Source organism: Myxine glutinosa, unplaced genomic scaffold (genome assembly GCF_964187855.1).
Source record: "Myxine glutinosa unplaced genomic scaffold, kmMyxGlut1.1 SCAFFOLD_2381, whole genome shotgun sequence".
NCBI lineage: Eukaryota > Metazoa > Chordata > Myxini > Myxiniformes > Myxinidae > Myxine > Myxine glutinosa.
Window position 1 is genome coordinate 1 of NW_027618475.1, and position 71,568 is coordinate 71,568.

Sequence of the window (71,568 nt, forward strand, 5' to 3'; positions counted from 1 at the left end):
CTCATTAGAAATAATGGAAAGTGAATTAATCCGTTCCTGGACCCCAAAAATCCATTATCAAGACACTGTTAACTGCAAATACACATGATTCAAGGTAAAATAAGATGAGTAAATGCCCTAAATATCAAATAATAATAATAATAATAACAAGAAATAAATGTACTAACATGAAAATAACTGCATTTACCTTAGTGGAGAGTTCTGATGGTGCATGTGGAAGCTGGAGAGGAGGAAGGAGGGAGAGGGTTTTATTGCTTGGAAGGTGAGGCACCTTCCAAGCTAACATCAGATGACTGTGCTTCTGGTGTTTGCTCTCTTTGTCTCTTAACACCACTTGTAGAGGGTTGGGGCTCACTAGGCTTGCTTTCTTTAGAGAACCACCTCTCCAAAGTTGCCTGGTGTTGGCGACTTTTCTTAATTTTTCTGAAGTGGTCTGTCGACTCCTCTCCGGCCTTGCACCCCCAGCTCTCTCTGTGCTCTGTCCCCCAAATATTCCTACAGGTCGCACAAGATCTGCCAGCAACCCTCTGATGGTTAAACTGCCGAAATCTCGGCTCTCGGCTCACCTTCACTCTTTCATTCCTCTTTTCTCCCGCCTCTGGAACAAACTCCCTCACTCCCTTCAATCCCACTCCTCCCTCCAGGTCTTTAAAACAGCTGTTCACCACCATCTCTTATCTTCCCCCATCCAAAACCTTGATCTTTTCTACCCCCGCTAATTCACCCCAGATCCACCTTGTTTGAAATTCCAACTTCTTTCCTGGAAGTCCTGGCAGTGTCCATATGTTTTATACCTCTCCCACTGCCCCCTTCCCACGCCCCCCCCCCAAAGCCCTCGCCCTCTCTCAGATCTCTCGATGTCTCCATGTCTCTCGGTCCCTGCTCTCAAATGTTGTGTTTGTGTCCTTCCCCCTCTCTCCCCATCTTGTCTACCGCTCCCTATGTTATATGTTTTATGTGTCGGTTTGTCTTTCTGTGTGTTCATGTGATTAATGTTCGCTCTTTCACGAGCCTCGATATTGTATACAAAAAAAAAAAAAAAAAAAAAAAAAAAAAAGTGGTCAATCACATTGTCACCGAACAAGTTAATGCTCCTGTTAACCACTGCTTTATTAGGGTGCCACCTTTCAACAATGGCCTGTGTTTTAGACCAATGGAAGCACAGTTCTTTAATTTCAGCACTGGAAATGTTACCACTAGCTCCCTCTTCCTCCTCTGAATAAATTTCCACTGCCACTTCTTCTTGCTGCATCTTGTGGAGGTGCTGAAGTTCTTCTGTGGTGAGTTCCTTGTTGTGATCCTCCACTAACTCCTCCACATCCTCTTCACTCACCTCCAAGCCCATGGACTGACCCAATGCTACAATAGCAGGCACAATAGGTTCTTCAAAGCCTTCAAAATCTCGACGCTCGCGGCGGGAAATATGAACGACGCTAACGCTATGTTGGCGGTTCGGTTATAGAAATACATTCGGAATTAGGGACAAAATTTTCTCGAATTTACGGTTCGGAATTAGAGTAGTTCGAGATGAGGGGCGTTCGGAATTAGGGGTCACTACTGTATATATATATATATACACACACACAGACTTGGCATTTAATATGGAATTTTTTTTTTTCTTGACTTGGGTTTACTTTCTTAACTCAGTATATCAATCTGGTGAGTTTCTTTTACACTTTGGTGATTTATTTGTTAAAAGAACCATGTCACTGATTGTCTGTCGCAGCAAGAAGTCAACAACAGGATTATATCACAGGTGGCGTGGCAAAATGTACGACAGGTGCATTTGACGATTGGCTTCACAGTCGGGTATACAAGGATTGTTGCGTTCTGTATTGGTGGAAAACAACTGCTGCACGTCTCCAAAAGTTATTGCCGCTTCCTCTGGAGATGGTCCGCCAACTCGACAATGCTGTTTGTCATGGAGTGGTGGCTTTACGAAATTACTGCATGAAAGAGCGTGCTCTTGCTCGGCAGTATGGCATCACTCAAGGTCAGGTGTCATAGATCCTGAAACGAAATGCTCAGAGGGGTGTCCCTACTCCAATACCGAGCCCAGTACGTCCCCGCAGAACCACAAGGAGGGATGATCGCCAGCTGCACCGGTTAGTCCGCAATGGCCGTACCAAGTCAGCTAATCGGCTTAGGGCTGAGTGGCAGCAACTGACGAATGTGCCTGTATCCAGAAGGCTAGTCAACCAACGACTGGTTCAAGCAGGCTATCGTGCCAGTCGTCCCCTGAGAAAGCCACGTCTGACCAGACAACACCGCCAGCGCCGATTGCAGTGGGCCAGAGAGCACCGTCAATGGCAGCCAGGACACTGGAATCACGTGATCTTCAGTGACAAGTCTAGATTTTTGGTCTATCGTCAATATGGCCGCGTCCGAGTGCGCAGACAAGTGCATGAAGCCTATAACGAAGATTGTATAGTGCCAAGAGTCCAAGCTGAAGGTGGTGGGGTGACCGTTTGGGCTGCTTTTCATGCAGGGGGCTAAACTGACCTGGTTGTTCTGAATGGAAACCTGAACCATTTCAAGCACAGGGCCATTCTGGAAGAAACATTGCTTCCATTTGTTCGTGCAGCCTTTCGAGGAAACTTTGTCTTCCAAGATGACAATGCACGGCCTCATCGTGCTCGCATGATCCAACACTTTCTTGCTGACCGTGGTGTAGAGCATATGGAGTGGCCTGCCATGTCCCCGGATATGAATCCGAAAGAGAACTTGTGGGCAGAATTAACGCGTCAAATCGACCACTTGGACCAGCAGCCGACCTCTGTGCGTGAATTGCAGCAGGCTATTGTCACTGCATGGCAAGCGATTCCTGTCCAAACCTTGGCAAATCTCGTGAACAGCATGCCACAACGTGTACGTGCTCTCCTGAATGCTCGTGGGGGTTTCACGAAGTACTGAACTGTAATTTTACTGTCCGTAATCCCAGTCGTAATTCAACTTTTGTTTTTGTTAAAAAAAAAATTTGGCTAATGTGCAAAATAAAGAGATACTTCTGGAAAATGTACAGAAGTTTAACACAGTACTGTCCATGAATTGAGTTCGCTCACGTACAGCTGGCCATGGGAAGTACCCGGCATTGCCGGGCGGGGGAAGGGAGGGGAGGAGGAAAGGGAGGGGAGGGGAACGAGGAGGAAGGGGAGGAGGAAGGGGAGGAGGAAGGGGAGGAGGAAGGGGAGGGGAGGGGAACGGCGGGGGAGGGGAGGAGAGGGTGGGGAGGGGAGAAGAGGGGGGGATGGGAGGGGAGAAGAGGGGGGGATGGGAGAAGAGGGGGGGAGGGGAGAAGAGGGGGGGAGGGGAGAAGAGGGGGGGAGGGGAGGGGAGAAGAGGGGGGGAGGGGAGAAGAGGAGGGAGGGGGAGGAGGAGAGAAGAGAAGGGAGGGGGAGGAGGAGGGGGGTAGGGGGAGTGGAGGGGAGAGGAGGGAGGGGGAGTGGAAGGGGGGAAGAGGGGGGAGTGAGGGGGGAGTGGAGTGGGGGAGGGGAGGGAGAGGGGGAGGGGGGAGGGAGAGGGGGGAGGGGGAGGGGGGAGGGGGGAGGGGAGGGGGAGTGGAGGGGGAGGGGGGGAACGGCTAGCTTGGCAAGCGACAGCAGGCTTTTTACTTTTATTTTTACCTCAATGAGGGCTATATATATAGTCCTTGCTTGGAGCCTTCAAGTTCAACATAAAGTTTTTTAATGAAAAATAATGCAGATGTATAACAATCCACCAATGCAAGTTCAGAAATGAATGCAGATCCTTTACTTTGCGATACAAACGCAATTCCCGCCATTTCCACTCACGATCGAGGCCTCCACAGTGACCGCGCCTCTTCTTCCTCCTACTACTACTTCGTCTCACTTCTTTCACTCAAAATGCACGAAATTCTGCCGCATGAAATTATGTAGAGGCCTCGTCGGGGGGATATAAGGTAGATAAGGAAGGCGTTGTAACAGAAGAATCAAAATAAAAGTGGAAGAACATAAGGAAATGGGAGCTATTCTGGACCCACAGCCAAACCCGACAAACCATTGCAATACACCCCGAACGTCTAGCGCCGCCACAAACTACATCATGGAATTGCAGCTGGCGCGGTTTTTTTAAACCATTGATATTAAAATAAAACGTAGCCGAAAACCACCGGGATTTTATGCTGATTCCGAATCTGTCTAAAACTTTTCTCCGATGTGTAGTTCTTGAGTTATAAGCGGACATCCAGACACACACACACACACACACACACACACACACACACACACACACACACACACACACACACACACACACACACACACACACACACACACAGTCCTCCTTTATATATATATACATATATATATATATATATATATATATATATATATATATATATAAATATTTAGTGCTTTCTAGTTGTTACGACCTCACCCCCTTAGGGGGTAGTTGGGGAATCGGGGTACTGTACATATTGACTGCGGAGGTCAGAATCAGAATCAGGAGACAAGGACAGAGTTCAGAACCCATAATGTCTTGTCACGGTGGTTACTGCAGCACTTTGTCCAACCACCTCTTGAATGCGTCCACTGAAGGTGCCGTGATAACCTTCTCAGGTGAGGCATTTCATCCATTGACAATGACCTGGGTGAGGAATACTGTTCTCGTTCTGCACCAAAGTCAGAGAGGATGAGGTCTGTCATCCTGGGACAACTGGAGTGAATCTCCAAGTTGTGGCCGCAAGCTACCATGCGTTGACTTATTCATGCAAGGAGAGGTCAGAGTTGAATTAGTCTGAAGATCAGTATGCTACCTTTGTGAAGGTTGCGTGTAGGCGGTCCGATGTGACCATGTGGAATTATCATATCAGAATGCTGGCACGGATTTAAAACACCCATGTCACCTAAAATGCATGTGTAGGCTATTCCAACTGGGTCTCTTACCACACCAGGGAATCTACTGGTGTTATCAAGCCGAGCAAAGATGAAAAAAACAACTCATAAGAAACAGTGTACACAGAGCAAAGTATGCAACGGTAAATCCCGAAGGCACTCAATCGTAATGAAGGAATTCGTAAACTAACATGAAACAAGTTTCACTGGAGGGGCAACGATTGCACAGCATAAATACATCTCTAGGTAACTCCAAAGTGGAGGATGAGGATTGAGGGCAAAATAAGAGGAATATTTGCATGTATATAAAGAAGATGGGGGTGGGAGGGTGGGTAAGGGATGGAAGGAATTAAGGCCAGTCTGAAGTGATGTTCTGGAGGCTTCATCCAAGTTGTGAGCCACAAAAATGGCCTCAGGCCTATCGACCACTCCACTCAATCCAGCACGCCCTGAATACCTCCATTACCAATCTCCCTCTCGTCCTTTTTTCCAATAATAATGCGGCTTCAAATGAGGTAGTCCTCACTTCGATAACGCAGTTCCTCCATGAGACTTCGCATGTATCAAGTTAAATTGTGCCAAGCGGCCATCACTCTCTTGGCTCACATCTTTGTGATAAATGTGGTTTTCTTCTCCACCATGTCTCATTCCCCACAACTCTGGTCTTAACATGGTTATATTCTCATTATGTCTCTCAGACTCACTCTGATCTCACTCTGGTCTCTCCGAAAAGACCGACTGGAAAACCCTCCCATCCACTTTCTGAATAATCCTCTCCAAGAAGTTCTGTCACTCAAGCTTTTGGGTCTCACTATTTGCCATGATCTTTCCTGGGAAAACCACATTTCAAATCTGGCCTCCAAAGCCAGTCGCCGACTGGGCATCCTCCGTCGTGCAAAGTCCTTCCTTGGCACACCTGAGCTCCTCACCACATACAAGGCTTTCATCCGCAGCTCTATGGAATACTGCTCTCCCCTCTGGTCTGGTGCTCCTGCCTCACACCTAGCCCGTCTTCACGCTGTTGAAACCAAAGCGTTCAGAATCATTGGAATCTCCCGCGATGAAGCTAACTCCAAGGGCCGTTCACTCACTCACCGCAGGCAGGTTGGTGGTCTTTCCGTCTTCTACCGACTCCTCTCTGGCCTTGCCCCCCAAGCCCTCTCTGGGCTCTGTCCCCCAAATATTCCTACAGGTCGCACAAGATCTGCCTGCAACCCTCTTATGGTTAAACTGCCAAAATCAAGACTTTCTGCTCACCTTCACTCCTTCATTCCTCTTTTCTCCTGCCTCTGGAACAAACTCCCTCACTCTCTTCAATCCCACTCCACCCTCCAGGTCTTTAAAACAGCTGTTCACCAACCATCTCTTATCGTCCCCCATCCAAAACCTTGATCTTTTCTACCCCCGCTAATTTCGGTCCCCTTGTGTTTTATACCTCTTCCCCCCCCCCCCCCCCCTCCCCTTCCCACGCCTCCTGCCCCCAAGCCCTCTCCCTCCCACACTTCTCCCTGCTCTCAAATGTTGTGGTTGTGTGCTTCCCCTTCTCTCCCCATCTTGTCTTCCGCTCCCTCTTTTTGTATATTTTGTTTGTCTGGTTGATTTGTTTGTGAAATAAATGTTAGCTCTTTCACGAGCCTCGATTCAGTATACAAAAAAAAAAAAAAAAAAGAAGTCTCTGTCCTTTTTAGGACAAGAAAAGTATCGGTGAAAGTGAAGCTCCAGGAGTGAGGGGAAAGACTTGCGACACTACCACCACCTGGTGGTTTTCTATACATATCCCAGAATCTACTCATGTCAATGGAGCTTGTGTGGCTGTAGCTATGTCAACAATATTCACTCGTCGATTGGTCGTGGCACTGACCAATTAGGTACCCGCTAGTAAGACTAAACTTGAAATCAGTGAGTGCTTGGAATTCAAAGTCAAATCAAACAAACAAACAATATATATATATATATATATATATATATATATATATATATATATATATATACATATATATATATATATATATATATATATATATATATATATATATATATATATTCAGACTTGCGACAAATTACCCATAAAACAACAAGGTTTTGTTATTTCCTTTGACTCCACAATTAGTGCAGTTGACACTTGTGCCAGAAGGCACTGTGATGATTTTCGGAGAATATTTTAAGATAATTCAACTGATCTGACTTATAATTATAATATTCATATTGAAGTATTTTAAGTGATAGCTTTCTGGAGCAGGTAAGATGGTGGCACAACTTCAGCTGGCTTCAAACTATTATGTCAATTCAAAGTCCATATTTTCAGGTCAGTGCACCAAGCCCATGTTGTGAATCTGTTGAAGCATTATTTATTTTCATTATTGTTCACTATTTTTAGTGTCAGTTTGTTCTGTAACTAGTTAGTCAACCATGTAATCCTGATGTCAGTGTGTGTTGCTGTCCCTTGTCGTGAATATCCTTTCGCTCAATCTGGCATCACATAGACATTATGAGTGTCTGATTCTGGTGATCCTCTTATCCTTTCATTCTGTTTGTTAGTAACAATGGGTAACTGATAAAAATGCAATCAGTATTTTGATTTTGATGCTGTGCGGGACAAGTTGAACGAAATCTCAGGTGTGCAGTTGGGATAAGAGCATTGGTAGCAGGGCCTTGTCTCATGAAGATTCCCCTCACCTCGATTGTCTTACCATTGACGCCGATCCATTATGTGGTAAAAAGCACCTGTCTCAGTGTTCTTTAAATAATGTAACCATTTTTTTCAGAGGGCATGATCACTGGTGTGTCTGTCTGTGGTCTTGTAGTGAACGTCACAGTGGGTGGCAAGCAGTATCTGCTGGGATTGTTCGACACGGCTGGAAAGGTACTCGTATGGTGGAAAGTGAAAGTATGAGGTTCAGAAGGAGAAATATCTATTTCATGGTTACGATCATTGTAATCATTGTCTGATCAGAACTTTTGACTATCGTGATGAGCATCCTTGTTCGGTGACATTCTGTCGAGCGTAACCCCTTCAAAATGTATAAATTGACCAGAATATTAAAATAAGATTGATCTACACCAAAATATTAAGGAGGGACAACTATTTACTATAAAATCAATTTATGAAATATTACTTGATAAATTTAATAAATATTATCAAACTAAAATACACTATTGAGTGTTTGTCTGCCTTTTTCACCGCGATACATTCGGTCGTTATTTATCTGACCTCAATCAAACTTGTTAGCTCGTCCCCCGTGCAGCAGGAGACAGAGTTTTTGCAATCACTTATTTGTGCCAGTCCGGGTTGTAGGGTCAGGAGGACTGAGGGTCACACAATGTAGGTTGTAGCATCTTCATTTCCCCCTTTCCCTAAGAGGGTATTCCGCCTTGGGCGAAATCCACGTCAAGGTGCATATCCGTGTTAAAATAGATAATAATGGGGTTTTTCCAAGGCCGTTTCTAATAACAAAAGTAATAGCCGGCGAAGCCGATGTTGTGAATGAACGCGTACGTATTATGTTGAAAAGCCAGATTTTGCTGGATCCTTTGAGAATTTCGAAGCTTTGACGCACCAAATCGCTCAATGGAGTCCGCCATCTTGCGGATGCGGAAGTATACATAACTAATTGAAAAAAGTTCAATAGGAGTTTGTTTCACCCGTCTTTTTTTGATTCACAATCTTATGCACCTCTAATTTGTAATTAAAATACTTTAAGACCAACCTCGGCCCGCACGGGCCTGGTTATCTTCAACGAAAATCGTCACCAAACACCGGAACCAATGAGATTCGAGCATTTGAAAAAATATTTCAAAAACCAAATCACTCAATGGAGGCCGCCATCTTCCGGATGCGGAAGGATGCATTTAAAAAATTGCAAAAAAGTTCAATAGGAGTTTGTTTCACCCGTCTTTGTTTGATTCACAATCTTATGCACCTCTAATTTGTAATTAAAATACTTTAAGACCAACCTCGTTCCCCGGGCCCACACGGGCTCTGGTTATCTTCAACGAAAATCGTCACCAATTACCGGAACCAATGAGATTCGAGCATTTGAAAAAATATTTCAAAAAAGCTTTTTACCGCGTTTCGGAGGCTGAAAACAGCGTCAAATATTCTAAAATTGACGAAGAATTATTTTTTTGAAATCTCGCGGCCGTCGGGGATAGTTGTTTCACGGCCGGAAATATCCGAAGTTGAGACGGAATTCACCGAATTAATCAAGAAGGAAATTTTATAAATTTTAATCTCATCCAGAATGCAAATGGTGTCATTTTGAACTAGGTACGGTACCTACTACACCTACCTCCTACCAACTACCTAACCTACTGATGCCATAGTGATGGGTAAAATAGTGGCAAGAGGCTTTGGCTTCGCCGGCTCATTGCGGCTTTGCAGTTGGGTACTAGTAAGTAGAAAGAATCTGAAAATGCAAAGCCCATCCGTATCTGCTCTGTATTCGGACTTCTTTTTCTTCTTCGTCCATATGCGAAACATGATGAAAACAGCTAAAAGATACAAAAAGTTTGACGATTTTAGGCGACCTTGACCGTTTGACATCAAACACAATAGGTTTCAGTACCCCAATATGCAAACCCTGTTCAAATACTGAATCAAGTCATGCAGATGGAATTTTATGACCTTGACCTTTGACCTTTTGACCTTCTTGACAAAACACAGGTTATACTTGATGAATTGCATCATATTGGGGCACTGGCATATTGATATGAGTGAAAGAATTAATATTTTATGCAACCGTGACCGTTGAACTTTTGAACTATAAAAAAACAATCAGCTTCTAGCTTTTGATTGGTGAACCAATCAAGTGACACAATGTGAAAATTTTTAAAATTTCAGGTCAATTGGATGAAAATTGACAAAAAAAAAGAAAAGAAAAAAGAATATTAATGTTAGTACAAAGCAATATTAATACTAACAATATCCATGCTGCCCAAGGGTTTTTTCCTCCTTGGACAAACGATGTATTAACGTGTATAAATAGCTTATCATGGCATTTTGTGGGGCACTCCTACCGAAAATATTACAAACCACAAACACGTATGATTACCTTTATTAACTGATATTACTGCTGTTTAACATGAAACTTAAAGGAAGGAAACGTGATGTTCTTGAGGCAATATATACTTATCGGACCAGAGCCTAGATCTACTGTAATCTATATACCCTTGAGAGGAGAATAAACATGACCATTCCTGCTGCTCCCATAGGGAGTGGGTTTACTAATTTACTAAATGTATGAAATATTAAAATATTTACTAAATATTAGATAGTATTTACTACGAGTATGAGGCATACTTACAATATTTCATTTGATTTCTGCATCTTGTAGGAAGATTATGGTGGACTGCGACCCCTCTCGTACCCACTGACAGACGTATTCTTGCTCTGCTTCTCCGTGGTTGAGCCCTCATCGTTTCACTCCCTTCGTACCTCTTGGCTGCTCGACCTGCGAACATGGCATCCCCCTACACCTTTTCTTCTCGTGGGCACACAGGTGAGGAATAATGGAAATGGGTACACCTTTATGGTTTAGATCTTATAATACAGATCTACCTGTCCGTGAAACCTGACGATGTTCTACAAAACTGAAACTGCATGTCTTGCCAAAACTCAAAAATAGAAGTTCATGAACTTTCTTCAATATAATATTGCCAAGACGAATTTGCTGAATCTTGGCTCTTCATAAACCCTTGCATAGCTTCAACGGTAGATGGTGAAATTTCCACCACTTTGGTCTTTAACTTAGATATCACAATGAACCCAATTTTTTTTTAATGAACACACCACTAAAATATGGCTATTTTATTCCATTTGTACAATGTTGCCGAAATCTGATCATGTGCCTGAATTGGAAGATCTACTGGAACTTTGGTTCACATTCTCATAACATCACATTTTGACTGTTGCGATTCCTCACTGGCAGGTTTGCCGGTTTCTTTTCTCAGAGCTTTGCTAAATTGTATAGAACACAGAAGCCAAGGTTTGTGCAGGTTTGCACAAACCGAGCAGACCTAGCAGAGGGACCTGTGAGGGGAGGGGGGAAGGAGGGTGGAGTGGGACACACACACCCCTTTTTTTTTTTTTTACAGAAGCCAAGGTTTGTGGTCCATGCTTGTGATCCAGGCTAGTTGTTCAGGCACTGAGACTCTGTCACATCATTCCATTTTTCAAGACGCATTCGCTTCCAGTACAGGAGCGTATAGATCTTGGGGAAAATGCCAGGGCATAGAAAAGGCCCCTTTATATGGTATGTGCAATGCGGCAAACTATATAAAATAAGGGACATTCAAACAACTCGTGTGCATGCTGAACTACTCTTGTGTTCTTATACACCTGAAAAAGAAAAATCACTATAAAATATACTTGTACATTGTCTACCATACTATTTACCTATCAGCCAAGCCACAAACATCAAGGTTCAAACAACAAAAATGTGGGGGAAAATTGTACATTGAAAAAATGAGCACCCCCCCCCCCCTCCACACACACACACACACACACACACACACACACACACACACACACACACACACACACACACACACACACACACACACCCTTTCATCTATCTATAATTCCAGTAATCTCTGTGTGTCTGTGTGTTTGTCTGTGACCGCTGTTTCTCGACAACCACGGGTCCGATCTAATTGAAACTTGCCAGATATCTATCTATAATTCCAGTAATCTCTGTGTGTCTGTGTGTTTGTCTGTGACCGCTGTTTCTCGACAACCACGGGTCCGATCTAATTGAAACTTGCCAGATATATTGCTGGGGACCTGAGGATGTGCCTTTTCAAGGTTTGAAATTAATCGGACAAGTGGTTCCCAAGGTATGGTCACCGTACTCGCAAGCCGTTCGCTTTGGCTTTGCGAATGGACCAAACCATTTCATGTAAATAGAGGGGGGGGGGGGGGTTCTACCGTACTCGCAAGCCGTTCGCTTTGGCTTTGCGAATGGACCAAACCATTTCATGTAAATAGAGGGGGGGGTTCTGTGGTCGTTACTGCCACGTGGTTTCAAAGTTTTTTTTTGTTGTTGTTGTTTGCACGCATGTTTTTTTGCACGCACGTACGGGCAAGCACGTACGGGCAAGCACGGCCGTGCGGGCACGCCCTAGTAACTAATAATTGCACGTATTCATCAGTCTCAGATCAAATTCAGTGTTTTGTACTGAAATTCTGTTTTTTCCAAGTCTGGATTTGGTTTGGAATTTTGAACCACCCGGGAATGAAAACTATAAATACAGATCTGGGATCCCAGTGCAGGTATATCGACAGATTTTAGTTTAGAACAGAACTGGAGTCTAACATTTCCCACCATTCTTTATGAATAAAATAAGGAAGCGCACACCCCATTTATCAGAAGCAAAACCTTGCGGTCCACGTAAATGGCGAGTGAGGGGAAAACCCGCACACACTAAATATACAACAACAACAACAACAACAACAACAACAACGTACATTAAAACGGTTATATTTCTCACCATCAAGCGTTCCCGACACGAGCTCATAATACAGTTCGTCTAGTGATATTTTCTGGCACTTTGACACCAACCCAGGCCTTTAGAAGTTAGAACACTGGACGTTCGCCGAATTTGGCAAACAACGAACGGCATTTTCTGTCAAACTGTCGCGCACATGTAACTTGGCTCAGACATGTAACTTGGCGCGAGCACATACAAAATTAGAACCTGTTCCACTGAGCGGGACCTGATTTTACTGACCGCGAGAAAAAAAAAATTTTTTTTTTAGGGGCGGACGACTTTTATGAGGCGGGTGGCGATGATAAACAGGAATTTTTTTTAAACCAGCCTAATGCATTCGATTGTGTGTGTGTGTGTGTGTGTGTGTGTGTGTGTGTGTGTGTGTGTGTGTGTGTGTGTGTGTGTGTGTGTGTGTGTGTGTGTGTGTGTGTTTGTGAACAAGATATCTGGAAAAGTTCTGAACGGATTTGGATGAAAGTTGGTGGGATGATTGCCCTTGGGATAAGGAAGAATTGATTAGTTTTTGGTGAAGCTCAGGATATTATTCCGGATCCAGGAATTTTTTGAAGGATTTTTTTACCATTGGAAGATAGGGCTCTTTTTTTAAACATTATCTTCTATATATTCTATATTTAACATTGTGATATGAAAATAGTTTTCATATTTGTTGTAAATGTAGTTTAAACTCGTGGTTATGCGTTAGAGCGGTGTATTTTGTTAGCAGCGTCGTCTTCAAGGTTCTTTTTTTTAATTTTAATAAAGACATATTCTGTCATTTAAAAACCATCAAAGTGTGTATTCGGTTTCCCCGTTTACTAAAATGCATCGTTTGATATGTATAATGCTTTAAAACTTTTTTTTTTTTAACCTCAGAAGAGATATCAACATTTACCTCAGCGAATGTCAATCGCGGTGTCAGTATTTGATGATCTTACAAAGACTTAGGTGAGTTATAAGTGTGACAAGCATGTGCACGGGATTCTTCCTAGAAGAATAAGTGGTCGCATTAGCTTGTACGACTTAAATGAGCGAGTTTAGGAGTCGCGGAAGGCGAGAGAACGAGGCCATTCGTAGGGTTCGAAGATGCTTTATTGTAACACTCTAACAGCAAGATCCAGCACACTAAACTCGAACGGAAGTCAGCATGCTTATATAAAGCCAAAAGCCCTCTCGGAGGGCGTGGCGCCGGCAACCGTGCGTGCGTCACGTCCGCACAACCACAAGTCCAACAGGCCCGTGCACGTGTATTATGCCCAAATAAGGTAATGAAGGAACTGCGCTCCAACGCGAGTCGAAAGAATTGACGCGACCAAAGACGGAATTCGTCCGAGTTGCTTTATTGAAACAAAACAGCTCAGGTATTCTGACAAGCCTGTTTATCGGGCAGCAATATATATACACATTTATGTCGGGAAGTTTGCCCGGCAAAAGCTATACCGGGCATGCCCGGGTGTCAAGGGCGAGCCTTGGAAAGGCGAGTCTGGACCTGCCCGGGCGTGTTTGGCTGCGGCCTGGCAAGTCGAGGCTGGGCGTGCCCGGGCGCTCTGGGCGAGCCCTGGAAAGGCGATAGCGGGCATGCCCGGACGCTCTGGGCGAGCCCTGGAAAGGCGATAGCGGGCATGCCCGGACGCTCTGGGCGAGCCCTGAAAAGGCGATAGCGGGCATGCCCAGATGCTCTGGGCGAGCCCTGGAAAGGCGAGAGCGAGCATGCCCGGGAAAGACGAGACAGGGCGTGCCCGGGAGGTTCGGGCGTGCCCGGGAACAGTGAGTCCGGGCATGCCCGGGAGAGGCGCGTCTGGCCGTGTTCTGGCCGGTGCAAGGCGATTGTGTGCATCCAGCGGTAACCGCTACAGTAATCACATAAGGTAACCGCCACATGCGGTTACCTGCACATAAGGTAACCGCCACATACGTCCCCCCAGAATGCACGCCACGGGCCTATGCGTAGGCCGAGGCGACCGAGGGGCTGGGCAAGTCCTCGGGGGAGGCTGCCGAGGTTCCTCGCGGGCTTCCCGAGGTTGCAGGTCGCGGGTGCAGTGCCGAGAAGGCTCGAGCGGTGCACGCGAAAAGCGGGTGAGCCAACCGAGGGGCTGGTCAAGGCCTCGGGGGAGGCTGCCGAGGTCCCTCGCGGGCCTCCCGAGGATGCAGGGTCGGAGAAGTAGTTGCGGTTGTAGTTGTAGTTGCGCAAGGGTGACGAAGCGGCCGTGCCGCTAACGTCAGCGCGCGCGGTGACGAAGCAGCCGTTCCGCCAACGTCAGTGTGCGCGAAGTTGACGAAGCAGCTGTGCCTTCGGAGGGTCTTGGAGTAGGCTCACCCCTCTGGTCGTAGAGGAGGAGCCGAGCGCGGTGCGCGAACCTCATAGTCATGGCCGTCGTCGTTTCCAAAACTCCGGCATTTCGAAACAGCGTTCGAAACTGCGCCCGAAGCCGTGCGGGAGAAGCCGGCGTCACCAGCTTAGGTGGCTTCCCTGGCTAGGGCGCGCTTGCCGTGTTCGTTCGCAGCCACCGAATCCGTTCGGGGGCAGTCGGAGGTCACCAGCTTAGGTGGCTTCCCTGGCTAGGGCGCGCTTACCGTGTTCGTTCGCAGCCCCCGAATCCGTTCGGGGGCAGTCGGAGGTCACCAGTTTAGGAGTCGCGGAAGGCGAGAGAACGAGGCCATTCGTAGGGTTCGAAGATGCTTTATTGTAACAGCAAGATCCAGCACACTAAACTCGAACGGAAGTCAGCATGCTTATATAAAGCCAAAAGCCCTCTTCAGAGGGCGTGGCTCCGGCAACCGCGCGTGCGTCACGTCCGCACAACCACAAGTCCAACAGGCCCGTGCACGTGTATTATGCCCAAATAAGGTAATCACATAAGGTAACCGCCACATGCGGTTACCTGCACATAAGGTAACCGCCACACGAGTTTTGTTTTCACGTTTGGGCCAGTTTTACCTGTTGTATCCCTATGGAATGAAACGAACGTTTTTACTAGCTTACAATTTTATTTGAAGTCACACATGCCTCAAAATACACTCACCAATGTGGAATTGAACGCTGAATCCGAAAATGTAAGTGAAATTGCCTTGTTTTTTTTTTAAACATTATCTTCTATATATTCTAAATATATATCTGTGCAATGTCTGTCTTGTGTTGTCACTGAACTACTCCCTCAAACTTTTGTGAAATCGTGCTATTCCAACTTGACCCACGGCGGGAGTATACGCGCTACTGAGTGGCGTTCTAGTTATTCGAATGCGTTTTTGAAAAATGATTGCTCTTCTTTGTAAAGCGATATTTTAAAAAAAAAATTTTTATTGGAGGCAAGACCTGGAGGGAAGAATGAGATCAAAGAGAGTGTGGAAGGTGTTTTTTGACAATTTATTTGAAATGAAAAGCACTTTGTAAGAAATCAATGAAATCTAATTTATCTGTGAGACGCAAACCCACACCAGCTGAGTCGAAGAGAAGGTGGTGGGGTTGAGGGACTTCCGACAATCGTGAACTTCCTCTGATCAGGTGATCTTGCCGAGACCATTACCAGGAGGACCAAACAAATGAAACATTTTAAACACCCACTGAACTTACCTTTTGGTACCGACTTCACAGATAGACCTTCGAGACGACTCCAAGACGATTGCACGGCTGGGTGAGGCACAGGAGAAGCCAATCTCATGTGAGCGAGGGCAGAAGATGGCTAATGAGGTGAGGCTTTTGTGACGGTTCCATCTTGTACTACTTGTACCATCCTTTCCATGCACAAGCGCATTTGGTAGTTGGTATACAGCTTGGAATGGGAGGTTGGTGGTTGTAGTGGTGGTGTAAAGATCGAGTAAAGTAGTGAAATACTAATCCACACCACAGAAAAAGGGCAGTCTTGAAGTAAATCAGAGGAGATGATTGATTGTTGAGATGAATTGATATGGCATAAAGCATTTTGTTTTAATGCAGATTGATCTTGATGACTATTTGACAATACCAGAAGTATTTCACAACATCATACAGGAACAGCAAGGGAGGGAAACTTTAAGTTGGAAGTGGCCATCCCAGCTTAGCAGAATGTTCCAATATACACCCCAAGCACAACCACCAAGTTTCAACGTATTTCTTCAAACAAACAAGCAAACAGACATGTATGTTTTAACACATTCCCCTCACATCTATGAATCTATGATTAGTGATTACTATAGTTTTCATTATACAATTATTATTATTATTCACACCATAGCTGCTAAAGGCAGCCGTCGGTGACATAAAGCACAGTCATCGTCCTAAAATACGCAATTTCGTGTCTGTCTGTCTGTCTGACTGCGATACATTCGGTCGTTACTTATCCAATCTCAACCAAACTTGACAGGAGAACTAAGGGTCACACAATGGAGGTTATAGCAATTTAACTTCCCTTGAGGTGTATATCTGTGTTAAGATAGCTTTATCATGGCGTTTTTCCAAAGCTGCTCCGAAAAACAAAAGTAACAACAACGCTCATGATAATAGCATAATATTAATGTTATGACGAATCAATATTAATACATATAATATTCCCCCTTCCCAAGGGGTTTTGTGACTTGCAATATTGCCCCCACCCTTCCCCCCACCGCAACACCCTTACGAAAGTAAATTTTATTATGTGGAATTTAGAATGGTGAGGCACTGTCTGATATTTTCAATGACCTGATCTAACATACGTTATAGTAATAATAATTGGCAATAATAAGGAAAATAACACAAGTCACCCCGCCGCGCCCGTAGTCAGCGGGTGTAGGCCTACTCGTCTCCTAAAATAGGGAGCCCTCCAACATCCCAAAACTTCAAATTATCCACCTAAGTTATGGTCAGATGACCAATCCTGTTCTAACCTCCATCCATCCTTCAATACAAGATAACACCACACTGCCAGGTTTCTCTTCCAGGGACAGTATTTTGCCACCTTCCTCCTTTCGATAACATTCATGAGACCACCACCCACACAAACTCCAACTTGACCACAAACCCATTTTATGCTCCATCCAGGGCACTATCAGCATTCTCATCCAAGTCCATAATTCAAAAGCGCTAATACGCCTTTCATCTTCTGCTCTAAGAGTCCAACCTTCGCAGCCATGAAGTGCAATACTCCAAACAAGTGATGTCGTTGGCCTTTTTCTTGATTTGTTTCCGTATTCCAACATCTATGATATACATTTGATTTCAGCCCAGACAATTTGATGATCACTTCCGCAATCCGCACTGGTAAAGGATCTCCAGTCCATACACTCACATCTATCTCTTCGTCTAGTGGTAATGAAGATGATTCTTGTATCTGTTGCCCAGTGATGTCCAGGTATACCGTTGATTAGCACGATGCCTGAAGCAGCTATTGAGCACAAGCAAATTGTTATCTTCTAACCAATCCAAAAGCAGCTTTCCTCACTCATTTAACTTACCTAAGCACCATGATCTTCCACAAGCACCATCATCTGTGTTCTCACCAATCTTTGCATTGAAGTCGTCCATTACGACCAACGGCTCTCTCTTGCTTGGAGCACCTCTTGACAACTTTATGTATCTCAGCATACACAGATATAACGTCATTTTCATCAGCGTCGGTGGTTGGCATGTAGACTTGAATGGTGTTAACCAGTTTTGGTTTCAAATTCACTCTAATCTTGATGGTCCTAGCTCCGACTGGTTCGACAGCAGTGATGGCTTTTGCAGTTTTGGGGGATACCAATAAACCAACCCCATGAAGATGCTATAGCATGAAGATGAAGATGCTATAGTTACCTCCACAGTAATACAACTCCCATCCATCAGTGTATATTTCACAGACACCAAACCACCTCACTCCAGCAAGACCCAATATGTCGATGTTCAACCTTTCTGCTTCTTTTCAAACTTGCTCTGGTTTTCCGAATCCTAGCAATGTTCTTACATTCCATGCACCGCCATTCAATACTTTTTGATGACCATCGATGGTTGGCGTCAGCACATAAGGTTGGGTTCGGTCAGAAGAGTTTAAACCCAAACCGTCATTATCCACATTTGTCCTCTCTTCTGTAGTACGTCCTTCCTCGGTCATCAGTTGGAACTGCACATCCCTGGGGAGCTCAGTTGGCAGGTTCCATAACCTTAAGCTATTTGTGAACTCTTGTATACAATCTATCTGTAATCTATAATGTTAGGGGGCGCTACTCCGCACCAGATGTGGATGGCCATTGGCTCACAAGGAGCTCATCCACACTTTGGCAGGTCTTGATTTTGTCCTGCAGTGCCCACACACCCTCCTCATCAAGTAAACCACAAAGCTAATTGGGTGGGAGAGCCGGTTTACTTGTCAACAACAAAAACATGTGGCAGGTAGCACTGGGTTACATGTCCACACCAGATGGTAGCTCTGGGTTACATGTCCACACCAGATGGTAGCACTGGGTTACATGTCCGCACCAGATGGTAGCACTGGGTTACATGTCCACACCAGATGGTAGCACTGGGTTACATGCCCGCACCAGATGGTAGCACTGGGTTACATGTCCACACCAGATGGTAGCACTGGGTTACATGTCCACACCAGATGGTAGCACTGGGTTACATGCCCGCACCAGATGGTAGCACTGGGTTACATGTCCACACCAGATGGTAGCACTGGGTTACATGTCCACACCAGATGGTAGCACTGGGTTACATGCCCGCACCAGATGGTAGCACTGGGTTACATGTCCACACCAGATGGTAGCTCTGGGTTACATGTCCACACCAGATGGTAGCACTGGGTTACATGTCCGCACCAGATGGTAGCACTGGGTTACATGTCCACACCAGATGGTAGCACTGGGTTACATGCCCGCACCAGATGGTAGCACTGGGTTACATGTCCACACCAGATGGTAGCACTGGGTTACATGTCCACACCAGATGGTAGCACTGGGTTACATGCCCGCACCAGATGGTAGCACTGGGTTACATGTCCACACCAGATGGTAGCACTGGGTTACATGTCCACACCAGATGGTAGCACTGGGTTACATGCCCGCACCAGATGGTAGCACTGGGTTACATGTCCACACCAGATGGTAGCTCTGGGTTACATGTCCACACCAGATGGTAGCACTGGGTTACATGTCCGCACCAGATGGTAGCACTGGGTTACATGTCCACACCAGATGGTAGCACTGGGTTACATGCCCGCACCAGATGGTAGCACTGGGTTACATGCCCGCACCAGATGTAGCACTGGGTTACATGTCCACACCAGATGGTAGCACTGGGTTACATGTCCGCACCAGATGGTAGCACTGGGTTACATGTCCGCACCAGATGGTAGCACTGGGTTACATGTCCACACCAGATGGTAGCACTGGGTTACATGTCCGCACCAGATGGTAGCACTGGGTTACATGTCCACACCAGATGGTAGCACTGGGTTACATGTCCGCACCAGATGGTAGCACTGGGTTACATGCCCATATAATACTATGAGAATTGGGGTATTTTTGAATGATTTGTACAACTTCTGGGAGTTTGATTTATTTATTTATGGATAACGTCGTTTTCAAATTGATCTGCCCAGCGGTGCAGGAGTGCATTAGCAGGTATGAAAATTCACCCACTACTTATATGACGATTCCCCAATTTCACATGGAAGTACAAATCTAAGTTGGAGATGGCCATCCCAACTTAATAGAATGTTCCCAAGCACACCCACATTACAACCAGCACTTTTGAACTTATTTCGCCCAGCGGTTTAGGAGTGCATAAAACAAGGAGCACGGATGTAAATTGGCCAATTCATTTTCAAATCTATAAGGTTTTCATGCAGAGATACCATTATAATACTGTAAACTTGTATGTTGTTCAGTGTGCTGTTCAGAACAGGAAGTTGTAAGTTGTTCAGTTCGTTGTAAGTAAGTTCTGGCAATCACTTGCCGACTCCTCACGGACACCATGACATCTTTAACATCCATCAACTAATGGCGACAGATGGGATGCCCAGTTTAACATCCATCTGAGGGATGGCACACACATTGATGAATCACCCTGCCTGTGAAACACCGGGATGACAGTTTGTAGCAAGATCGGGATTCAAACCCAGGATAGACAACTCCGAGGTGAGTGTGTGCACCTCTAGGCCATCCTCCCAGACCACCCAGAATTCAATGTATTTGCAAGAATTATGGAAAAGAAGGAGATTGGTGGTGAGCATTTGCTTGTGGAAACTAAATAAATCATGATGTATTTAACAACAAAAAAGTGGACCATGTAGCAAGTACTCATGCTGGTATCCTGTCCAAATTCCAAATTCTTGCTCTGCACTTCTTTAGAAAAAGTATTGACAAACTACCTAGAATTTTCCTTCCTCAGGAATCCTTTGGCAGCACCTTCTCTTCCATTAGATAAGTGATATTTCATGAAGATTCACAAACAATTGATTGTTACTGACAATAATGACATCTTGCAATTTTACATTCTTCTCATGCCAATGTCTCTGGTAGCTGGGTGCACACTGCTACGTGGAGTGCTCAGCCCTCACCCAGAAGGGAGTGAAAAATGTTTTTGACGAAGCCATCTTGGCAATCCTGCGGCCACCGGTTCCTGCCCGGCCCCCGTGCCCTCTCCAACGGCCTCGCCTCGCGCTCTGGAGCTGCTGCCCAATCACGTGACTCAAGCCATCCCGCTATCATTAGAGCGCACTGTAGGCTCAGCCTTTCTCAGTGTTAAGAGAGCAATGGACACAGACAGCATCCATTGCAAGCACAGCCAAGGCCCCAAATATCCCATTTGTAAAGGGTGATTGAAGTCTGCAAATTAATGCTTCCATCACAAAAATGGTGGACCATGTAGCTTCGCACTATCATAGTGACAACAGTACTTTCATCATTTGGTGATTGGCATTTGGTGGTCCGGCCAACCCCCTAATATGGGAAAATGGTCGTTAATTGAGTAGCGGTAGCAATAGTAGTAGTCGTAGTATCCGAAGCTGTCGCGAGCACAGCGTTCACCATGAACCTTTCTGCAACATCGCTTTGTGCTCCTCCATCTGCGCAACATCCACCTGCAGGTCATGGCTGGAACTTCACTCCATCATCACATGTTTCAAAGGAAAGTGGGCCGAGCAGAGGAAGTTGGAAGCTGATGTAATAACTTCCCGTACATCTTGCATCCACATTGATTTATGCAACAATGAGTAGTAGGGTCATGAATGTACTGACTGTTGCAAGAAGACTTGCGATGAAACGGTGACAAAAAAAATATGTGAAATTAGCAACCAAAATCATCAGCATTATTGAGGCATTTCATTGATCCAACTCACTTCCTTCGAGATAACTCCTGACTTCCTGTCACGTGACCCATGTTCTCCACTTTGTGCCACGAAGTTCCGTTTGTTAATTTTCAGCCATTCTTCACTCTCACATATGATACAGAATCATTTAAAGCATTGACTAACAAGTAGCCCATGGTTTCCACAGTAACTTCACTTGCAGTTGAACCGTTGTTGGTATGTCTGACTGACTGTGCCTTTTTTCTAAGTACCCTACACCATGAGTCTCCCAACGCTGCACCATTGGGCATGACCCTCCATTCCTGATGGTCTTCATAAATGAAATATATCAGGTGAAGTCCATTCATTTACCGGGATTAAACCTGCTTTGCTTCCACTGATTGCGTATTGTCATGATTTGAAAAGGTGAACTGAGGCCCATAATGTTTGTGATTAAAATTTGATGGACATCGTCGTAAAGGTAGTACTGTTGCTCAAACATTTGTTAATGTAAAATGGGCATAATAGTGGTAAAAGTTTTCAATATTGGTGAACTAAGTTCGATGATGTGAGAGGGGCGTTTGGTCAGTCTACACATTCAATGGTGCAAAGAAGGAAAGGTGTAAGATGAATTGAGAAATATAGTATTGAGAAAAGGAAGGGAAGTGTGGATGGTAGAGGAGCATAGGTCAGGGAATGGAGGTGAGCAGCAGAGTTGTTGAGAAGGGAAACAATATGAGGAGGTATCATATAGAGGTGGGAGGAAGGACTTGTATGGTATTTATAAGGGGGCATAGGGGATCGTGGTGGGGTGAGGTTGATGCACAGTGTCCACTATTTATGAAATAATATATAGATGACGGCACAGGCATAACCCGAAACCTAACGACATATTTTGTCTTCGCTATCAAGGTCATGCCATTTCTAGGGTGGACTTCTGATCTACTGAAGACCAAGGTGCAGGCCTGAATGAACCTGACGTTGCTTTATTATTAACATTATTAGAAATACTAATGACAGTCACATTTATGTTCTGGCCTAATGAGTTGTCATGTTTAATCACTAGTAAAATTAATATGACAAACCACACCTACAAACTTCCCTTAGTTATACAGCTGAATTTTTGTAAACTAGGGAGTAGCTGCGGCCTCTATGTCTGAGAGAGGCCGCAGCTACTTCCTGGTTACCAGGTCATGCAGATTCCACGAATATGTTTTTGATTTTTTTTTTGCATGCCTGCCATCCTTACCACCATCGCTTATGTAAACATGACACACCAGCACTAATGTTACCATGCATGTCACACGAGGATAGACTCCGGCCCCACTACTGCAGCAAGACCATTGGCCATATTTTGAAAGACCCAGCTGGTGTTCATGCGTGCGTAATTATGATTGGCGGATATCTTACAAACAGCACAGCCGTCATGTGACCATGTCATTGGAAAAGAGTCCGTTGGTTTATGAGATATTGAAATAATGTTGTTGCTTCTCACAAGTAACAACAAATGCAAAGCACTACCAAGGTAGCATGTTTGGAAAACAATGAGTCAAGAGAAACAAAGAACAACTCAGAAACCTGAAAAACTTCTGCCCAATGATCACTATGCTCTGATAATTGGAATAAGAACCAAAAAGAGCAATCAGATTGCACACTCTCGCCAGGACATGTTTGTGCGATGTATTTTGTGTGGTTTGTTTCGTGTTTTTTCGGATAAGATTCGTTTTTCTATCCAAAATGGCTGCCAAACAACGTGACCTATGATGTCACCATTTTCACACTATATGTAGCAGTGGTGTGAGATGCTATTTATCAAACTTCACATCGTAAGCACTTTCAAATAAACAATTTTTTGAATATCTTCCTTAAATCCATTATCGCCAGCAAACAATGTGACAGATGACATTTTTTTTCTCCACATCATATCCTCGTGTGTAGTCAATCACAGGGTTAAAATTTTGCATCGATCCGTTCAGTGCTTTGAGAGAAGAACAATAATTTCATTTACGGTTTTTGCATCAATCCAATATGGCTGCCAGACCATGTGACCTATGACTTGATCGTTTTCAAACTTTACTCCCCAAGGCTAATAGATCATGTGTGTGGAGTTTTGCATCAATCTAGTAAGCTTTTCTGGAAGAGATTTTTAAAGGTTTTCATTTGCCAACCAATATGGCTGCCAAACCACCTGACCGATGACGTCATTAATTAAATTCTCACACATTTTTGTGTAGATCATGCTCGTGACATTTCAAACTGATCGGATCAAGCGTTCCACTTGTCTAATTATGACGTCATAATGAAGGCACCGATGACATCATTATTAATATATGTTGTTCCCCATGTGGAGTACTTTACAATGAGCAATGTTTCAATTTTTGCCATGGAGCAGTTTCGGAGATTTCGAGATTCAAAGTTTTTCGGTTCTTCAAGATGGCGCCTGTACCACGTGACATATGACGTCATAATTGTCAAAAGTTATCCAGGAGGAGGCGCTCTTATGGTGAAAATTTTGTGTCATTCGGGCCGACGTTTGAATTGAAAAGCATACTCACGTTTTGTGCAGACAAAGAAACAGACAAAGAAACAGAATCCATATGCAGATCTTCACCAAAATCGAATCGAATCGTCCTTGTCAGACACCCAAACTCTCCACCAAGTTTTGTCCAAATCTGTCCACAACTTTTTGAGATATCCTGCTATGTATCGTTTTTTGCCCTATCTCCCAATGGTGAAGAATCACTTTAAAAAATCTAGTAGCCGGATCCGGATCCGGATCTTCATCAAAATCCAATAATTTCGTCCTTGTCCCATACGCTTGTCCCAATCTCTGCTAATTTTCGTCCGAATCTGTCCACAACTTTGAGATATTTTGTTCACAAACAAACAAACAAAGATAAACGGACAGACAGACAGGGGTGAAAACATAACCTCCATCCACCTTTGGTGGCGGAGGTAATAATCTATCTATAATTCCAGCAATCTCTGTGTGTCTGTCTGTGTGTCTGTGTGTCTGTGTGTCTGTGTGTCTGTGTGTCTGTGTGTCTGTGACCGCTGTTTCTCGACAACCACGGGTCCGATATACTTGAAACTTGCCAGGTATATTGCTGGGGACCCGAGGATGTGCCTTTTCAAGGTTTCATATTAATCGGACAATTACTTACCGAGATATGTCCAAAAAACGCTTCAACCAATCAGAGAGCAGCGAGCTATCACGTGTGCCGAACGTGGCGATCAGGCTCTGCCTCGGACGGCACATTTGACAGCGTATTCATTTATTTCACGTTGGAAAACTATGTTGCCGTTAAACTATGTTTTAAAACGAATTCAAACTGCGATTAAATTAAAACGATTCATCCTAACTGCGATTTGCGAACTTCCGGACAGTGACGACTGTCCGGCAGCACGCTTTCCGGCATCCAATCACAGAACGCTTTGTTGCGTAGGCGTGGCCGATGTGAGACGAGCGGAGCTGAGCGCGTTACGAGCTGACCGCCATTACGGTACGTAATTCGATTTCTTATGCGCATTATTTCTCCCAATTCATTCATCTCCCAATTTCTCCCAATTCAATTCGTATCACTAATAAAAACGAATTTGCGATTCATTCGCTTTCCTGCGCGTTTGTGCACGCGATGGCGATTGCTTTACCAAACTCCGGAAGCCGTTCGCTTTGGACCAAACCATTGCATGAGGGGGGGGTTCTGTGGTCGTTGCGAATGGACCAAACCATTTCATGTAAATAGAGGGGGGGGATTGTCACTGTACTCGCAAGCCGTTCGCCGTTCGCTTTGGCGTTGCGAATGGACCAAAACATTTCATGTAAATAGAGGGGGGGGATATAATTTTAGATAGATATATAGTACGGGCATATATATAGTACGGGCATGCCCTAGTAATAATAATAATAATAATAATAATAATAGGAACAGTACCAGTTTGGAAATGAAATGAACTCTAATTCCAGGATAACGAAGATGATTTATTAATAAACAATTTTTTTATTGTATCACGTGTCACAATTACAAATAAGCATCTGTATAAAAAATATCTCAACATGACAACGCATTTGCTAATGTGTCAATCCGGCCAATCGAGTGTCTAGAAATCCTCCTCCATAGTTGGTCTTTCTCACACTGAATATATCAATTGATAGGGGATGGGCAACGCTGGCTCGCCCAATCCTCAGGTAACCGAAGAAGCTTTCTGTGGCAACCTTGTACCCAACAATCTGCGACGTCGGTTGAGGTACTTTTCGCAGAAAGGTGAAGGTGCACATAGCCAGGTAAAGCACGATAGCGTATCTTTATATGGGAACGATGTAGTCATGTGTAGTTGGCTAGGTGGTCCAGTCACGTGCAACATCAAACTTCCCAAAAATAGTTAAACAATGTTTGAAAGTGAACAACTTATTATAATATTCCTTGTTGGCCCAACATGTACATTCAAAGCTGACCAACGATAAGCAAACAAAAGTATCAACAGACAGGAAGTACCAGCAGTGGGTTTTAAGTGACATAGCTAAGTTACATATATAGAGCAAGTCAGTAGTTTCTAAAAGATAATAAATAATATTGAATAATAAATAAGGCAAATAAATAAATACATTAAAAAATAAATAGGACATAGTAAAGGTATCACGCTTAAAAAGGTGTAATGGGGTGGGACAGGGTGAAACCTATAAAGAGAAATAAAATAATAGACAGCAGCAAATATAATCTAGGATTTGGTAGTTACCTCTAAACCAACGGGCAAGCTCTTGTACTTTCAGTCAACTCCACAAGACCATTCCTTCGGCAAACCTGGGCTTCCCAACACTGCTCCAAGTTGTTGATGTCCGAAGACCTCGGCCGAAGAGAGACCTCCAACTGCTTGGATGACCGCGTCTGTCTGCAGCGCCATGCCAGGCCGACCGATACCGCCAACAGCACCAATACCGCCAGGGCAATGACCAGTGATGACGTCAGCAGGGGGTAATCTTGGAGGGGGTGAGAGTGTTTCATTAAGAGGAGAAAAATGTTAGCATTTCCAACATCGTATCATCATGAGTAGCTTATCGATATACAGTCACGTGAAAAAGTAAGTACACCCCATGAAATGTTTTTTAAAATCTTTTTAACATATGTGGACATATCAATATTTGATCTTCATTTAAACAGTATCTATAGATAAAGGTGATATAATTGAACAAAAAACAATGTAAGATTGACTTTGCAATAATTTATTCAACAAAAAATTAACAGAGATGCCATTTCCTTCTGTGGAAAAAGTAGGTAAACCCTTGGCTCCAATAGGTGGTATTGCCCCCTTTGGCAGATACAACCTCAAGTAGGCGTTTCTTATAACTGTCTAGCAGTCTCTGACATCGACTGGGAGAAATTTTTGCCCACTCCTCCATGCAGAATTCTTTCAGCTGTGCGATGTTTGAGGGGTTTCTTGCATGCACAGCTCCTTTCAAATCCCCCCACAACATCTCGATGGGATTTAGATCCGGGCTTTGACTTGGCCATTCCAGAACCCTCCATTTATTTCTTTTCAGCCATTCCTTGGTGGATTTACTGGTATGTTTAGGGTCATTGTCATGTTGCAAGGTCCACCTTTGGTTGAGCTTCAACTTGCCGACAGATGGCCTCACATTATCCTCAAGCACCCTCTGGTACAATGAAGAATTCATAGTGGATTCTATGATGGTGAGCTGCCCAGGCCCTGATGCAGCAAAGCTGCCCCAAACCATAATATTTCCACCACCATGCTTTACAGTTGGTATCAGGTTCCTGTGGTCAAATGCTGTCTTTGGTTTTCGCCAAACATGTCTTCTGGTACTGTGGCCAAATAGCTCTACCTTTGACTCATCTGTCCAGAGCACATTGTTCCAGAAGTGCAGGTCTTTGCCTCGGTGTTCATTGGCAAACTTTAGTCTTGCCCTGATGTTCTTTCTGGACAGCAAAGGTTTCCTCCTGGCACACCTCCCATGTAGATCAAATTTGTGTAGCCTCTTTCTAATGGTAGACTCGTGCACTTTGACATCAACAGTGGCAAGAGCTCCCTGTAGGTCCCGTGATGACATTCTGGGGTTCTTCGAGACTTCTTTCAGCATCTTGCGGTCTGCTCTCAGGCTGAACTTGCTGGGGTGGCCTGGCCTGAACAAGTTGGCAATTGTTTGGAATCTTCTCCACTTGTAGATGATCTTCCGGACAGTCGAATGATTGATTTCAAATTGTTTGGAGATCTTTTTAAATCCCTTCCCAGACTCGTAGGCATCTATAACCTTCTTTCTGAAGGCCTCAGAGACCTCTTTTGATCTAGGCATGGTGACACCACACACTTCAACAACAAAGAGCAAACCAAACTAAATGTCTGAGGTTTAAATAAGACAGGTTCCTCCACGATCCTCTCTAACGATGTTCTAATCATTTGCACCTGAGCTGGTGCACCTGATTCTAATTTTAGGTATTTGAAGTAGTGATAAATGTAGGGGTGTACTTACTTTTTCCACATGCGAAATTTGCATTTATGTTTATTTAAATTATACAATGGACTACAAAATGTAAATGTTTCATGATATTTGTTATATTATATCACCTTTATCTATCAATATTGTTGAAATGAAGATCAAATAGCTGTATGTTGAAATATGTTGAAAAAGTCAAAACTTTACATGGGGTGTACTTACTTTTTCACATCACTGCACGTTTGTTTTTTGTTTTAAATGAAACCATGCGTATATGTGCTCGTGCGGCCTTCTTAACTGGAGGCTCATGATGTGGGGACCCCAGGTTCAAGTCCTATAAATACCATATGTGTTTGTCCATTGTCTACACAATTATGTCAAATGTTCACTCTTACCTTTGCCAAATGTGCGCTGAGGCAACTGGACTTGGAGCTGGGTGAGAGCCCCCAAAAGGGGTCTTCGGGGATCAGATTGTGCAGAAGCTGTATAAATGTGCTCCATCTTATCAGCATCCTGTCCAAAAAATATTGGAGGAAGGTCAAGAAATAACAGCAGGTTGAATCTGAGCACAAAATTTCCATTTCGCTCAAGTGTAATCTTCTTCTTCATTCGTATGCAGCACAAGGCTGCAGAGTAGCATCATTGGTGGAGGCTGTGCCACGGATGCAATGCCCCCTACTGATTAGGGCAGGAATTGTAATTTGTTCATGGTGCCGGTGATGGCTTGCCTACTCTTCATGAAGGACATCGTGACAACTTTAACGTCCACCAATGAATGCTGGCAGACGGGACGCCCGTTTAACGTCCATCCGAGGGACGACACACCTTGATGAACCACCATGGCCTGCGAAACACCAGGATGGCAGTTTATAGCTGGGTCGGGATTCAAACCCAGGCTAGGCAGCTTAGAGGTGAGTGTGCGCACCTCTAGGCTATCCTGTCTGCCCTAAGTGGTAATCAGGAGGCACAACACCAAGGAGCATGCAACCCTTCGGAATGGAGGCTAACCCGGATGTGGAATCACCAGCAAAGATGAACGTCTTTTACAGCCTTCTCTTTTACAAATATAATTAGCATAATGAGTTTTATTGATATTCACAATTAAGGGTGAATTAATATGGGAGAAACGTTTTGGGTGTGCAAATCGACTGAGGTGAAGCAGAGGTGTATGGTTCTTACCATGTGGATTGGGGCAGCACTGACATTGTGGTCACCTGTAGGAAACGGAGGAGTACAGACAGGTCAGGACAAATAATGGTAACTCTTGCAAGAAACAGGCATAACGGATCAATTGTTTGTGACAATCGTCATGTAAAAGTTTATAAAAATAACAATTGGGGGCTCATCCGGGATTACTTTCATCCCGTTAGCCAAACAGTGTCGAGAAATGTTAGCTATTGATGATTTTCGTTGAATGTAGAGTGAATTTAAAATGAAGGAATAATTGCTTGGTGTGTGTGACACATATAAGTTGGCACTTACGAATCTGGCAGTTTTTGCCATGCCACCCTGAGAGGCATATGCATAAGTAATGGCCAGGCTCGGTGTGCCTACATTCTCCTCTGTGCTCACATGGCTCTCGTGCACACGGGTTCAGGTCTGACCAGAGATGGAGGGAAACAGGATTTGAAGTTAAAGCAGAGAAACAACTGCAGAACTTGTTCAGAGATGGCAGAAGGATGACGTAATGGGCACCGTCGTAATGAGCATGTGTCGGTGGCATCCACTGGCACAATCGCTCTTCTTGTGTTTGCTCTCACCTTTATCGCAGAGCAGGCCTCCCCAGTTCTTGTGACAATGGCACTCCCAGGGTCGGGTACATGAGCCGTGTTGGCACCCCGGATATGGATGGCAAGCATCGCAGCGTGGCCCACGCCAGCCATACTTGCACCTGTAGCCAGGACAGAACAGGGTGCTTTCATGGTGTCAAGGTGGTCGACATGGTATGAAGGGTTGGGAAGACTGAAAGAAGAGCATTTCAAGTGCGAGGACAAAGTGATTGAGGAATCATGAAGGATGATGAACACGGATGATCTCACTCTCACTCACACACTCTCACTCACACACTCTCACTCACACACTCTCACTCACACACTCTCACTCACACACTCTCACACACACACACACACACACACACACACACACACACACACACACACACACACACACACACACACACACACACACACACACACACACACACACACACACACACACACACACACACCTCGGTTAACGTCTTAGTTATGTTCTTAAGGGGTGTGATGGATTTAGAGTAGCTGAGTGGGGGTGTATGATGATGATTATCGTACTTGCATTCACTGGGCTTGGTGCAGTAACCGTGTACAGCGTCACATCCCAACTTGCAGACAGCTGGACACACAAGACAGAATAGAACACAAGATTTGTCTCGAATCTTGCTCCTCGTGTGCACAGTACAACTTGCTCTGTTGCTCTTGCACATCCTCTCCCTGCCCTTTTTACTCTCTCATTTGCCCTCGATCATCTTCCATCTGCTTAGAAATCAGCCAACGTCACCGCATTACATAAACAACATGGGGCAGAAATGAATCCCCTTTAACTACAGACCAATCAGCTTACTGCCAATCATCAGCAAGTTCATGGAATCCATCATCGCAGTTGACATAAACTCCATCCTTTTCTCCAACAGCCTCATCTCACATAATCAATTCAAATTCAGACACGGTCACTCTACGTTGGACATGCTCCTTCTACTCTCCCAACAATGGATGGAGGCCTTCAATGTCAGACATTAGATCAGGGCCGTCTCTCTAAACATAACTTAAGCTACAAATACAGTCTGGCATCCTGTCTTGCTCTCCAAACTCTCCGCCTATGGAATCCAAGGCCAACTCCACTCTTGGGTTGCTGACTTCCTCTATTCTTGTAGCCAACATGTGGCTCTCAATGCGATCCTCTCATCTCTTCTTCCTGCCAAGGCTGGAGCTCTCCAAAGCAATGTTTTCAGCCCAGTCATATTCCTGATCTTCATCAATAATCTTTTGGACTCTGGAAAATCCTCTTCATCACTTTCCTGATTACTCCACTGTCTGCCATAACATCCCTCATCTTTAAGATAGGCAGGCAGTCCAACACTTAAACTATGTCTTTCATCCTGGACAAATCTCACACTCACTTTCACTCTATCTGTCCTTTCACTCTATCATCTGGCAAACCCCCCATCTACTTTCTTAACAATCCTCTTGAAGAAGCTCAATCACTCATACTTTTAGGTCTCACCATCAGCGATAGTCTTTCTTGGACAAGCCACATATGTAAGTTGGATGAAAAGCCAATCACATTTGGGGTTTCACAGTATACACTGGGAATCCTCCATCATGCAAAGTCCTTCCTTGGCACATCTGAACTTTTATCTTCCTCCAAGGCCTTCCTCCACAGCTTGATGGAGTACTGCTCTCCCCTCTGGGCTGGTGCCCTTGCCTCACATCTTGCTCAGCTTGATGCTGTGGAAACCAGGCCTTCATAATCACTGGAATATCCTGTGATGAAGCTGAGTCTGTGGGCATATCCCTTCCACATCGCAGACAGGTCGGTGGTCACTCTGTCTTCTACCGCCTCCTTTCTGGTATTGCTCCTCTTTTGTCCTACCTATGGAACCAACTTCCTCAGTCTCTTCAATTCCATTCTTCCCTCAAGGGCTTCTCCCTCTATGCTTGATCTCACTCAATTATACTCTGCTTTAGGTGTTTCCCCCTTTCCATGCTCCTTTCACCTTTTCTCTCACTCTTCCATGAGCCTTGATCATGTATGCAAAAAAAACCCCAAAAAGCCAGCTGTTCACAACCATGATCTTTTCTGTCCTCCCCAAGTCCACCCCTTTCTGGGTTTCGAGTTTTCTTTTCATTTCTGTGATGGAGAGATGGTAGTCTGTATCCATCGTGTTCGTCCGCTGTGTTTGCCCCTTGCTGCCATTCTCCTGAACATCCATTATTTCTCCAAGTCTCCCCCTACTTTGTCCCACAACACTGCTGTTGGTGTGTCCCCCTCTATTTCTACTGTTCTTTTGTTACGTTATATCCTGTTCTGTTCTGTGCTGTCACTCCTCCATGAGCAATTAGGACTCCTCAACAGCATACCAAATAAGAAACATTTGTAAAAGTGTACTCGCTCACTCGCACTCACGCTGGTCACAACCCTGTCCACTCCAGCCCCTCAGGCACACCCGGCGGCCATCGCTATCACAGCCATAATGCCCAAAGTAGTCGTTGCGGGGACGGCACAAGCGTTTGCAGGCCGGGCCATGGTAGTGGATGTCACAGCGTACACGGGCCACGGCCTCCAGACGACCAGACAGACCTAACGGCAGTAGCAGACGGCGCCAAACCTGCCCAGGTCTCAGTAATACGGCCTCAGCAAGCCTCGCCACCAGAGGATCGGAGCCTGGAGTGGTAAGGGTGGTGCAGGTAGAATGACTGGTCCGGACCCGGTATTAATAGTGCTGATGAACAGTAATGTGGAAGAGAGTGCGTAATGGTTGATGCTTAGTGCGCTGGGGGTATGTGGGACTACTCACTGCTGCTGTGGTTGTCGTGGTCACGTGCCTCCAGGATAAGAGTGAAAGCTGACTGTGTAGGAATAGTAAAAAAAATAATTAGTTGACCTGTGTAGTCAAACCAGAAGTAGTCAAACCAGAGTCAAACCAGAAGTAGTCAAACCAGAGTCAAACCAGAAGTAGTCAAACCAGAAGTAGTCAAACCAGAAGTAGTCAAAGCAGAAGTAGTCAAACCAGAGTCAAACCAGAAGTAGTCAAACCAGAGTCAAACCAGAGTCAAACCAGAAGTAGTCAAACCAGAGTCAAACCAGAGTCAAACCAGAAGTCAAACCAGAAGTAGTCAAACCAGAGTCAAACTAGAAGTCAAACCAGAAGTAGTCAAACCAGAAGTAGTCAAACCAGAAGTAGTCAAACCAGAAGTAGTCAAACCAGAAGTAGTCAAACCAGAAGTAGTCAAACCAGAGTCAAACCAGAAGTAGTCAAACCAGAGTCAAACCAGAAGTCAAACCAGAAGTAGTCAAACCAGAAGTAGTCAAACCAGAAGTAGTCAAACCAGAAGTAGTCAAACCAGAAGTAGTCAAACCAGAAGTAGTCAAACCAGAAGTAGTCAAACCAGAAGTAGTCAAACCAGAAGTAGTCAAACCAGAAGTAGTCAAACCAGAAGTAAAATAAGCAAGAAATGTGTGATACACAATCTGGTGGATTAGTTGAAACTGACAACTACCCAATCAATATCAACTAACCATGTGCTCCTCTGATCTCTTTTTTTGTATACAGAGTCAAGGCTCATGGAAGAGCTGGAACACAGAACGGATCATGACATAACATAACCAAAAGCAACAGTGGAGGAGAAGGGGAAAATGGCAACAGTAGGGCGGAAGGAGAAAATAGACGGACAAATTATGGATGCAGGTAACGATGGGAGAACGCAAGCAGTGGACAGGTTGGATACAGAAGCAACATTTTTGGAGAGGTGTCGAAAAGATCATGGTTTTGGTTGGGGCTAAACAGCTGTCTTGAAGACCTGGAGGGAGGAATGAGATACAACATAAAAAGCTATATACAAAATAAGACTCAGAGTGCAGTGTACAAAATAAGAAATCTGCAGATAAATATGGATGGGTTTCCAAATCACATGAAGAAGAAGATCCATTATCTTGGAAATTAGACTAAAATTGGTCGAGATGAGTCAATGAAAAAAAGAAGTCCAAATGGGTGAAAACGAATTAGAAAACGAGGCCTAATTGTAAACGGTAGTATTGTGTGTCAGAAAAGAGGTACACCAATGGATGGAATCATTCCTTCTTGTACACATTTTACTTGTTTTGCCAAACATTGGATCAAAGTTCTGCTGATTCCATCCAAGGGTAAAAACACAGACCTGGTTTGTATCACTAAGGGATTCTTGTCCTCAAAATGGGTGTTTAGCTCTGCAGGACCTATTTTCCCATTGGTGATACGATTTTGCACAATTTTGTGGATGTTACACAGATTTTTCTGGGAAACATTCTTTCGAAGTTAGAACTAAGCCCTCTGAACGTTATTGTAAAGTCCATGCAATTAAAAAATTGTACCACCATGAGGAGAGCTCCTGTAAATGGACAGTTAAGATATTTGGTATACGACGTCACAATATAGATGATCTGGCAGAGTGATTGGGTACTCAGGAGTGATTGGCGGTGGTACGCACTGGCCAGGCATAGCGGAACGGAACGATGATGAGACCCCGTTCACCAGGGTAAAAGGAGTTTCCCCCTAGGATCGGAGTGCTGACCGCACCCAAGGGGCAGGCGGTCGGAGAAGACCTGGGACTGATCCCTGGAAACCTCGGCTGGTACTCGCGCAAGCACACGCGGAAGAACGTGTCACAGGGGTCGCTCGGAGGACATGGCCGGTCATTGGGCTCGTCCATTGGGTCACAGCACTCTCCCCTCGCTGTAAGACCCTCTGGGTTGTGGAATGAAACGATCTGGATCTCCAGCACCCCAGATGCCAAGCAGCTCTGCGGAAACAAACAACATCATCGTTATCATTGCGGAGCTATAATGGGATAAGATCTTAAACTCTGTGCTTGGTGGATGCAGAGGATTTAGAACGAGGCCATGGCACCGGCACACAATGGTCCACTCTTTTTGAGTAGCATCATTTTTCTCAAAAATTTTATTTATTTTTAATGCAGTCGCTCAAATGAAAATTAAAACAAAATTTTCTACCCCCGTTAATTCACCCCAGATCCACTTTTTTGAAATACCGACTTCTTTCCTGGAAGTCCTAGCAGTGTCCATGTATTTTCCACCTCTCCCACCTCCCATGCCTCCTCCCCACAAGCCCTCTCCCTCCCACAGATCTCCCGTTGTCCCTGTTCTCTGCTGTTGTACTTGTGTGCTTCCCTCTCTCTCCCCATCTTGTCTCCCGCTCCCATTATCTTATGTTTTATGTGTCAGTTTGTCTTTTTGTGATTAATGTTAGCTCTTACACGGGCCTCGATCTTGTATAAAAAAAAGTAAAAAATTAAAAATCACTCATTTGAACATCACGATGCTCAATGTCGTTTATCCTTATTACGCAATGAAATCAAATATCAACGCCAAAATAATTTCAGAATGCAAGAATTTATGTTTTAAAGTTCGAATACCTTCACCAAGCAGGCTCGAAGACACTACAAACCCGAGGGAGGGCGAGGGTCATCGTTACCTCTGAAAAGACCAGCACGAGAATCCCTGCTGCCAGCATGGCCGAAGACCGTCACCCCCGTAGCAGGGGCAGACTTGTGAAAACGATTCTGAAGAGCGCAGAAGCTTTTATAGCTGCGATTAAAGGTTGGAACCAGAGAGGGGGGGGTTCGCTGCTGGAACGGGATTGGACGCGCCTGGTGAATGGCCATTAGGAGCGCAGGTATTTGTGGGGTGAAGGTCTTTGTTTGCCATGGTCCCCAAGGAGCTAAGCTTGTGAATGGAGCATGGCAGATGGCAGGGGGTTTTGGAAGAAAGATTTGTTGGGGGTTGGGTGTGGGAGGGGAGGAGGTTGAGAGCGAACAGGTGCAGATGCCAGGCGAAAAGCCCTCTTCCTCCTCCTCCTCCTCCTCGCTGGTAGTGAGTTCTCAGCAGGAGGTAGGACCGAATGATGGCAGCTGCTTGATTCTGTTACTTAAAAAGAATTTTTTTAATTAACTTTGAACTTGTTTTGATAATGTTTAGAAAATATCATATCACTCTTCCAGGAGTGAATTCCAAAGAATTAAGTGCTGAGTGCACAATCCTAAGTGCACCTGGGGGAGCCGCATCTTGGAGAACACCGTACTACGTAGGGAGACTTTCAAACCTGCAGTCACAGTCACAATCACGTGCACGTAAAGGGAGAAGGAATCGTGATATATTTATCAAGAGTAGGCCATATCCCACATGTGCCGATGATTTTAACAAGTCTACGTACTGAGCACTCAAGCGTAGGTTTCAAGGTGTGCACCTATCCCAAACATACGTAAAGCGGCACAGCTATGGCACACTCATGGAGTCGTGGTGAAAGCCTTTCTTGAAGCTCTGGCACACTACAACACTACGTCACAGACACTGTTGTATTCGTTGAACCATAATCCGCTACAAGCGTGTCATGTTTGTATACAATCGTTTGATGACGTCTTTATGACGTCAATAACAAGCTTGCGCATATCAGAGTATAGTTCTGGCTAAGCGTGTCTACAACAAAATAGTTATCGTTCTTAAATTGATAAGTTTAATGTGAACTAGCGAATAACTCATTCTTAAGGTAGATTAATCATCTCAGAATTGGGATGATAATATTATTTTAGTTTGACTTGTAATACTCCCTCCTGCCAGGAGTGGCGCTATGCTATATATATTTATATAGGGAGAATCAGGGTCTCCCTCCTACCCACCCCTTTCCGCCCCCCACCCCCCCCCCCCCCCCACTCTACTCTACTCTGAACCACCGGGACTGATTTTTTCTTAGATTTCCTAAAACCTTCCTGTGCATACCACGAGTACAACGACCTGTTTTCAACTCATTCCATTCAGTGGTTGAGGAATGCATAGCAGTCAAACACAAAAAACCCACAAACAAACAAGAAAGATGTTGTGTATAGCACAATACTTGCGAAACCAAATAAACAATCGTTTCCATGGAAACAGCAATTCAATCATATGGAAAAATTTGACCAATCAAATGTTTTACATGATGGAATATTGTGCATAAAAAATTTGGAATTTGGTTGATAACATTTTCTCCTCGGCACCTAATAGGTGTTTTACATGTTTTGGATGGCATTGATCTTGATCCTTGACTAATTTTCACCAGATTTTATACACATATACTACACATGCATACAAATAATCTGTGTAGGTTTCAATCTGATATATTGAAAAATTATTGTTAATAATAGTTGTTGTTGTATAGCACTGCACAGTTCTCTTGACCAAGTCGGGCAGCATGTAAGAATGGGAAAGATTTGGCCCCCGACTAGCTTTGAGAGGGGAGGGGGGCAGGGGGGATGGGGGGGGGGGGGGAGAGGAGCGGTACAACCACTGCGAAGAGGCATCCCCGATAGTTGCCCAGGAGACTGTTATTCAGGTCCGGTCCTGTTAGTAGAACATTATTGAGGGAGATGCCTTGTACTGAGCGCTTGACTTGAATACCACCCTGATCTGACCTGGTTTCTGTGGGTGATACACACTGAAGATTGGCAAGTATCAGCATTCTTCCCCCTCCTTCAGTGGTAGTGCTGGCTCTGCTTTGTCATTGTCAAGGATCTTCTGTATGAAGGCTACAAAATGTTCCTTTGTCTGGCCTTTTCTGCAGTGTGCGTCCAGTGAGGTGAAACAACTGAGGGCTTGTTCCTTGTTGTTGGGAAGCCGACATCTAGGTGTACGGAATGGAAGTGGGGCAACCTATCTGTTTGAGTCGTCCATGAAGAACTTTTCATCCATAGTCTTCAGAAAGACTTTAACTTGTTTCCTTTGTTTTTGAAGTCCTTTGTTTCCTTTGTTTGTTTCCTTTGTTTCCTTTGAAATCCTTTGTTTTGTCGAAGAGCACACTTCCATGGTTTTCATCGACCACGCCTTGTATGGGAATCTTCATGATCGTCCGTTGAGAACAGCCTTGTAGTTGACCTTTGCAGCTGAATTTCTCCTTCACGTGAATGTGGTTGGAACATGGGCTGAAGAGGGATGTGCGTCCATTTTCAAGCACACTCGTATTGAAGGTGTTCATAGTGACTGGCTTGTGAGCATTGCCCAGGTAAATGCCACCTACTATAACCCATCCTATGTCAAGTCTCTGGGAGCAGGGAGCATTGTGTTGCTCATGTACCTTGTGAACCCTTAGGATGTCTCTTCCCAGCAGAAGAAGGATGCAAGGGTCCAATGACCTCAAATGGGGTGATGGCGTGCACCTTCGGCAGTAGGAAACTTCATCCTATCGTCTGGCATCTGGTTGCACTCAAAGAGGGTGGAGAGAGTCAAATTTGTCTTTCCATCCACAGACTCAACCAGGTAGCCGATGGCTCTTTTCCCTGCATCTGGTTGCATTCAAAGAGAGTGTATCGAGATGTTCCGTTTAATGTTAAACAGATCAAAGAACTCTGACTTGGTTAATGATCTGTTGCTTTGATTGTCCAAGATCACATACTCCCTTGCTGCCTTCCCAGGATGTCCCTTAGGATACACTTTAACTAAGCATACTTTGGAGCAGGATCTTGCACTGAGACCTGCTCCACAGACCTAAGCGCACTTCAATGTGACTGCAGGTGAAGTAGTGCCTTCTTCCTCCTTCCCGTCATGATTTGAAGCAGGGGCCTTTGAGGTCCAGGGAATCGGACCTGGGCGAAGAGACGTGATGTGTGTTTCGATATTGCACTCTGTACATATAATGGATGTCTTGCATTTTCTCACAAGGTGAGTTGAAGAGGCACAACGCCTAAAGCAAATGCCATGCTCCTTGAGGAAGGCATTGGGGTCTTCGAGGGGCTCGACTCTGCAGCCGCGGCACTTCTTATGAGGATGAGGCTTGTCGTGGATCGGAAATTGCCTAGCGCCTCGAAGAGGGCAGACGTCTCCATGAGCAGACAGGATGAACAAAATTTTGCTTGGCTGCAAATGAAACTTGAATAGAAAGAGAAAGGAGGAAAGGTGACGTCGCACACTTATTTGGACCTTCAATCTTGGGACATCCACTTCTCTTATAAGCTGTGGGGCAGCTTCTCCACAATGGTATCCAGGTAGGTGAGGCTCAGGAGGCAACCCTCTGTCTTTGGGGACTCCAGTTCCAGCAGCAGATCTCCAAGCTCTCATGGCTTTTGGTGATCTTTGTTAGTAATTTTTTTGGAAGTTCTCAATCTTCTTGAAAAGATCCCTCTCAATAACTTCTGGAGAGGCGTAACTATTTGAACCTCTTCAAATAGTTTCCCAGACCATTTCCAGTCCTGCTTTGGGGTTGTTAACATGCACCGACCTCATTCTCCTCACATGCTCCGATGACTCGTTTCCCAGCCACTTGGTTAACAAGACGAGCTCATCACTAGCAGTTAGGTCCAATCCTCTTATAGCATTCATGAATGAGGACTTTCATGGCCGACAGTTCTCTGGGCGGTCATCAAACTTGATGAGCCTCAAGTTCACAAACTCACGGCGAACCAGGTACTTGGCTAAGTTCAACATACCTGGTAGTTCATTTTGTGGTGCTTGAGGATTCACTCTATTTATTGGGGTAGCATGAGGTGGTGACAGGAAATGTTGTGGACCAGCTGCCTTCAGTCTCCATGACTGCTGTGCATTGTCATTTTCTGTCATCTGAGGGATCTGTGTGGTGAAAGCTCAAGTCTGTCCTAGGTAGGGTGGCTTGTAATCGAGAAGTGATGTGACCCTCAGTACCTGCCAGCTTGGTTCGGGAGTCTGGTCAACGCTACTAAAAGCAACTTCTGGTTGCATCATTGTTGGGAGCACAGCTATGCTACAGATGTCCAGTGCCCCCTGTAGGTTAGGGCAGGAATTTGGAATTTGTTCAGGGTGCTGATGATAACTCGCCTACTCTTAGCAAAGGACACCATGGGATATTTAAGTCCACTAACTAGTGGGCAGACGGGATGAACAAAACCTCAGAGCTTGTTCAATGAATCGTGATACCTTCCTGAAACGGCGGTAGATGCTTTGGCTTTGCTGGGAAGTTTCCCTTTCTGAAACTTGCAAATGAAAATAACAATCAACGACATACACAAACATCTTGATAAACCGCAAATCTCTGACATATAATTGAAACAACATCTCATGGTGTCCACCTGCCCCTAAATTATTTAAAATATCAACATTTCATTAGCTTCCTATGAGCGACAGATGTAGGCCTACATAAAATGCAGTTGTAGAGGGTAATGGGGGAAGTGGGAGGAGGAGGAGGTCTCAGGGGCCTTCGACGTGCCACGACAGACGGGCGGCGGCACAGGAGGCAGGAGCAGAGATGGCATCATGAACTGACAAGACTTATAGTCACTTCTTCCACAACAACACTCGGACCACAGGCATGAGCCAATCTGACCCGCCCTCACCCATCTGCCTCTGCAAGAGCCCCGCCCGCTGCGCATCCTCCTCCATGGTCCATCATTCATCTACGTATTACATCCACATCTCAGTATTACAATTCAACAGAATGCTGCTCCCGTTCACCACTACAAGCAGATGGATTTGTTTTTTAAACCTTAAAACAAATAACCAGATGAAGAGGGATTAAGACAAAGGTTTATAGCTGAGCAGGTGCAGGTATGAAATTTTATACTAAGTGCATGTGGAAGAGTAAGACTGAATTATAAATGGCTTTTCTTTTCACACTGATCTAAAGCTCATCAGAGGAGCTTGTAAATATATCACGTGTAAGACACAGACCACTGCACCTTTACATAAATTACACAGAAATTATCAGATCAATTGACAAAACTGATGGCATCATATGTACTGGAAATGATTACCTCGGCTTATGTTTTCACCCGTCTGTCTGTCTGTTTGTGAACAAGATATCTCAAAAGGTTGTGGACGGATTTGGATGAAATTTGGTGGAGAGGTTGGTTATGTCACCGGGACGAAATGTTTAGATTTTGGCGAAGATCCAGATCTGAGAAATTTTGTATGTGAATCTTCACCAATGAGAGAACCACCTTCAGAGGTCATTTTTCCACACAGAGCAGGGGTTGGCCTTTTTTGGGCACCGTGGTCCCCTTTTTGAAGCGATGTTTTATGGCCGGATGCCCTTCCTGCCGCCAATCCTGTTAATCGCCTTTTGCGACACACGGGGAATTACCAGTGAACTGGTACTCAATTTGCAGACCTCAGAAGGATGACAGGCTGAGTCAACCCCCCATGCGTTAATTGAGCAATCGACCGGGATTCGAACCCAGGATCCTAGGATCCCAAGCCAGCACCCTAACCCAACACCAGGCTGTCACCAATGAGAGAGTTGTTTGGATAAATCCAATCATGAGTCACCATAAGTCAGACAACTTGAAACTAGAACGGCACTCAGTAGAGAGCATACCTCTGCCTGGTTGGCCATATCACTCAATGTGAGGAATAAATAGATGGATCCGGATCTTCACCAAAATTAAATCGATTCTTCCTTGTCACACACACAACCTGTCCAACAGGTTTCGTCCAAATCCATCCATAACTTTTTGAGATATCCTGCTATGTATCGTTTTTGGCCCTACCCCCCAATGGGGAAGAATCACTTAAAAAATTTTGGTAGCCGGATCCGAATCCGGATCCTTACCAAAATCTAATCATTTCGTCCTTGGGACATACGCTACATCTCTGCCAAATTTCGTCCGAATCCGTCCACGACTTTGAGATATTTTGTTAACAACCGGACAAACAAACAGACAAACAGACAGGGGTGAAAACATAACCTCCATCCACCTTTGGTGGCGGAGGTAATAGACAAAGTGTTTAAATGGTTAAACACCTTGTTTATTACATCATTCATGTGTAAAGTTTATGCAACTTGTTTAAACACCTTGTTTATGCAGTCCACATATAATCTGATAGCTAGAAAAATTGGACAAGCAATCGGATACATCATTCATGTGTAAAGACTCATTTAAACACCTTTATCTTAGCTATCAGCCAACCTAGAGGCCGAGCAAGTTGAGACGGCTCGGGTCCGTTTGTCTGTAGGGGATGCGATAAGCATAGAATGCTTAAAGGACGTCAGGTTTCCAGCAAATCTTCTTCAGTCTAGTGTTAAACAGCAGCAATTACTGTTTAAAAAGGTAAACATATTGTCGTGTCCCCGGGGTTAAGACCCCAAGAGGTCGAATGACCGAAACGAGCTTAAACTCCGAGGCGTACTCCGAACCTTGGCGGGATTGTCTTTTGGCGCGCGCGTGAAGGCCTGAGCCTTATTTAATCGGGAACACACGCAGAGGTTATCCGAACCCACAAACACAAAGACGGGACAGCAAAATCCACTATACAGGAAAAGTAAGATTCGACAAATAATGATTTAATGAAAATAAATGCAAATAACAATGAAAGGTGAGGTAAAAAACTAAAATTCCTAATTGAGATGTCTCCACTCAGACTCGTATACAAACAAGGGGAAAATATAATGAAAGAAAATAAATAATGTTTTGATAATCGGCCGGCACTCAGCTTTGCGTCCCCAAATGGCTGGTAAGGCTTGCTGGTCGTCGCCTCGAACCACCGCACGGGAAACATACAAAATGGCGCGGAATCGTGCCTGCAGCCAGCCGCCGGCGTGAGGCAAGCAGGCAGGATCCTTCTTTGCTAATATGGCTTCGATAATCTCTCGGGCGCACACGGACGAGCGCCCGTCGTCCTACCACGCAAAACAACCAAGCGACCGCCGCGATCAAGACCAGGACCAGAAGAGAAGACTGCGACCACCCACAACCAAACCCAGAACAAGAGACCAAGATGGCGAGAGCGCGTTCTCTTCCTCCAGCTCGCGAATGTTCCACACTGACGTCACACTGTGTCCAATCACCGAGCTCTACTCAATCATCCCATCACGTCTCCACCAAGCACGAAGGCCGGGGCGTGGCCTCCTCGTTACAAGTCGTTGGGGGGGGGGGGGGGGGGGGGGTTGTTAGGGTTAGGGTTATAAACCACCACCATTTCATCAGAATCTGTAACTTTAAAAAAAAAAATTTTTTTGTCATTAATCGAATAATTAAATAATGACTCGATTAATTGATTAATCAATAAAACAAAAATAGCCTTTGTAGCCAAATCACTTGGTCATTGGCATGTCCAAGTATCATCTTCCTAACTCAAAAGGTGCCTGAGATAATGGCCAGAAGAGAAATGAAATGTAAAAGTACTTCATTAATCGCTAATAATTAAATAACTAATCAATTAATTGATCAATCAAAAAACACAAAATACCGTTTTTGACAAAGTACTTGCTGACTATTGTGCCGAAATTTCAGCTTCCTAGCTCAAAGAATGGCTGAGATATCGCCCGGACAAACAAGAAAACAAACAACCAGAGTGAAAACTGAGTACTCCCTTTCTGCGTGCGTCATTGCCGAGCCCCCTTCGGTGCCCGGCAATGACATTATGCAGCGCCTGTAGATGGCATAGGAAAGGAGCGGTGTACAAAAAAGATAATCGGAACCTTTTTGAGTTGTCCTTTTCAACAATTCTAGTCTGATAATCGTAAGACTAATATGAGATCTCACCTTCTGCGTCCTTGTGATGGCCTGCACCACGCTGGACACCTTGCACTTGGAGCAGAGAGCGCGAGGGCTGTTTATCCGCTATTTCACCAATCGCCAACCCATCCAAATCCACTCTTTCCTTACCTTGCCTGGTTTTTCAGAGGACATGTATGAACTACATTCTGCTACCTCGGCTCTACGTCACCGATAGACTCTCACGACAAAAGTCAAAACAGGACAACTTCACTGCAACGGTTCCCTGGTTCCAAAAAATATTCAATCCTCCACGAACACACGGGCCAAGCTAACTAAACATAGCTAATTTGTACCCCCCTCAAACCTAATACGGTGGTAATAAATCGTACGGCAACAAACTCTGTCCAAATGACTTTTATTCATTCATGCACAGAATGCAATTATTATGAGGGCATGTTGAAAAGTAATGCCTCCTATTCTTTCTTTCTAAAATAGGTAAATATATTTTACTGAAACCAAGACAGATACGAACAACAATCTTTATTCTACCATGGTGTATATTCATTTATTAACATCACCACTGTGGTCCACACATTTCTACCAATGTTCAACTAGTTTTGTGATGCTGTCCTGAGAGAAAAGTGTGTCCTGCTGACTTAACCAGCACTATACAGTGGCCTTGACATCATCTTTGGAAGAAAAATATTCTCCACGAAGGTGTTCCTTAAGTTTGGGAAAAAAGATGGAAATTTGACGGCGCCAAGTCAGATCTGGTTATCCTTTGTGGCAGTACTCCATTGACCGTCTCTTACTCTTTATTGTAATGATGCACACAAGTCTCATCTCCATTAATCTCATCTTCAGTCAGTCATCCCAACTCTCATCTCAAGCACTTCACAGCACCAACGTCTTGCTGCCCTTGGCCATTCTGACTAACATAACACTGAAACATTGAGCGTCAGAATCTCAAAACTTCGCACCCATTGGCGGACTGCACTTTGTTTCATTCAAATATCTTTATCTGTTTTGGAGAAAAGGAATAGGAGGCATTACTTTTCAACACGCTCTCATATGTTCTTATCGTACAAGAAGCATGAATATACAGTATACGTAAATTAAAGAGAGAGACTGTTTAAATTGTTCTGTTAATTAGGTCCCAAATTCCAAGTAAAACCTAGATATATTCCATGCAAAATTGAAATCTATATTATAGTATAATACAATATTGCATGGTAATTAATTACTGTAATAATCATACATAATTAAAAACAAAACAAGTGAAATTAACGAGAATTTTACACAATCACTGTTCCCAAATTAAACTTCTCATAGAATAGAAGATTGATTGATTTATGGGAGCGAGCCATGGGTAATGAACGTAGAGCAGCAACGAAGGCTGGAAAGGGTGGAAATGCGAATGGTTCGGTGGATGTGCGGCGTATCATTGAGAGAGAGGAAGACAAATGATGAATTGTGAAAGATGATGGGAATAGAGCCTGTGATGGATGCTGTGAAGAGGAACAGGTTGAGATGGTTTGGTCATGTGTTGAGGAAGGATGAAAGTGACTGGTTGAGAAGAGTGATGGAAATGAATATAGAAGGAAGTAGAGGACGGGGAAGACCGAGAAAGACTTGGATAAAGGTGGTGGAAGAAGAAATGTTGGCAAGGGGGTTAACAAGGAGAGATGCAGAAAATAGGGCAAAATGGAGAAGATCGTCATGGGGCCCACAAGGCTAACCCCCGCTCTAGCAGGAAAATGGCCTTAAAATGCCTGTTGTTGTTGTTGTTGTTGTTGTTGTATGGAATAGAAGATTGGATGGTGAAGGGAGGGGAGACGGGGAGCTCTGGCTTTTTAAAATTTTCTTGTTAAACCATGTGGTTCAATTTTAAAACCACAAATAAAGCAAATAGCAAAATAAAAACAAATGCACTTGCAGAACAAAACAGAGCATTTAACAATTGAGAGCCTCACCAGGGTATGTAGATTACATTTTAAATGTAAAATTTCTAACACCATCTTTATTACTGGCAGCCGCAAAAAGCTGTGTCGTGCAAGTGATGTAATCTTTTTTTCATGCCTAAGTATGTATGATATCGATTACAGTGAATAGAAGTGCGGATAAACACCCTCTGGAACAGGCACGGCTAACTTGGACCAACTTGTGGTTAAATTAGACATCAAAATGTTCTGGACAAATTAGAAAACTTTGCTGAGCTGCGTACAAGGTTGCCCGGGAATGCTGGTCAGGTTTATCGTTTTTTATACTGGAGAAACATATTTTAGGTGTAATTTAATGGGAAGAGCTTCGCCACACGCGAATAACAAAGCAGGGTTAAGCAATTGGTTCACTATGTCTGTCTATAGACGCCAGTCTTTGATTGACGTACTCCTTCATCTAAATTTGATTTTATATTTTGAACACTGCAGAACACAAATCAGAACATGAATCTGTAGTTTTAAGTAGTTTAGCTCTGAAATTGGCAAATTGTACGGACTTTCATCCCGATCGTGCTTGCGCAGAGATGAGCAAGGTAAATTGTTTTAGTCTGTCTGACTGTCTGGCACTCAAGCAAAATGGAAAATCATTCCAAACATGAAGCTGTTTTTAAGGATGCCATAACAGTCACAAACAACAGGCACGAATAACTAATGTAACATGTTAAATAAGGTGGTGTAAAAGACGGTACATCAACAGTGGCAAAGTTCCAAAAAACTAGAGCATTGCGACTGTCGCCAATATTCCTCCGCATAGTCCAACGGGTAGATGCCCTCATGCACTGTCCTAAAAATAAACAAGTTTGATTTAAATCCATTTAGCTGTTTTCAAGTATCACATTTTCACCAGCCATGACAGGTTTCACATCGATCGGTGAAGCGGTTTCAGAGAAGGAATTTTTTTATGTTATCGGCTTTCAAGCAAATATGGCTGCCACACCACGTGACATGACCTTTAAAAATGTACACTCTGCATATGTATCGTGGTAAGGGATCACGTTCGTGAAGTTTTGTGTTGATTGGATAAGGTTCGTTTTTCTATCCAAGATGGCTGCCGAACCACGTGACCGAAGACATCATCATTTTAAAAGTATATACAACTGTGGTGTTATGATATTTGTAAAATTTTGCATCGATAGGGTAAGCGGTTTCAGAGATTATAATTATATTTTCTTTTAATCCAATATGGCTGCCAAACCATGTTACCAATGTCGTTTTCGTGATCATCTTTTAATCGCCATGCCTAGTCAATGACGCATGTAAAGTTTCAAGGCAATCAATTTGGTGGTTTGGGAGAAGATGCTTTTTTAAAGGTTTTAGGTTAAACTTAAACCCAATATTGCCACCAAACCATGTGACCCATGATGTCATAAATTAAATATTTCCATACAAATGGGTCATAGATCATGTGCATGCAATTTCATATTTTTAGGATAAGGAATTGGATTAAAACATTTTTGGCTGGTATACCACTTCACATATGATGTCATCATTATCATGCTTCTGTTCCCCATTGGGAGTACTTGACAATGTGCCAAGTTTAAAATTTTTCCATTCAGCGGTTTCTGATAAAGAATTTTATTATTATTTGTGTTAAATCCAAGATGGCTGCCATACCATGTGACCTATGACGTCACAATTATCAGAAAAACATGCTGCATGGGTTTCACTCCTACTCTGAAAGTTTTGTCTCAATCAGACGTGTGGTTGCTGAGAAAAACGAGGTTTAGCCCGTACGGACGGATGTACGGGCTGACAACCCGAAAACATAATGCCTCCGGCGACTTCGTCGGTGGAGGCATAAAAAGGACGTTTAAAAAAAAAAGTTTTTCTGCAACCTTTGAAACCTTTACTTTATTTCAATTTCATTACATACTTGATCACTGCAGAACACAAATCGCCTTCTTTCAAAAACCTCCAGTTTAGCAGAACTTGGACAAAATATTACACCATTTTACGCCAACTCGACCAATCAAATTTACCGCTCACGCTCTCAGCGTTGGGGAACGTCGCAATTCAGACAAAATAGCACATCTCGTAGGAAAAATAGCTTGTGCTCGGAACACACAAAGAAAGAGTTTAAAATATCCGTTCCCAAGTCCTTTTTGTCAAGACGGCACAGGGTAAGGTGATCGATGAACTCTCTAGTTGTTTCAAGTTTAGTGTTTATTTTGAAATGGACTGCGTTTTTGAAGAAATGCCTTTTGGGGGGGCTAATTTGAAATGGATAAAGATGCTTTTGAGTGATTTGAGCTGCAGGAACGGGTTTTTGATGTTCAGCTTCATTGTGGGAATGTGTTTTAATGGCGATTTCAGGTGGAGCACACTTTTGAGGTTAAACTTTAAAGCGGAGGAAGTTTTGTGATCGTCTTTAAGTGGAGGAATAGGTTTTTATTTATTTATTACAAATGACATTGCCCTCACACTGTCAGACAAACAAAGGAACAATCAGCCATGGTTTAAATGTATAGAGTAAGCAATGGGTCAGAAAAAAAGAACAGGGTGGTGGATACTTGTACGAGATCATCTCGATAACCACCGTTTAGAGGCCATTTTTCCCCGCAAAGCGGGGGTTGGCCTTTTCGGGGACCGTGGTAGTTGTTGTTTTTTGGTCCCCTTTTTGAAGCAATGTTTTACGGCCGGATGCCCTTCCTGACGCCAACCCTTTTTGCCGCCTTCAACGACAAACAGGGAATTACCAGTGAACTGGTACTCAATTAGCCGACCTCGGAAGGATGACAGGCTGAGTCAACCCCCCTGGCATTAATTCGGCGATTGACCGAGATAGATTAAACAAAATTAAAAAATAGATACACTAAGGTTTTCAATTGTCTGCATTACTCACAGACAAAATAATTTAGGAAACAGTTTGCTAATATTTGGAAAATAAGGCAACGCAGTTGAGGCACCCAATGAAAACAAGTTTACCGATTGAGGGCAGAGGTTGATTAGTTATTCATCAAAATAAGAATTCATGCCAATTCTGGCTCATTCAATGAACAGAGGGCTGGTTGAATGATAAGGGGACTATGTTTTTGTCAAACCACAGAAGAGCATAGCTCAGACTGATCGCAACAAATGGACCTCCACAGAGATCATCATCAGAATCTCGATCATCCAGAAGAGATGCAGCTTGTGCAACCGGCACCTCCACCGTAATGATGTACTCTCCCTCATCGGCGCATCCACCGCCAGCACCCGGAACACGCATGTTGTCCGTCACCTCAGCATAGAACATAGTCATGCGGCCTCCGGACACTCCCACACCACCCCTGGGGAAATACCAGCAACATGGCATCATTGTTAGCATTACCTCAGTGAGTACACAGATATTCAAAAATTGATAATGACTGGGATTACAATGTACAATATCTTGCAAGTGACCCACCGAAAACTAGCAACCCTACGAAGGGCCTTAGCAGGCACAGCATATCCGCATTCTTCCAGCACCTCTTGACTCGCAGTCTCCATCGCACACAGGTCCTTATCAAGGATCCCTGCACACAACTCCAACGTGACCCCCGGTGAGGAGGGTTTCCAGCTCTCCCGACTTGTGCCGCTGTTTTTCGCAGGGTCCGGTCTTGAGATCGTACCCTCCGGCGGTATCAGATCCGCTTGACCCGAGAAAGGGCAGCCGTCGACACAAGATCCAGAACAACTGTTATTGGCCACAGCGGAGGCTTTTTTATGCAATTCCATTTCCTTCATGTACACAGCTGTGGACACACAAGCCAAGTTTATTCCCAAATAAATACCAACATCAAAATTAAGCAGGTGATGAATAACTGACATTTACTATTAACAAGTCACTTTATGAAAAAATAAAGCATTGTAATAAATGTTCTAATACCCAATACGCAACTTTCAAAATGACGTACAAATGCTAAATGATGCCTTTCGTGCATGTGCTGGGTGTGTGCGTTTTCACCAACTCGGTTCTGCTCACTGGGCACTTTTAACCTGCCGTTACTATAGTCTGGGATCCGAGGCCTGGAAATGTGTAAAAAAGTGATTTTGAAGTGACACCCCTGCTATAAAATGTTTGACCCCTAGATCATGTCTGTGGGGGTGTTAGCCACCAGAAAAGTGACTTTAGCAAGGGAGTTTGGATTGCGCGAATTCTGTAAGGACGTTTTTTAACTTGGGGCGTCAACTGTAAAAAAGCAAGAAATTTAGGGGCAGGGGAAATTCAATTGACCATATATCCCATAATACAGGGGTGAGTGCAACAAATTACCACTCATTCTTTTTGTTATAAAGTTGGCTTTTATATGAAACATGATTCAACGTGATTGGACCATCCATGAGGTCAGCAGAGGTCAAAAGGTCACGGAAAGTGGGTTAAGCTGAAAATTTAGCTCCGTTATCAAATAATTCACATATGTATATGTCACAATATGTTCTTTGCATCCCTCTACTGTTTCTGACCTATATTGATCGTAATCGTGATGGTTTACTGCGGTGGTTGATGCTTTTCATCTTTTGTGTGGTGCTAGGGATTATTATGCTACATTTGTTTCAGCAACTTGCTTCACTCTTGCTGATCTTTATGATTACCATCGATCTTCAGCCTTAAACTTCCATTCAGAGACACAAGATGGTGGTAGTTTTGATGCTACAACAAATATAATTTATCAGTACACATTTGAGGGAGGAGGTAGTGGGGGCAGTGCCCCTTAAGAAAACCAGGAAACTGACTATCAGTGAACCAGACAAATTCGTTCCAGTAAGTAGTAAACTGACACTGAAGGACAGAAGACAGGCTAGGTCATTACGTGATATTGAACTTCCTCATGATGACAAGGGGGAAGCCTGCTTTCTAGCTGACAAGAACATCGTTTGGTTCCTACTGAGGATGTATCCAACACAGTTGATGACGGGTGAAAACGACAAGGACACTGGTAGCCTGACATGGAGCAGCTTCTTTGAATACAGTTCTGGGCAACATACAGAGAAAACAAAGATTGGTTATGGACCATTGCTTCCACAAAACCCAACCAACGCAGATGTAGTCCAGACCTCATTGGACTACTTTGTCTCCTTGAGTCTTAAGATGGGTCAGGCTAAGACGGAGGTGACTTGTGACCAGGCGATATATCACATAGTAAAGGGGTTGTTTAGGAAGGAATCGGAAAAGTACAAAGATGTTACTGTTCGACTTGGAGGATTCCATATTGCCCAGAACTTCTTGGGATCTATTGGATTTTTCATAATGGAGAGTGGCATAGAGGACATTCTGGTTTCTAGTGATATCTGTGGTCGAGGTACAGCCAATAAAGTCATGGCAGGAAAAGATTATTATAAGATGGTCCGTTATCATTCATGGTTGAGTGAGGCATTGTTCATGCTGAAGTGGGAGGCATTTGAGAAATGGCTGTTGTTCGAGAAGAATGAGGAGACACTTTCTTTGCTTTCGTCTCTGCTTGAAAGTCTTAGAAATGCCTTTGACAGGAAAGAGAAGGACGAATTTGCTGCACTCATGAAGGAAGTCATGAAATGCCTAGAGTCACTGGAGTTGCTCTGGGGAGATTTTGAGAAGGGATTAGGAGTGACAGCCCATCTTTGGAGCATGTACATAGACATGGTGCTTATCCTAAGGCGTTACATCCATGCTGAGAGAGCTGGGCTGTGGCAACAGCACTTACAAGAGGTACAGAATATGCTACCCTATACCATTGCTTCCGGCCATAGTAAGTACATGTCCTGCCTTCCGATCTATCTCAGTGAGATGCAAAAGCTTCCAGAAACAGCACCAGAAGTGCACGAGGAGTTTGCAGCTGGCAAATTCACAGTTCACCAGACTGCAGGAGACTTTAATGGTGTGTGGACAGACCTTGCCCTTGAACAGACCTACAATAGGGAAGGCAAAACAAGCCTCTTTAAGGGTACTAGGGCATGCCCGTACGTGGGTGCCCGTTCCTTGCCAAAAAAAAAAAAAAAACGCTACCCGTACGCTCTACCCCGCCCGTACGCCCGTACGCCCGTAAACAAAAAAAACAACGCTCTTCGCTTCCGCCCTTCGCTCTGGGAGAAATAATGCGCATAAGAAATCGAGAAATTATTATTTTCTCCGGAAGAAATCGAATTACGAACCGTAATGGCGCACGCGCTCGGCTCGGCTCGCAACAACGCGTTCTGTGATTGGCTGCCGGAAGTGAAGTCTTCACTGTCCGGAAGGTCGCAAATCGCAGTTACGATGAATCGCAAATTAGTTTTATTTAGTTTTAAAACATAGTTTAACGGCAACATAGTTTTCCAACGTGAAATAAATGAATACGCTCTCAAATGTGCCGTCCGAGGCAGAGTCTGTTCGCCACGTTCGGCACACGTGATAGCTCGCTGCTCTCTGATTGGTTGAATCGTTTTTTGGACATAGCTCGGTAACTACTTGTCCGATTAATATGAAACCTTGAAAAGGCACATCCTCGGGTCCCCAGCAATATACCTGGCAAGTTTAAAGTATATCGGACCCGTGGTTGTCGAGAAACAGCGGTCACAGACATACATACATACATACATACATACATACATACATACATACATACATACATACACACAGAGATTACTGGAATTATAGATAGATAACACAGTCTGAATCAGCACGAGAAAAGTACATCAAGGCTCTACCGTTCATGACCTCTGTCTCTGAAAGTGTAAAACAGATGGCACACATGGCCTCGCCGCAATCTGACCACCACGAGAAGCTGAGGAAACGCCACGAGAAGCCACGAGAAGCTGACGACATGGAAGCCGTGTTGCAGATCAAACGGACCGTGGAAGAGAAGATGCAAAACCCATTCGATCCTTCACTTGCGACAGATAAACTAATGAACATATCCACAGGTCAGATTCTTGCAGCAACTACCCTGGTAAATGCCAAACGTCTAGGCTTGGAGGCAATGGATGCTGCCACAACGACGAATGCAGACAAGATTGTCCAACCGAAGATAGAAACATTCGCCACGCATCTGAAGAAAAGTAAGAAAAAGATGGACACTGTGAAAGAAGTCATCAGAGAGGAGAGTGCAGTGACAAGGGCACTTTGTTTCGCACAGGAACTGAGTGATGAGGCACGGACTGAGACATTTAGTTACGAATGGCTTGAGTACCCTCCCTCGTTGTTTGAGCCAGAGAAGAATGGATTTTCCATGCGGAAAGGTTGCAAATCCAACTATCTATCCACTCTACAGGCAGAGGTTGCCGAGTCATGGGAACCGTTAAAAGAGTTGCCTCCTTCTGTATCTGATGCAGTTTATGTAGTCGATGCAATGGCATTCATCCAGCGGTTCAACACACTTGGTTCGAGTACATTTGACCAACTTCAGGAAAGGTACAGGAACAAACTCTTGAACATGAAACCCAGACATTGCACTGAAGTGCATTTCGTGGGCGATCAATATGATTTTGGGTTAAAGAGTCTAAAAGGGGATGAATGCCAGAGACGGGAGTCAAATACCAACTTGCCAGAGTTTGTTCCAGTGGACATCATGAAAATCCCTGATTGGAACACATTCCTGTCAAACCCTTGTAACAAGACCAATCTGCTGTCGTATCTTGCTTCACGTTGGTCCCAGGAGTCATCCTGGCCTGATGGCTTCTGCCTGGTCCTTGGGGTCAACGCCCAGGCAACTCGTGTGACGCAGACGGAACATACCAATGTTGATGAGCTGTACTGCCCTAACCACGAGGAGGCGGACACCAGAATCTTTGCTCACATTGCTAGCTGTGACAACAGCGTAGTTGTCATTCAGGCTACAGATACAGATATCATCGTCTTGTCAATGTATCATTTCCCTCGGTTGACAAACGTTGTTGAGTTATGGGTGGAAAAGGATGATCTGTTCCTCCCCATCCATGACTTGGTGAATGAGTTGGCCAAAGCAGTTGGAAAGGACGTATTGGCACTCACAGACACACTGCTCATCTCCTACATTCTGTCAGGTTGTGATTCGGTGAGCTATCCTTTCAAACGGGGTAAGAAGAGAGCAGTGAAAGTCGCACTCCAGCATGTTCACAAACAGCCAGCGTTGTCCAATTTCATCCGACATGAATCCGGACCTTCTGCACATGATCAGGTGATAACTGAAGCACGAAGCTTCTTTTGTGATCTCTACGGCAAGCCAGGGTATTCATCCCTGGATAAGCTCCACGCCCACTTGTTTGCATCTAGCAAACTAGATCTGCGCTCCCTTCCTCCAACAGAAGATGCTTTTCACTTCCACGTTCTCAGGAGCCTTTGTCAGATCAGCTTATACAAGCAAGCTTCACTCAGCAATCCAGTGCTTCTTCCACCTGAAGAGTATGCCAGGAGTGTGGATGGTGACAGGTTAATTCCTGTCATGAAGAGCAAGCCATCAAAGCCTTCTGCTGCGAAGTTGAAGTACTGCAAATGTAAGCAGAAACCGAACTGCCTGAGGAATTGCCCTTGTGCGAAAGCTGGAATACCATGCATCATTGCATGTGCCTACAATGGCGACAGAGAAAAATGTGGACGGCTTCTGACTGATGATGGTGATGATGATGAGTAAATAGAGGTAATGACACTTTTCCAGACAGTATGTGGTATGACTTGTCGTTTTAAAATATGTTGAAGAGTACCGTGCAAATAGATAGTGTGAATGCCCGATTTTGGTGATTTTTTAAAAGTTATGCAAATCTAAAGTGACATACATGCCAGTAAGTTAAGTTCAGTCGGGGCATTTCTTTCCCAAAAATATCAGAGGGGTACAAACAACATATTTTGGGTGTAAAAGTTTGGCTATATTGAGCTTGAAGTCGGAAAAATGTGATTTTATTTACTGAAGGAGCTAAACTTTTAGCTTAACCCACTTTCCGTGACCTTTTGACCTCTGCTGACCTCATGGATGGTCCAATCACGTTGAATCATGTTTCATATAAAAGCCAACTTTATAACAAAAAGAATGAGTGGTAATTTGTTGCACTCACCCCTGTATTATGGGATATATGGTCAATTGAATTTCCCCTACCCCTAAATTTCTTGCTTTTTTACAGTTGACGCCCCAAGTTAAAAAATGTCCCTACAGAATTCGCGCAATCCAAACTCCCTTGCTAAAGTCACTTTTCTGGTGGCTAACACCCCCACAGACATGATCTAGGGGTCAAACATTTTATAGCAGGGGTGTCACTTCAAAATCAAATTTTGAGGTCTCGGATCCCAGACTACTAGTGTGAAATCTCTGATTGAAAACGTCTTTTTAACATAATTTTCATTTCATTTAAGAATGGCAATTTAAAAATGGTTTTACGACGGTGTAATTGTTCTGTTCCGGAATGCAAATTGGACTCAGAAATATAGCAACAAGAGAATTTTCCGTGGATGAGAGGAGTTGGGTTCGTATCATTACATGTTGACCCATAAAGTGCTGGACTTACTGGTTAGTAGGCCAGAAATGCTTTTTTGTCATTGGCTTTTCTCCACCACTTAGAAACAAGCTTTCACAAGTTACCCATGTATTACAAATTATAAGAAAGGTCATGATTCGTTCTCTGGGTTGATGTCAATTTAAACTCATTTACATACACGTGTCAGGCAGGATTGCAGTCCGACGTGCTTTATGGGTTAATAAAATTAGCCGGTGGTGGACGTGGTTAAAACACACATACAAAAACGGATGCTTCTTTCACCAATAGATGCAAAAATAGAGTATAATTTCTCTTGTAGCCCCGAAACCCCAAAAAAAGGATCCCCGGAAACAGCCCACACAACTAACTCCTGCCCCCTCCTTTCATACATGATTAATATATATAATTTTAAACTTACACAGTAGATCAACAAGCCGCAGATATGACCTTCACAATGGTGTAAAGAAGCACGAAGGTTTGGTTAGAACATACACATGGACGAACCTTTGGCCTTTCACGGGCTGACATCGTCAGGTGTTTTTACAACATATCAACTCTTTCGACGAGTTGATCAGGAAATTCTACAACTGTTTCATTGTGTGGAGAAGCACACCCTTCCAAGTACTTTCAGCTTCTTTAAAAGTTTTTCTTAGTTGTTTCATTCCCCAATCCTTGTCCGAGAAGCATGAAATATGTCCAGGTCCCCCGACTTACTTCGTTACAAAGGGTTTTCTGCGCATGCGCACCGAGTAATCTGGGCGGAAATACGTCATTTTGAAAGTGCGTATTATAAGCAATCATGAATGTTCCCTTTCCCTTTGCAAGAACTCCTGTGGGTTCGTACCAGGACGGAACTGCTTGACAAACACAAAACAGCAACAGCTGGTGTTGTAGATAAGAACCATGACGCTGAAAAAAAACAAAAAAAAACAACAAGTAGGACTGTATATCAAAGAATTGAGAGTATAAAGGAAGATATAATTATCAATTGGAAGGAAAAACTTTTTTATTTTAAATTGACATAAATATCCAACTTTGTAATGTACAGTAACAGCTAGAATTTTAACTTGCATTCTATTATTATTGAATGTACAGTAAACACACATCCAACAGCAGGTTTTCACAACACGGATTTGTTTATACACGTTAGAATAAATGTAACTCCCATTTCCCGAACACGTAAAATTTCATTATACACGAGTTTAAAAGTGGCGCTGTGACCACATCATGGGAAGATGTGATATCTCCCACCATCTTCTCCCAGTTGCGATGTTTTCAGTCTGCATTAGGCCACGGTAGAGTTAACTTGTGCCCAGAAGATTTCTTTAACTAAATGTTATTTAGCTACACAAAGTACCCTTAAATACAGTATGGCACAGTAACGTCAAGCCTCTCCAAGTGGTAGTGGAGTGAAGAAATCCCATAAGGCTATGACAATATCAGAGCAAACCATGATATGAGACAAGTTGCACAACTTCCAAGTGAAAAACAAATTCTACAAATTTCTAAAAGTTAATTAAAAATACAAATCTAGAATATCTTGATTGGACAAGTGTTGATGCACTTGGTGAGATAATATAATTGGATACACAGTAGTAGTACAAGGCACAGGAGGCACGTAGGAAAATGTTCGGAGAACGCTTGGATTCGGAAGAGGGTCAGAGAGCGGTATTCAGGATTGCAAAGCGGACAGCGAAAGAGAGGTGTGATGTGATGGGGGTGAGTTGCTTGAAGGATGAAGTGGGACAAATCGTTGTGGACCCATATGGAATTAAAGGAAGATGGAAGAGATATATGGAAATGCTGTTGAATGCAGAGAATGAATGGGATGTCAACATAGAGAGTAACCCAGTTTTAGGACCGGCAGAGAAGATAACTGAGAAGGGAGTTGAGGAAACGATAAAAGCAATGAAGAGTAGAAAAGCGGGAGGGCCGACGGGAGTTGTGGGAGATATGTTGAAGGCAGCAGGAAGTTGGGAATAGAGCCTGTGATGGATGCTGTGAAGAGAAAACAGGTTGAGCTGGTTTGGTCATGTGTTGAGGAAGGATGAAAGTGACTGGATGAGAAGAATGATGGAAATGAATGTAGAAGGAAGTAGAGGACGGGGAAGACCGAGAAAGACTTGGCTAAAGGTGGTAGAAGAATAAATGTGGGCAAGGGGGTTAACAAGGAGAGATGCAGAAAATAGGACAAAATGGAGAAGATTGTCATGGGGCCCACAAGGCTAATGGCCTTAAAATGCCTGTTGTTGTTATTTTTATAAATATATATATATATATATATATGTATATATATGTATATATATATATATATATATATATATATATATATATATATATATATATATATATATATATATATATATATATATATATATATATATATATATATATATATATATATATATATATATATATATATATATATATATATATATATATATATATATATATATATATATATATATATATATATTGTTACAGACGTGGCTTGGATGTTATTTACCGAGCGGTTTTATGGTATGACCACGTCTGCACAAGTTACCCGATTGTGCCCGAACGTTGACTAGTCGCGCGATGCTGGCTCAATAAGAAAAAGAAGACACCCGGCTGGATTACAATAACACAATACGACACCAATGTTTCGATTCTCAAGTATATTCGTACGGAAAAGGTTAGATTACAGGGGCTAGAGGTATATTACAGGAAGACAGGCACTTAGACACACTCTTATATTAACCCCGGACAGACGACAGACAAACGGGACAACGGCTGACTCACACGGGGGTTTGATGGCTAGGAAAGGCAGGATCGATGGCTCCAGGTCCTCCTGGGCTCGGGGCAGGGTACAGTACGGTCCGGTCCAAAGATGCGGGGAGGTATCGTCGCGCTGGGGGTGGCGGTGGCTTCTCTCTCCAAGCTGAGGCGCATCTGACGTCACATCCGGCGCGGGGCCGCGTATATCCGGCGGGGAGTGACACGCCCTCGGCTCGTTAGCTCCGCCCCAGATGGAATCGGCACGTTGCTTCTCATTGGGTGCGTGGGGGGGTTACTGGCTCCGCCCCTGACGAGGAGCTGACAGCCAGCCCCTTCGGGGTAACGCCGTGGAGCGCATGGTCATGGCGGGTAACCGAGCCGGTGTGAGGACGCACACTCCCCGCCCCTCTGTTGTTGTAGTCGTAGTTGTAGTTGTAATTGTTGTTGTAGTTGTTGTTGTAGTTGTAATTGTTGTTGTAGTTGTTGTTATTGTTGTTGTTTGGGGAAGAAGATGGGAGGAGGTATGGGAAAGGTCCTAAACTCACTACTGATGCCATATAATCACATTCTGGTGCAACGAAGAGTCATAATTAATGGAAACGAGGCCTTAACTGACATAGATTAAGAATAACTAGGAAGATGTCCGAAAGTTGTCTACGTGTGGTGCGGTGGACCTGGGCACGACATTTAATGGGGGAATAAGGGGAAGGTCGGCTCTACTGATTGTTATTTACATGCAATGGGACGAGGGAATGGGGGATTGGGGAAAGTTGGGGAGTATTGGAGAAAATAGGGGAATATTTACAAGCGGATATGGAGGCCAAATTCCATATTCGCAACATTGCACCCTTCTCTACCCTCGGGGCGTCCCGACCCGATAAATTTTTACCTACTTTAGTGTGGCACGCAATGTAGTTCCCTCTACTATTAACTCTACCCTGAGTGCGACAGTTTTACAGATATTCACAAATGAGTAAATATGTCCCCCTGCGACGTTGCACCCTTCTCCTCACAGAAACACACCCACAGGATAACCGAATCCGGAAAGAATTCTCAAACTAAACATACAGCCGGTAGGGAGCATTATTTACAAGATTACGCTGATATCTACACTACGATCCAGGACCTGTTTTTGGAGGAACACATGCAGATGTTATGCATAGAGAGAGCGCGCTTGCCAACATCGATACACCAACCCACGAGTGCTCTGTGGCCTACGGCCTTTAATGACGTGCAGAGCACCCTTCCCGAGCATCAAAAGCACCACCCCACCACCAATCGGTGCAGTCACCATTGTTCATTGGAATAAAAATAAATTCGACAACCCCTAACCCTGCAGGTGTCTCTTGCTCTTCTTGTGGTGCACTTGGTGGTGTTAACTATTAGTGGTTCACCTGTATGGCATAGGTGCCACGTTGATCCATAGGTCCATCAACGGGTGGTGCTTGGCCGCAAACGAACTGCGGTCCATTGTGGGTGGCCACAAACATTGCGGTCCATATGGTGTACCGATCCAGGCAGCGAACAGCGAAAGTGCAGGCCCACAACTGCGTAGCCAGCACCTCTCTCTCCTCTCTCTCTACCCCAAAGCCAGATCCTCGGAGGTGGGAGACAAAAGAAGCAGACAAGTGAGTAAGGTGGTAAGGGCGCAAAAGTGCACGCAATGTAAGGTGATGCACACTGGGGGCACATGGGAACCAGGTGAGACAGGTACGTTCCTATCGTACGCCCCCCCCCACCAGGTAACCTACATGGCCCCTCCCTTACCCCTTACTGTATCCACACAACACAACACTACCCATAAACATCTACTTTACAAATCAACAAACATCCCTACTGTCTTCCCCGTTCCTCCCATAAACCAAATTCGTCTTCTCTCCCTCCTAACCAATCAAATTTGCCATTTTCAACTCTCATCAAAATTTGCCATTTTCAACTCAACATCAAAATTTGCCATTACCAATTCATCATCAGTCCCTCCTAGGGAGGGAGAGATGGAATCACCCCAATGTCTCATCCACGTCGTGATGCGTCTCACAAATCCTCACAGCAATCTCATTTCCTGCACAAAACAAAGAAAACACAGGTGTGGAGTCATCATCATCACCACAGGTAAGTGGCTGCGTATGGTGCGACAGGTTCATCAATCCTAACTATCTCCTAAATGACTAACAACTTTACACTACCCGGGGTCTTTCTCCGGCCAAACCATTGGCCCTCTTACACTATGGGTTCTAAAAACCAATTCCCATTGGCCAAACTGTGGTGCTTTTCAATTTGGGGTCTCACTCCCCCGATTCATCTCCCGGTGCCCTCGTACAATTTCTGGGCTGCGACGTGTACCTCTCCCAGTGGGTCTACCCACCTGCACACCTCCACCACTGCAGTTGCCTCCGAGCTTACCTGCTCCTTACCCTAACCTAACTACCAGGGGAAGGCCCTCTGGCTCTCTCCCCACTCGGTGCCCTCTCTGGCACTGGGCTACCCGGGTCCGTCCTCCGGATCCTCGGGCCCCATCCACAACTCTACCGGCTCCCAGAGCCCACCTGCGGCCTCAACTGGCCGACATCCTCACAGTGGTGGAGTGCCCAACCAACTACACACACTAACAGGCTACACGCCCAGCCATTTCCACAACACTAATGCACCCATTCACAACACCATTCTGCAACCGCACCACAAATGCCAATATCCAACCACAATTTACCTGTACCCTCTACCTAACACTTACACTACCCGCCCCGGGTACTCGTGAAAGGGGTCTACTCTTCCCCCATCCACACCTTCGCACCATGCACACCACTCCGTACCACTTACTCCAACTCTCTCCACACACCTGTACCTGCACACCTGTGCTCTCACACCTGGTGCCACCTGCACCCTTCTCTCCCCAAGCGCATTCGCGCTGATCCACAACACTCATTACTCACACACTGCTCCACACACCTGTCCAGTTGCACACCTGTGCAATCACACCTGTCCAGTTGCACACCTGTGCAATTACACCTGTTCAATCCTCACACACACGGCATCATCTCAGCTAACTACTCCCCTCTGAACTTGCGCTTCCCAGTCGTCCCTTTAAACTATTGCGCTCCCTCGTCATTATCATCCATACTAATCTACCTGCGTCCCCACTACAGGTATCAGTCACTAACTAAACTTAACGTTACCTACTGTCATCTTCGCTAGATCCCTACACACAATATCCTAACCCACCCGGGCTAGTTTTCACTGCCATACACCCCATAATCTATTGCTCCTTTGCCCCCACCTGTGAGGGATGGTGGATTTGCCATCCCACCACATCGGGGGTCTCTCACTACCAATTTTGCACATCAAATTTCAACAAATTAAAAATTTGCCAATCACTGCCCATCATCTGCCAATCACTACTGCCAATCCCTTGCCAATCATCAAATTTTGTTTTTCTCTAATTTTGGGTCCAAAACACTAACCTCATCACCCAGTCGACTCACTAATACCTCTCGGTGCGCCAATCCCTGTCTAAAGCCCGGCTTCGTAAAGCCAAGCAATGGATGCTGGTTGTTTTGTGCCAGCGGCTGGATGCGTCCGGCACTCGGTGCAGGGACGGGGGCTTACCCGGGCCGAGATCCCACGCATCACCTCGGCGTGGAGCCATCCAATGTCCCGATCTCGACCTGCCGGCACGTCTCAACAAAACGTGGTCGCCATAACGACCCTTCCTATCGGGCTGCCAGCTCCGCCTAGTGGAGCCTGGACGCGGCCGTTCAAAGCGAGGCCCGGCACGCACCGAGGGCCTGCTTCGGCTAAAAGTCGCTCTAACCTCTAACCCGTGTAACGTCGATGCTTCACCTGGACGCTTACACCCCGCAGCCCGTTCCTTGCTCACACATCCAGCTGTGCCCATGCTCCTCGTACCCTTCCTTACACACCCAGGTACACCCATTCCACTCACAGCCTTGGTCACACACCTGACCACCGAACACTTTGGCACACATCCGTTGGTAGCACACCACACCAACACACCTCTTCGCGCCCCCTCCTCTGTGACAATCACAGGTGTGCCCTCATTCGCACACCCATCCACGTGCCTCACCACCAACTCCAGCGTGCATTCCCACTCACGCTCTACCATTCCAGGTGTGCATCCTTCCATCCCAGGTGTACATCCTCGCTCACCTGTCACAACTAACTCACTCTCCTTGTCACTCTCACTACTCTCACCTCCATTCTTGACAGCGCACTCACCCTTTCTCTTGACAGCGCACTCTTTCCTCGTGCACCTGCCCGTCACACACCTTTCTCGCGCACACTCTCCCGTCACACCCTCTGTAACACTCACCACAGGTGTGCATTCTTCCTTGCCTTTGACAGCGCACTCTTTCCTCATGCACCTGTCCGTCACACACCTTTCTCGCGCACACTCTCCCGTTACACCCTCTGTAACACTCACCACACCGCGCTTCCATGTGCCCCCTCGCACATGCGCTACGACCGACTCACTCTTGCCAGCACACTCACTCCTTGGCACGCACTTTTTCCTCACACACCCCAGAGTCGGACTTTCTCGCACACCTCCTCTTTCGCACACCAGACCTGTCGCACACTTCACCAACGGCCTCTCACGAACACCCGGGTCCATCTCGACCCCCAAGCTTCTTAAATCCCCTGGCGCATCATACGCACGACCATATTGGTCACCACTTACACCGGGTCCTCTTCCTCTTCGCTTCTCCTCCATCACCTGCGAATCCCTCATTCGGTTAATGAGCACATCATCACGATCCAAACACAGACTTTGGACCAATTCTTTTATCTCCTCTTTTATTTCTTTCTTATCCCCTCTCCGTCGCTTCTTAATTTCGCTCATCCCTTCTTCCACTTCTTCTAGTTTCTGCTTCACCTCTTTCATTCCCCGGTACGTCTCCTCAAGCTCGTCCTCCAAGGCTACCTTGACCGTTTCCAGGTGCGTCCTCACCTGCCGGTCCTTCGTCTCCATTACCTCTATCACCTCGTCCAACCTCGTTGTCAGTCCCTCACGTACCGTCTGACACTGCCTCTTTGTCGCTATCAAGTCGTTTTTTATGTCGTTTTGTGTCGCTTTTAACCCTCCTAATACCGCAGTGTTCCTTTGAACCTGCTCCACTAACTCCGTTTGTCCCACCGTCAGCTGCTCCACCTCCTGCGTCAGGTCCTCTATGCCCCCTTGTAACTTTACAGTCCCCTTTCTCACCTCCTTCTCCATGTGCTCCTTACAGTGCCTCACCTCCTCGCGCACTCCTCCGACCTCCTCACTCACTCCTCTTCTGATCTCCTCTCCCATCACTTGCATCTCCTGCCCAGATGCCACCCTCATCTGCTCCATTTCCTCCCTGTGAGCATCCAGTTTGGTTTCTACCCCCATTCTGACCCCCTCTATCTGCTGCTCCATTTGTTTAACTTCCCTTTCCGCTTGGTCCCTCATGTCCCTCAATTTGCCTTCCATACTGTTTTCTAACCCCTCTAACCCATTTTTCACTCCCTCTATCTGATTCTCCTGGGCAGCCATTCTATTTTCTACCCCCGTTAACCCATGTTTCACCTCTTTTATCCCGTTGTCTAACCCCTCAAAATTATTGTCTAACTTCCCAATTTTCTTGTCTAACTCCTCAAAATTATTGTCTAACTTCCCAATTTTCTTGTCTAACTCCTCAAAATTATTGTCTAACTTCCCAATTTTCTTGTCCAACTCCTCAAAATTATTGTCTAACTTCCCAATTTTCTTGTCTAACTCCTCAAAATTATTGTCTAACTTCTCACCGGTACCCCTCATTTGGCCCTCTAATCGCCCACTATCAACCCTCATTTGCTCACTCTGAGCATCCATCCGGTTCCCCATTACCCCCATTTGGTTTTCCAATCGCTCACTATTCTTTTCCATAAGGGCCGTCATTTGTATAAAAAAAAGTTCCAATCTTCCCAGCGGCGCTACTTCGGTCGCGGGCACGGTGACCAGCGAGGCGCCTTTTTGCGCGCCCGAAGCATCGTGCGCGAGAGCGCCATTTTGTGCACCTGCTACCCCCGCTGTTTCGCTCTCCTCATGTCCCTCATGTCCCTCAATTTGGTCCTGGACCGACCCTGCCTCACTCTCCCCTACCGGACCCCAGCCGTCTTGACCCGCCATAGCGCGACTTTCAAAATTCGGTTTTTTATTTTATTTTCGTAAAACAAATTCAAATTTCGCCGTTATAATTTCGCGTGGGAAACGCGCTCCGAATCGATTCTACTTGTTACCAATTTGGGCCTAATAAATTTAGTCCCGGGTTCGAATTCCACTCCTCGACACCAATTGTTACAGACGTGGCTTGGATGTTATTTACCGAGCGGTTTTATGGTATGACCACGTCTGCACAAGTTACCCGATTGTGCCCGAACGTTGACTAGTCGCGCGATGCTGGCTCAATAAGAAAAAGAAGACACCCGGCTGGATTACAATAACACAATACGACACCAATGTTTCGATTCTCAAGTATATTCGTACGGAAAAGGTTAGATTACAGGGGCTAGAGGTATATTACAGGAAGACAGGCACTTAGACACACTCTTATATTAACCCCGGACAGACGACAGACAAACGGGACAACGGCTGACTCACACGGGGGTTTGATGGCTAGGAAAGGCAGGATCGATGGCTCCAGGTCCTCCTGGGCTCGGGGCAGGGTACAGTACGGTCCGGTCCAAAGATGCGGGGAGGTATCGTCGCGCTGGGGGTGGCGGTGGCTTCTCTCTCCAAGCTGAGGCGCATCTGACGTCACATCCGGCGCGGGGCCGCATATATCCGGCGGGGAGTGACACGCCCTCGGCTCGTTAGCTCCGCCCCAGATGGAATCGGCACGTTGCTTCTCATTGGGTGCGTGGGGGGGTTACTGGCTCCGCCCCTGACGAGGAGCTGACAGCCAGCCCCTTCGGGGTAACGCCGTGGAGCGCATGGTCATGGCGGGTAACCGAGCCGGTGTGAGGACGCACACTCCCCGCCCCTCTGTTGTTGTAGTCGTAGTTGTAGTTGTAATTGTTGTTGTAGTTGTTGTTGTAGTTGTAATTGTTGTTGTAGTTGTTGTTATTGTTGTTGTTTGGGGAAGAAGATGGGAGGAGGTATGGGAAAGGTCCTAAACTTACTACTGATGCCATATAATCACATTCTGGTGCAACGAAGAGTCATAATTAATGGAAACGAGGCCTTAACTGACATAGATTAAGAATAACTAGGAAGATGTCCGAAAGTTGTCTACGTGTGGTGCGGTGGACCTGGGCACGACATTTAATGGGGGAATAAGGGGAAGGTCGGCTCTACTGATTGTTATTTACATGCAATGGGACGAGGGAATGGGGGATTGGGGAAAGTTGGGGAGTATTGGAGAAAATAGGGGAATATTTACAAGCGGATATGGAGGCCAAATTCCATATTCGCAACAATATATTGTAACGGTTTTGAGAAGTGTAACGGGTTTTGAGAAGTGTAACAATTTTGGAGGAAGTGTAACGAATGTGAAAACGTTACAATGTGAACGTTACAAAAGTATGGTAACACCCTGGTAATGTAAATAATGGTCGCAGCCGTCCTCCTAGTTAATTCCATGAAACTTACACGCAGGCCACGATATATCTTTTTAAATAGTGTATTTCCTTATTCTATGGAGGCTAAATATGTGTTTCCCACTAGATTGACTTTGCATTGTATCAAACAAAATAAGCGTAGGCCCTTTCAATTCCCAAATCATCTCCGCTCTCCAAAGTTCCTTTCAAAAGGGTGCGAGTTGTGTTCAATCCCGCAAGCCGCCATTGCCCATGTGCTAATCTCGGAGAAGAAAGGCGTGTCTCCACCTCGTCATAGAGGGGAGGAGTGAGCCAGAGGGTCGCATGGCCAATCAGCACCGCGGTGAGCGACCCGGTGGGCGTGCCCTCGCAGCCGGCGGCTTGATTCCGCCCCGAGTTATAAAAGCGACTGTAAGGGACTGCTTCACAAGATGACCTGGGAGATGAGCGAAGAGGTGACATACGAAAGGAGCGGTGAGATGCGAGACGCTCCAAGCCAAAGAGGAGAGGTACTCGGAAAGGGAACCAGCTTTGGAGAGACGCGCTGAAAGGAGGGAGACGGCTCCACCAGAAGGAGAGGAGCAGGTGTGCCGAGCCAGCGCGTGACGTCTACAGCAGCGGATACACGACGGAGGGTTTTCCCGCCAAAACCGCGAGTAATTGAGAGCTGCTGCCTCCGACCTTGCCTCCCTCTCCAGCAATCCACCTCAAGCCCTACCTGCCTGCAATATCCCCTGTGTAAGTGTGAACGTCGTCTGTCCTACTCGTTGTCTTGGGGTTAAGTAAAATGAATAGTATAAGCTAACGATGCACTATGTGACTGCTTTTTCCATCCATTGCTTGTAAATAATTTTGGTCGTTCTTTCTTTTTGCTTGTGTGTGTATAATAAATCTGTTCTTCCTCCGTACTCTGTCTTCTTCTCTTTTCCTTCTCTTTCGGTCGCTTTAGAGGTTTCCCGATTGAATATCTGCGGTGCGATCTGGTCAACGTCGGGTGGAATCGGGTTCTAATCGGGGAGTAACTGTTCGGACGCGGTAATACCAACCGCTCGGTAAAATAACATCTTTAAACCACGTCTGCAACAATATATTGTTATAGATCGCGGTTAGATGTTATAGACCGAGCGGTGGTGTAAGACCGCGACCTAACAAAACTCACCCGATTCCACCCGAACTTTGGCCGTATCGCACCGTAGCTGCCCAATGGGGAAAAGACAAAGGCGACGAATGCAAAGAGGAAAAAGAAGGCAAAGAAAGGTTTGGAAATACGACTGAATTTATTGGCTATTTACACACAAGCAAAAAGAAAGCAATCAAGGTTTATTTACAACACATAAGACGCAGGTGACACAGGGAAAATACTAGCTTATACAGACTTAATTAACCCAGGACAGAACAAACAAAAGACGGACTCACGCGGGGAATTGCAGGAGGTGGATGGCTGGAGGTGAACGCTTGGTGGAGCCAACGCGGAGCTTGGTGGAGCTGAACGCTTGGTGGAGCCAACGCGGAGCTTGGTGGAGCTGAACGCTTGGTGGAGCCAACGCGGAGCTTGGTGGAGCTGAACGCTTGGTGGAGCCAACGCGGAGCTTGGTGGAGCCAACGCGGAGCTTGGGGGATTGGTGTGACGGGTTCTCTCTCCTTCCTTAGTCCCACCCAGTCCAACAACTTCCTCTCGTGCTTCAGGACTCTTTCTCTTTCTTTCTTGGTCCCTCACTCTTTACCACCGACTCCTCACCGCAACCAACGCAACCACTTGACCACCACCTCTACTGACTGACTCTTCACCACTCTGCACTTGACGACCGACTCCCAACCAACTCAGACCAACTCAAAGTCCAACTCCAGGCCTTTCTGTCTTCTGCTCTCCTCTGTAAAAACGCATCTCTCCTGGCCACACCCCTGCCTTGGGTTATATAGGCCCCCGCCCCTCAACCTTTGCGAACCTCCCCGGCCGCTCTTCCTCCGCCCTCTGTAGCCAAACCCCTGGCTCATGGTTGGTCGAGCGGGGCTGGTTCACTCCTCCCCTCTCTGACGAGGTGGGGAAACGCCTTCCTTCCCCCAACCCTGCCTCGTGGTCAATGGCGGCAATTGGATCGGAGGTAATATAGGCAATCGAGGGCTCAGCGGTGACGAGAGGGGATGTAATATGGGATGGAGATTTTGGGGATGGGAAGGAAAGGGGATCTATTCTCTTTCACTGGTGCAATGGAGTATTTCAATTAATGGAAGACACAGCCTTACGCTAATACACATAATAAGGATATAACTGTCAAAAGAAAGGATATATCGTGTCCTGCATGTATGTTTTATGGACTAACTACGGAAACGCCCTTTGACCTTTATACAACCACAAACGGAGGGAGGAGGGGTGATATTTTACAACAACCTTTTACAACAACATTTTACCACAACAACAAAATAAAAAAACATTCTCATATCCACAACACTGCACCCTCCTCCCCTTAGGCACGTCCCGGGCCTATTACTTTTACCTTAGTGTGGCATGTAGGTGTAGTTCCCTCTACTTTTAGCCTGACCCTGAGTGCGACAGTTTTAAAACATAAATAAATGTGTCCCGCTGCTCCATTGCACCCTGCCTAACAGACTTACGCCCACAGTTAACCGAATTGCGGAATGGTCTTCAAACTACACACTGACGGTGGGAAGCATTATTTACAATTGACGCTATTTTTATTTACAAAACTAACCCAGGACCTGTAATTGTTCTTTCTGGGGGGAGGACAGTCTGCTCTGCATCAATGCACCATGAAAGCACCTATAACGCACCAACACACCCTCAAGCACCAATCAGTGCAGTCACCACTGTTCATCAATAAAATAAATCCAACAAACCCAAACCCTGCAGGTGATCTCTTGCTCTTCGGCTCCCTCTGCTGGTTATTATTTGTTCTTCCAGATGTTGTCATTCTTTTGCTTTGCTTACTGGCGGCCTATTTTCAATAAAGTGTGCCCAATGTGTCCTTTTTTTATTTGATTTTATTTATGGCCCACAGGGCCGACTAGTGTGGTTCACCTGTGGGGCATCGGTGCCCTGTGGCCAAGGTCCGCCAGCAAGATTTCGGGCCCTCATGGCCGGTTCCAGCAGAGGGGCCTTGCCCCAACCCATGGGGTCCATAAGTGGTGCTCGGCCACTGACATGTGGTCCATAACGTGGTGCATCGATGCAGACAGCTGGTTCTGGGAATTTCGGGCGCACAATGGCCGACCCACGCACGCTCCCCTCGGCGCCCAACGGCGCTCAGGTCCTCATGTGGGAGACAAAAAGGGGGGACAAGACAGATGAGCGAGGGGTAAGGTCTCAAGGGTACACGTCAAAAAGGCAATGCAAGGCAAAATGCGTACGGAGGGCGAAGTGAGAAAGCTCGTCCCTACCGTACGTCACCCCCCTGTCACCTAGCCTACCCTTGCCCTTACGCCATATGTACAAAATCTACACATTACCAATTCGTCACTACTGTCACGTCTTCCCCATATTTCCCCTATACCAAATTCGTCACCACAATCCCTCTACTTCAAAAATTTGCCATCATCAATTCATCATCAATCCTCATAAGGAGGAAGAGATGGAATTACGCACAATGTCACACCCACGTCATGATGCGTCTCACATTCCAAACATTTGCACAGTAAAAATAATTAAACATGGCATGGTGTGGAGTACCTGTCACCTCAGGTGAGTGGATGCAGATGGTGCGAGGAGATCCTTCATCCTAACTATCCTCTAAATGATTTTAACACACTTTACACTACCCGGGTTCTTTCTCCGGCCAAACCATTGGCCCTCTTACACTATGGGTTCTAAAAACCAATTCCCATTGGCCAAACTGTGGTGCTTCTCAATTTGGGGTCTCACTCCCCCGATTCATCTCCCGGTGCTCTAGCACAATTTCTGGGCTGCGACGTGTACCTCTCCCAGTGGGTCTACCCACCTGCACACCTCCACCACTGCAGTTGCCACCCGAGCTTACCTAGCTCCTCACCCTAACCTATCTAACTGGGGCAGGCCCCTCCTGGCTCTGTCACCCCACTCGGTGCCCTCTGGCACTGGGCTACCCGGGTCCGTCCTCCGGATCCTCGGGCCCCATCCACAACAACTACTACCGGCTCCCAGAGCCCACCTGCGGCCTCACCTGGCCGACATCCTCACAGTGGTGGAGCGCCCAACCAACTACACACACTAACAGGCTACACGCCCAGCCATTTCCACAACACCAACGCACCCATCCACATACCATTCTGTCACCCGCACCACAGATGCCAATATCCAACTACAATTTACCTGTACCCTCTACCTAACACTTACACTACCCGCCCCGGGTATCCGTGATGGGGGTCCACTCTTCCCCCATTCACACCTTTGCACCATCCACTCCACTCCACAATTTCCACCATTCTCACTCCACTACCATCCATTCCACTACTCCATACCATTTATTCCATACAACCACATACACCTGTTGTTGCACACCTGTGCAATCCTACCTGGTGCCACCTGCACCCTCCTCCTCTTCCTGGACCAGTTGGTCAACACAACACACAATCACCACTACTCCCTCATACACTGCTCCACACACCTGTTCAGTTGCACACCTGTGCAATCACACCTGTCCAATTCTCACCTGTTCAATCCTCACACACACGGCATCATCTCAGCTAACTACTCCCTTCTGAAACTTGCGCTTCCCAGTCGTCCCTTTAAACTATTGCGCTCCCACGTCATTATCATCCACACTAATCTACCTGCGTCCCCACTACAGGTATCAGTCACTAACTAACCTTAACGTTACCTAATGTCAATCTCTTCTAGATCCCTACAATATAACCTAACCCACCCGGGCTAGTTTTCACTGCCATACACCCCATAAACTATAGCTCCTTTGCCCCACGTCTGTGAGGGATGGTGGATTTGCCATCCCACCACATCGGGGGTCTCTCACTATCAATTTTGTACACCTAAATTCCAACCAATCAAAAATTTGCCAATCACTACTCATCATCTGCCAATCATTACTGCCAATCCTTTGCCAATCATCAAATTTTGTTTTTCTCTAATTTTGGGCCCAAAACACTATTACTATCACGATCACCATCATCACAGTCCGCTATATCCTAGCCTCGGTGCGTCATGACATCATTAAACTCGGCTTCGTAAAGCCGAGCAATGAATTCGGGTGGTTTGGTTGCCTGCAGGTTGAATCCGTCCGGCTTTCGGTTCAAGGGAGGTGGTTTGGTTGGACCGAGATTCCACGCACCATCTCGGCGCGGCACCTTGCGGTCCCGGGCCCGATGGCTCCATCTCCCCCGGTCGGAACCCCGTCCCCACGAGGGGGCACCGTTCCGCTTCCTCCCACTCGCCCTCGAACCGGACCGGTCGCCTCGCCCGACAAAGCCCGGACTCGACCGTGTGGGGCGGGGCCAAGCCCGAATCGGCAACGACGCTTCGAAGAGAAACGACGCAGCTTCGATCGACGCCGGGCCTCGCACCCAACCAAGCACCCCTCGCACCGAGTGCTCGCATCGGCTATCCGTCGCTCTAACCACTAAACCGGTTACCATCGATGCTTCACTTGCATGCTTACAAGCATACGCTACCCCTTTCACCCTCACAAAACCTGGCGTTCCAACGCCGTCCGTACATTCCACCAACGCTCTCTCTGTTACACACCACACCTCTTGCGCACACTTCGGTCCACACCTCTCCTCCGTTACGTCCTCCGTAACACTCACCATGGGCGTGCACTCCGCATTGCTCTCACTCCCTGTGTCACACCCCGTACACACCGACGTGCATTCTCGCTCGCACTCGGTTTCACTCCCACACTTTATAACACACCCACTCGCCGACGCACACTTTTTCCTCACACGCGTGCCATTTCCACTCACACGGGACCCTTCACCAACGCCCGGGTGCTTCCTCGATCCCAAGCGCGCGAAAATTCTTTTGTCGCTAAACATCCTCCTGCAAAATCTACCCGCACAATATACAGCACGACTCACCTGGGGGATCCTTTTCTCCACGCGAACCTGCAAACTTCCATTCGGGTTAAGCACAGCATCGTGATGTGAGCAGGGACTTTGTACATAATCCATTTCTCCCTGCAATTCCCGGGTTACCTCCGTCATCTCTTCAATTTTAATTCCCGCTACTGCTTTTTCTTTATTCACCTCGACGACCGCTGGCTTTAATAAAATTCCCTCTACCTCATCGGTCGCCGGCTTTTCAAAACCCCGTGTCGCGATTTCTACCCCCGTCATTGTACCCGTGCTTTCCTCCGCTTCGCTCAACCAGCGCTTTTCGACACGCGTTACCTCCCCGTGCACCCGTGGGACCTGCTCGCCCAACCTGCGGTCAATGTCTTCCTGTATTCTTTTTACCGTGGCGTTTATTTGCTCCTGAAATCCAACCGGGTTGTACCTTGCTTCGTGCCTCGCTTTTTCCGCGTCTATTCCCTGGGTAGCCATCATTGCATCAAATCCCTTACTGTCACCCCTCAGAGCGGCACTGAAATGCATCATACAAACACCCCAGTCCATTGGCACTGCGGGTCCGGCTATCGCCGTCACGTACGGGAGGCTGCCATTTTGTGCACCTGATACCCCCGCAACCACACCTTCTTTACTCTCCTCCACCCTTTCCTCCACATACATTTCCCCGAGGTCCTGGGTCGATTC

At 45.4% G+C, this 71,568-nt stretch overlaps 3 protein-coding genes across 3 annotated transcripts; 1 reads left to right on the top strand and 2 right to left on the bottom strand.

The window, feature by feature from the left end:
• The first annotated feature begins 4,492 nt into the window (after positions 1-4,492).
• On the top strand, positions 4,493-21,955 carry LOC137437870 (rho-related GTP-binding protein RhoQ). Its single transcript, XM_078769407.1, has 5 exons — positions 4,493-4,577; positions 7,619-7,716; positions 10,187-10,351; positions 15,931-16,026; positions 20,793-21,955. The coding sequence occupies exons 1-5, from the start codon at positions 4,493-4,495 to the stop codon at positions 20,958-20,960; spliced, it is 612 nt and encodes a 203-aa protein (XP_078625533.1). The 3' UTR covers positions 20,961-21,955.
• Positions 21,956-25,529: 3,574 nt separating this feature from the next.
• On the bottom strand, positions 25,530-35,812 carry LOC137437365 (protein jagged-1-like). The gene is made up of 10 exons (XM_068131696.2): positions 35,239-35,812; positions 34,235-34,546; positions 32,566-32,617; positions 32,175-32,432; positions 30,323-30,383; positions 29,771-29,901; positions 29,493-29,609; positions 29,190-29,224; positions 28,406-28,523; positions 25,530-26,537 (listed from the first exon to the last, which is right to left on the bottom strand). Exons 1-10 carry the CDS (start codon positions 35,275-35,277, stop codon positions 26,299-26,301), a joined length of 1,362 nt encoding a protein of 453 aa, XP_067987797.1. The 5' UTR covers positions 35,278-35,812; the 3' UTR covers positions 25,530-26,298.
• Positions 35,813-43,596: 7,784 nt separating this feature from the next.
• NUDT14 (nudix hydrolase 14) lies at positions 43,597-55,738 on the bottom strand. Its single transcript, XM_078769408.1, has 4 exons — positions 55,403-55,738; positions 48,584-48,911; positions 47,976-48,467; positions 43,597-47,722 (listed from the first exon to the last, which is right to left on the bottom strand). Exons 1-3 carry the CDS (start codon positions 55,662-55,664, stop codon positions 48,188-48,190), a joined length of 870 nt encoding a protein of 289 aa, XP_078625534.1. The 5' UTR covers positions 55,665-55,738; the 3' UTR covers positions 43,597-47,722; positions 47,976-48,187.
• Positions 55,739-71,568: the final 15,830 nt, after the last annotated feature.

Excerpts from the sequence above, each read along its gene's own strand:
- LOC137437870 (XM_078769407.1), top strand. The coding sequence starts at position 4,493 with ATGTCTTGTCACGGTGGTTACTGCAGCACTTTGTCCAACCACCTCTTG. Across the intron at positions 4,578-7,618 it reads TGCCGTGATAACCTTCTCAG|AGGGCATGATCACTGGTGTG; the intron begins GTGAGGCATTTC and ends CATTTTTTTCAG. Across the intron at positions 16,027-20,792 it reads GGCAGAAGATGGCTAATGAG|CTGGGTGCACACTGCTACGT; the intron begins GTGAGGCTTTTG and ends TGTCTCTGGTAG.
- NUDT14 (XM_078769408.1), bottom strand. The coding sequence starts at position 55,664 with ATGTGTGTTTACTGTACATTCAATAATAATAGAATGCAAGTTAAAATT. Across the intron at positions 48,912-55,402 it reads TGTCAAGCAGTTCCGTCCTG|CTGTGTACATGAAGGAAATG; the intron begins GTACGAACCCAC and ends GTGTGTCCACAG. Across the intron at positions 48,468-48,583 it reads CGTAGGGTTGCTAGTTTTCG|GGGTGGTGTGGGAGTGTCCG; the intron begins GTGGGTCACTTG and ends GTATTTCCCCAG.
- LOC137437365 (XM_068131696.2), bottom strand. The coding sequence starts at position 35,277 with ATGCTGGCAGCAGGGATTCTCGTGCTGGTCTTTTCAGAG. Across the intron at positions 34,547-35,238 it reads TCGTGCTGGTCTTTTCAGAG|AGCTGCTTGGCATCTGGGGT; the intron begins GTAACGATGACC and ends TTGTTTCCGCAG. Across the intron at positions 29,225-29,492 it reads TGGCAAAAACTGCCAGATTC|GTGACCACAATGTCAGTGCT; the intron begins GTAAGTGCCAAC and ends CGTTTCCTACAG.